Source organism: Muscardinus avellanarius (assembly GCF_963383645.1).
Source record: "Muscardinus avellanarius genome assembly, chromosome: 17".
Lineage (NCBI taxonomy): Eukaryota > Metazoa > Chordata > Mammalia > Rodentia > Gliridae > Muscardinus > Muscardinus avellanarius.
Genome location: NC_137803.1, coordinates 18,497,566 through 18,569,074, shown reverse-complemented (window position 1 = coordinate 18,569,074; position 71,509 = coordinate 18,497,566). Strand labels below are relative to the sequence as shown.

General features: G+C 44.9%; 1 protein-coding gene across 1 annotated transcript; it reads right to left on the bottom strand.

The window, feature by feature from the left end:
* Positions 1-10,833: 10,833 nt before the first annotated feature.
* On the bottom strand, positions 10,834-37,911 carry LOC308276079 (uncharacterized protein; the record flags this gene model as incomplete). The annotated part of the gene is made up of 4 exons (XM_080714680.1): positions 37,366-37,911; positions 26,142-26,259; positions 14,023-14,144; positions 10,834-10,893 (listed from the first exon to the last, which is right to left on the bottom strand). The coding sequence occupies exons 1-4, from the start codon at positions 37,906-37,908 to the stop codon at positions 10,834-10,836; spliced, it is 843 nt and encodes a 280-aa protein (XP_080570806.1). The 5' UTR covers positions 37,909-37,911.
* Positions 37,912-71,509: the final 33,598 nt, after the last annotated feature.

Below are 71,509 nucleotides of genomic sequence, written 5' to 3'. Positions count from 1 at the left end.
TTGAGTTGCGGGGTTCCAAGAAATGTCGCAGCTTAGCTAATCTAAAGCCTCGCTTGATACTTAAAGGGACAGAGAACCACGGAGGGTAAGTATTCTTCAAAGATGTCATGGGTTTCAGACACAAAACCAGGCTCCTGGTGTTGGGAGCTGGGTGAGTAAATTTGATGTGAGTAAAAAGTAAAATATGTGAATTTTATAAATATGTTAAGGCAAAAAATTCCTAATAATGTAGGACCCAAAGCATTGTCCTGAATTGATGTCGTGAGCTATATTGACAGACTCATATTCAAACAAGTACCATGGGCCAACTATATCACAGTCATTGATTGTTAGGACTAAAATCCACTGGAGATGGGGTTAGAGGTTCTACATATCCAAACACAAGGAGTACCTGACTCTGAGTTATGATGGTAGTAGGTTGTTTTTATTTTCTTAAATCAACTTTATTGATGTACAATTTACATACCACAAAATATAGATTTTAATAGTACAGTTTGGTCGGGTTAGAGTACCTCCAGGCAACCACAACCTCAGTCTAGGATCAGAATGTTGCCATGACTCCAGAAAGTTCCCTCATGGACCTTGGTGGCCAGTTGCCCACACTCTGTCCCGTACATATGTTCCCAGAAAATACGGGCCTTTTTCATATTCAGGTTCAGAATAGTTCTTGCTTGGTTCTAGCAAGTCCTGGTACCCTGCAGAAGAAAAGGTAGAAAGCAGGTCTGTGGAAAGGCCGGGCGTAGAGATATATATCGGTAATCCCAGTACTTGGGAGTCTGAGACAGGAGTATCGTGGGTTCAAGGACAGACTTGGCAACTTAGTCTCTTGGCAACCTAGTGAAATTCTGGTGTGTGTGTGTGTGTGTGTGTGTGTGTGTGTGTGTGTGTTTGCATGTGGTACTGGGGATGGAACACAGAAACATTCTATCTTCGAGTCATACCCCAGCCCTATTTTTTTTATTCTTTATTTTGATACAGGGTCTCACTGAGTTGTAAAGGGCCTAAATATTAGCTGAGGCTGTCCTGAAATCGTAATCCTCCTGTCTTAGCCTCCCAAATGTTGGGATTACAAGGCTGTGCCACCATACGCCACTTCTTTTTTTTTTTTAAGGGGGAGATGGGGCTGGAGTATAGCTCAGAGGTAGAATGTCCCTGGGTTAAGTCCCCAGTGTCTGTCTGTCTGTCTGTCTATCACACACACACACACACACACACACACACACACACACACACACACAAGTTGAATTGCAATGGCCCTCAAATGCCATCGGAGCCATGATGATAAGAGCCTGGAAGTCATTACAGGCCAACTTGCTCAGGGAGCAGGGTGGCCCGGGGCTGATCACTAACATTTATTGCCTTCCCTGAACCCGAGGAAAAGTCCTTGGCTGGAGGGAGAGGCAGGATTCCTGCTGAGCCACTGCAGAAGACAAGTGAAGTCAGGACAGAAGGATCGGCTGCTTCCATAATTATTGCATAATAGAGCATATGTTGCATTAACATACATTATTTACTAAATAAATGCAGGTTTCAAAAAAATGTCGGACTATGATCCTGCTGCCCTTTTGCTTTTGGAAATGGCCTTGGTGCCTCTCAGCCCTTGGCCAGCTCTCCTGGGCTTTGAGGAGCCCCAGAGTGGGAGCGGTTGCCAAGCCTCTAATGACAGGGGCCATTAGAGCACGTGGCTGGATTCCTGGAACCGCCGGGATGATTAAGAAATGGAGCCAGAGAAGTAGCCTGATGTGCGCTGTGCCAGGGAGGGACATATGTCCCCGCTGAGGTGGCTCTCTGGAGGGTGAGGCAGACGGGGAGGGTGTGACTAGGTCCTCAGGACAAAGCTGTCAACAGCAGCCAGGCTCAGCATCCATCCACCAGCACCCCTCCATCATGAATCCCTCCACACAGCACCCCTCCATCCTGAAGCCCTCAACCCAGAACCCCTCCATCCTGAACCCCTCCACCAGCATTTCTCTATCACGAATCTCTCCATACAGCCCCTCTCCATCCTGAACCCTGCAACCCAGCATCCCTTCATCCAACATCCCTCTAGCCAGCATGCCTCCAGTCAATGCCCCTTTACTCAGCATCCCTCCACCCACATCCCTCTAGCCAGCATGCCTCCCTCCTGCCCACACTCTGGGCAGCTCAGGTGTAGCTACAAGGACTCACACTGTTAGTATTGAGGGGTATTGCAAAAATAAAGAAAAGGAAGAAAGTAGAAGGCATGTGGATGACAGACAAAACTCAAAACTACCATGGCGGCCCCTGGGACTGGAGGGGAGACCTGATCCTGCATCAGCAAGGGAGATGGAAGAGGAATAAGACTGGATAACATTTTACGAAGGATACAGAGTGATAAGGCCCCTGTTATTGGCTGAGTTTTGGTCTCCCCAAACTCATCTGCTAATGACCTAATCGCAAGTACCAAATGGGTAAGAAGCCTTAACAGAAGTTATCAGGTTAAAGTGAGGTCGTCAGGGTGGGCCCCAATCCAATATGATTGGTGTCCTTAGAAAAAGAGGAAATGTGGACACAGAGCCATTCCCAGAGGGGAGATGTGATATGAAGAGGCACAGGGACGAGACAGCCATCCCCAAGCCAAGGAGAGGGGCCTGGGACCGACCCTTCCCTCCCACCCTCAGGAGGAAGCCACCTTGCCACAGCTTGACCTTGGACTCCTGATGGTGAGAAAATCCATTTTTGTTGCTTACGCCACCCTGGCGTGGTGCTCTGTTATACCAGTCCTATAGGAGAACGCTGAAGGCTCTCCTTGAGCAGGACGTGAGGTCCAAGGAGCTTTGGTTCCTGGACCAAGGAATGTTTGGGCTGGGATCTGAGTGCAAAAGAGGAAAGGGGAGGGAAAGGGGTAGGGTGGGCTGCTGAACAGGTGATGTCTGGGCAGAGGCCCGCAGCCAGGGGGACCCTTTGAGAACCCTAAGTCTATGAAACTCAGGCTGTCAAGATGGGTGTTGAGCCAGAAGCCTTAAGATGGACTTCAAATGCCAAGTTAAGAAAAAAAAAAAAAAAAAAAACCTGGGGTAAAGAACAGACAACAGCAGGCAGGTCGCCCAGCCTGGATCTCTGGAAGTTATATCCTCAGAAATGTCCCTGATCTTTGACTGACAACTTCCCACCTCTGAGAGCTGCAATTGTAAACCCTAAACCCGGATTAACTGTCCTTGTCTATGCATTAATCGCTGCACACAAAGCACTGTTTATTTCTGTTCTTTGGCCGAAGTTATTAATTTATGTGGACTTCTTGGATCAGGTTAAGTGTCAACAATAAGGCGAGCCCCCACTGCAAGACTGGGAATGGAGTTGTCAGTAATGTGTTGCCCGCCCTGTTCTGCAGATGCCACAGCCCTGTGTTGACTTGGGCCTGGCTCTGTTGGGCTTACCTGCCCAAGACAAGATGTGATGACTGATTACCCGTGGCCAGTAATCAGCGGGATACGGAGCCGGAAAATTTCCAAAGTCGGATTCGGGGGTGAGGTAATTGGCTGAGAACTTTGGCTTTTAGTTCGTTAATGTCCGAACAAGGGGGAAGTTTTCTGAATGGAAATAAGCCAAATTATGTGGTCTTAAAAACACTTTCTGGTAGCATGTTGGGAAGGAGAGAGGTGGGGAAGAGTGGAATGCTGGTAAACGCTAGTGGGTGAGATTGGCCTTCATGAAGATGCACAAACCAGGGTGCCCTTGTGCATGGCTGTAATCCCAGGATTTGTGAGGCTGAGACGGAAAGATTACAGGTTTGAGGCCAGCCTCAACAACTTAACGAGACCCTGTGTCAGAATAAAAAATGAAAAGGACTAGGGGTATATCTTGGAGGTAGAAAACCCCTGGGTTCAATCTCCAGTAACCCCCCCCTCCCAAAATGCACAAAAAGCCAAGCATTCTAGGATTCTGGAAGGACAATCCTTATTTAGCAGATGAGTAGACTGCTAAAATGACATGTTGGGGCCTGTAGAATTTGTTTCTCGGAAGGTCACAGGAGAATGAGCCATGAAGTTTCTCAGGGCCAATTTCTGGACAATGGAACCTGTTTTATGGTCCAGAGAAAGGCAGGGACTATTCTCCAATGTTTTGTTGGCTGTCAGGAAGGAGGATAAATCTGAGACTGTTTTTAAATACTGGGCTTCAATTGCTTCCTCCTTCCCAGGGCAGATATATGGTCTTCTGGTATGATTTAGAGCCCAAGCTCAAGGGACCGGTGCACTTCTGCAAGCTGGAGATGGGAGCTTCAAATTATTTTTTGTGTTCTCTGCTGAGGACAAGCTTTAATCCCAGTAGAGAGACACTCAGGGAAGATTCTTCCAGGGAGAAAAAGTGAGAGAACTCCACCACCGCTGGTCTAGCCCCCTACTGCTTTGGGGTTTGAGAAGAGGGCCCATGTAATAACAGAAATAATTGCTATTGTTGTGTTTGAAGGGATGGATGTGCTAATTACTGACACTTTCTCCCCACTTGGTTCTAACCAATTAAAGAACTGAATGAGATCAAAGGGTCAATGATATCACCCAAAGCATGGGGCTCTCTGTTGTAACTGGACCAGATCTTCCATTTGGCCTTCTAGCTTGGACTTGCACACGCAGCCAATGCCACCTAAAGAGAGGAAGCCCTCCCTTGTCACAGGGACTAGGAGGGAAAGAGCGTTCGCACGCCCCAGGTAAAGCCAGACAGGCATGGACACTAGCAAGATGCTTCCGTGTTCCATTCAGGAATGTGGCTCTTAGCAAATGGGGCCGGTGGAACTGCCTGGCCTTCCTGTATCTCACTAAGCAGATGAGTTGCTCTTCTTCTCCTCTTCCTAGAGCAGCATGTGATGAGGGTGTGGAAAGCTACAAGGACATTCATCCCAATATTGCTCTCTCCTCGGCACAGGGCTAAGTGAACATGTGTACAAGGAGTAGGGGCATAAGCATATCTCCTTAACAACTGCAATTCTATTTTTTTTTTTTTTGGTAGTACTGGGGGTGGAACCCAGAAGCTTTCTACCTCCAGGATATACTCCCAGACCTATTTTATATTTTATTTGGAAACAGGGTCTCACTAAGTTACTGAGAGCCTCACTAAGTAGCCGAGACTGGCTTCAAACCTGTGCGATTCTACTGTCTCAGCCTCCCAAGCGCGGGGATTACAAGCATGCGCCACCACGCCAAACAACTGCAATTCTATTGGGTGCCTTCTAGCTCTAGGCATCTGATCAGCATAGTCCATACTCTACATTATTGGCTTTGCAAGGTTTTGATTTCTGACAAGGGACCAGAAATCACAGATTTTCCATTTCCTCCATTCACTGGCCTCCCAAGCTCAAGGTTCAGGCTAGCACAATGCTTTTCACCCTGTGCAGTCAGCAAGGACCATGGCTGTCCACAGGTTACACATTAGAGAATCAGAAGAATGGGAAGGAGAGGAATTTTTGTAGGTAAGTGTTCCAGGCAACTGGCCAGTGTGATCGCCTCAAGGATGGGGACTGAGTCAAGTTCAACAAAGAGACATGCTTTCTGGACTTTTTTTTTTTTCATATTTCTCCTTCTCGGGACTGGCTGTTTCTTCATTGGCAGAAGCTGCTAACTGAATGGGTAATCTACACCCAGAGTGATGGAGAGGACTCTTGTGGAGATAGCAACCCTGGAAGAAAGCCAGTCTAGAGCAGAGATCAAGTTCTGATAATGTCGTTAAGGCACCTGAATCACACAGAGCCTGAGCCAGACAGACCTCTGGCTTTTCCAGTGAGTCTAAACACCGTTCTTCTTTGAGCTGCTGTGCACAACCAAAATGTCTTGGCTGATGCACGTGTGGGTCTTTACAAAGTTGATTGTGGAAATAGAGTAGGAAACATAGACACATAGCGAGATAGAAGGGGTTCTCAGAACCTCTATGAGGAAAAATAGCCCGCTTCCACCTGCAGGCAAAACAATAGCGCCTAGAGTCACTGCCATGCTTACTCTTTTGAATCTAGGATGAAATACTCTGGTTATCTCTAGTAGTGGTAGCTGAAGATATCAGCACTCATGAATTGCTTATTGAGCTTTTCAGCCTAGCTTTCATCACTCATTTCAGGGGTCCCTAAAAGACTGGGTGTGCTGAAGATATTTTGCTGTATGGGGGGAGAGAGGTTGGGAGATGTGTAAGTTATGTGGTAGGGGTGACAGGGGACAATTTGGAACAGAGTGTTAGAATAGAGAGAGGAGCACTGACGATGCAGGCAGAGGTGATGGCAGAAAATCCCTCAGAGTGTATCTGTAGAGGTGTCACAGGAAGTAGAGCAAAGACAGTCTTCCTGAGTTGTGCCTTAGACAATGATATAGGTGCCCACGCAATACATCAGGAAAATCCATAGTGATCAAGACTGCTGGTGTGACCTGAGTCAGACACTCAGGTGACTGTGGGTGCAGGCGTGGTGGGTAGGAAGATGGCGTGGCCTGTGTGATTGTGGGTGGGTGTGGGCTCGGGTAGGCTGTGTACAGACGCATCTCTGTGTGCGTGTAGTTGGAGGTGGGAGGTGCTGGTTAGAATCAGTCATGGGCTTGGTTTAGCCGACAGGCAGCTGTCAGCCAACGGGCACTTCTAGTTGTAATTGAGAAATGGCAGTGAGCTATCTCTCCCGGAGCGGGATGATAGTAATTAATTGTTCATTGATCCTGCAGGTCAGCTCGAGGTCAGTGAAGTTACTCCAGTGGCTTGCTAGTTTCCCAGGCAGCCAGGAGCAGTGGTTTGAGACCTCAGTGGGAACTGTCCTGTGCCCTCAACCCTGATGCGAGGTGATGGGATAATTATGGTAACCTAATGTCTATTATTACAAATAATACACAAGTGAGTCAGTCAGAAAAACCATTTTAGCACATTATTTAAGACTCAGGGAGGAGAAGTAAAAAGAAGAGATGTGTTCAGCAATGGACATTTTTCAGCACAGAATGAAACACTGCAATATGACTGTTAGGATTAATTACTATGAAAACCAATGTAAGTGTTCATCCGATACATATCTCTTGTGTCACACAATTTCCTCTTCTTCACTGGTCATTGAAATGGCCACTCCATTTGTCCCCTGCCTCCCCATGTGCCTACCCCTCATTCATTTCCCACTCCATCCTTAGAGGTCTTTTAAGAAATGCTTATTATACCCCCATCCTCTGTAAATGCCATCAGAGTTCAGCAAATCTCTAGAAGGTCGAGGACCTGGCATGGTTCATGAGGCCAGAAATTTTGGGGTCTTTGATTCCCCCCGATATCCAGACTCTGTCATTCCACACAGGACAACCATAGCACCCAACATTTCTGCATGTCCCACACCCTCTCCATCACCTTGAAGAAGATGCCCTCAAGTCCTCTCTGCTTTAAACCAGCCTCAGGGGAGCTGCCTGTTATCTCTGCAACCAGGCCGTGATGCAGAGACGGAGGAGGTTTCTTTCTGTGCACCTGCACTTTCCTGTCAGGTAGAGCTGGGTGTAGTTGCCATTTGCAGCTCTTAGTGGTGACTGTCGGCACCCATCGGGGGTACCAGTTGATCAATACCTCCATTGTAGGCTCGTCAGTGGCCCCCACATCTAAAGGATGCTGAGTAGCGTAGTGTGGCATTTGACCCAGCTCTTCTTAAAATGGACTTTGTTGCAGGTTAGAGTTGAAGACTCCTGTGCTTTTCCACAGAAAGAAACCTCCCCCATCCCTGCAACCAGGCAGTGACAGCCTCTGTGCTCTCACACAGCCCAAAAGGTTTGCCAACACCTGCGTCAGTAGCTGAGACATCTGAAGCATTTGCCACGTTGAGGGGTGATGTGCTGAGCTCCTGACTTCACTTGCCACAGTTAATCTCTAGAGCCCAATGAAGAAAGCCTACCTCCACTTTCATCTTATAAGCGGGAAACCCAGCTCAGAAACCACCAAAGTGGCAAAGCTGAACTCAAGCCCACATCTAGCACGGAGCTCACACTTCTGGGGATGAGGGAGATATTTGGAATTGAACCCAGGGACATTCTACCTCTGAGCTACATCCTTATTTATTTATGTATTATGTATGTATGTATGTATGTATGTATGTATGTATGTATGTATTTTTGAAGCAGAGTCTTGCTAAGTTGTTGAGGCCAGCCTCGAACCTGTGATTCTCCTTTCTCAACCTCCCAAAAACTGGGATCACAGGCATGTACCACTGCAGGTGCTGGAGCCCACACCTTTAGCCCCGTTACAGAAAGCCATCTCTGCTTAGAGATCTGTCATCTCTGTTTAAATGTGAGCCTCCTCTAAGGTAAGTATTTGCTTTATCCCCCCCCCCCACCCACAACTCCACAGTGTGATAGCAGGGGCTAAGCAATTTGCAGATAAGAAACTACTTCTGAATCTGTCATTTCCAGAATTCATTTAATTTCTCACGTTATGGCTTCGATTAAAACAAAAGGTGAAAGAAAATAATTTTAAATCTGGTATGTGTATGTCCAAGCAAAAATGCTTTCTTATTCCTATAAGCAATTATATGTAATGTTTGCCTATAATTTAAATGGACTTCCAAAATTTAGAGTCTTGACGGCAGAAGGGCTGGTCGGAGACCATGTTGTCTTTAAAAACATCCCTTCCTCTCCCAGGTACCAGCCTGCTTTTTAAAATTAGCTTCTTGAATATGAACAAGCGAGCGTTTTAAAGTTTAATGTCCCAGCCATTTTAATTGTTTCTTCCAAAGTACAAAAGAGCAGCCAGGCCACATTGGCACTAGTCACTTGCCAACTTTCCTTTTTGCAAAAACAGCTGAGCTCTTTCTGAGATTTAAAATCACTCTGAGACCCCAGCTTGGCACCTACCTTTGCACTCACATAAAAGGAGCCTAATTTCTGCTTTTAAGAAGTGTGCTGCGGAAGAGATTTTTGGTTTGATTTTTTAAAAGTAACGTAAAAAAGTATAATAAACATTTAGAAGCTTTTTTTTTCTTTTTCCTCTACCAGTGTCTCTTCCCCTTCATTGATTAAGTTGTCCTAGGATGAGATTGCCAGATAAAATATAGGACACTCATTATCTTAGTCTGATTTTCATTGCTATAACCAAATACACGAGACTTGGACTTTATGAAGAAAGGAAGTTCATTTATCTCCCAGTTTGGGAGGCTGAAGGTCCAGGCTTAGGTGGCCCCATTGATTCTGTGTAGAGTCTCCTTGGCTATATCACATCATGGAGGATGCTATCATGATGGAAATGTATACGAGAGAGAAAGAGAGAGCAATCTCCTTGTAAGACAGAAAGTCAGAGAACAGGGAGGGGGTCAGGACTGCTCTTTTCTGTGTTTGTTTGCCTGCTTGTTCAGTACTAGGGATTGAACCCAGAAGCATTCTACCCCTAAGCTACACCCTCAACCCTATTTTATTATTATTTTGAAACAGGGTCTCTCTATGTTGCCAAAGCTGACTTCAAACCTGTGATCCTCCATCTCCCAAATACTGAGATAATAGACATGTGCCAGCGCGCCTGGTTTAAAATCGATTATCTGGGTTGCAGGGCAGTGGCAGCAGGCAGGGGCTTGCCTGTCATTTCTGAAACCTTTATAGACTCTGACAGCAAAGCTAGCTCTCTGTCTTTTGTCTTTTGTATTCTGCTTGTGCTCAGCTTTTAATCCACGTGGGGACACATGACGCGGCCTTCAGCTAGGGGATGCAGGACAATTCTAGAAAGAAGTGATAAGGGCTGCCCCCGCCCCTGTCCAGGCTTCCTTTGTCTATTTGCAAGCGTGTCCCTGGAGGAAAAGCTTCCTGAAATGAGCACCTACGAGGTATCCAGGGGGTGCAGGGACTCATGAATTGGGAGATAGCTCAGCTTTAAGGGCAAGGGCTTTCCCCAAAGAAACTTCTAGCCGATTTGGGGAAACCAGTGTCCAACCTGATAGATGGAAGGAGAGCAGCAAATATCAGCACACACTTTGGAATGGACCATGTTTCAACCCCAGGGCTGAGCCGGTGCAGGTACCTTTGAAGGAAGAGAGGCTTGAGTAGGGCTTCTTCAGAGAAAAGCTGAGAAGCAGACAAGACAGATGGGGGATGATGCCACGGTAGACAGGCCCAGGGGAATGAAAAGGAAGAGGGCTGGGAGCAGACAGGAGCAGCTGAGGCAGGGAGCAGGTGGATGGAGGGCTTCACCCTCCCCTCTAGATGGTCCCAATGCAGGAAACTGGGGTGTACCTGTCGTGAGGGCTTCTCGACATTGACCAGAGAGGGTGTTTCTTGAGAAACACGTTACAGAGTTCACGCCTAGTTTCCAGCATGGTGAGTCTGGGGTGGCCCTCCAGAATTCACATTTCTAACAAGGTCCCAGTGATGCTGGTCCAAAAAACGCACCGTGAGAGACACTGTCTATCTGATACTGCCCAGAGGACCAAAAACATCGCCCTCCTAATTCACTTGCTCCCCAATTCTCTGAACTGGCTATTTTCCAGACTGTTATTAAACATAATAGATGACATTTGTTAGTTACTTAATTTTGTTTTGTCTGGTGGGCTGGGCAGGGTGGGTGGTGAAGAAGAGAGCTTTATCTAGTTCCTTATTGCCATCGACTCAGTCTTTGGGATTTCAGCGATCATATCCTGGGTGCTCTTTCCCACTCCCATTCCAAATCATTTCCCCATCCAATTTATGGAAAATTATAAATATCCAGCAGGTCTAAATTATTCACATTAGCGTTTCCTGTTCTGTGTCCCATCCAGTGAATGTACCGTTAGGAGAGGGGGGACACCAGATTTGGGCTCTGTTCTTATTGAGGAGGGTCCAATGTGTTCTTCCTGCTCCCCACCTAGTGACTGAAAATCAATGAACCCCAGATAGAAAGAGCAAGACGGGCTCAATTGGGAATGGAGCATTACATCTGTCGTTGGTTGAGGGCAGGCACGGATAGAACCAGCGAGCTCTCTGCTTGAGCCTGAAAACAAGTTATCCAAAGGGAATCTCCCCAGACAGAGAAGGAGGGAGTGTGGTCTAGCTCCAGTCCATTCATGGGAGGAGCTTGTGTTGTTGATGGGCCAGCACCCGGGGAAGGAGTGTTTCCCCTTGATGTCTTAATTATACAATTTTTGTTGCTTCCTTTAATTAAGAAAAAGTAGTCATGATTATAAAAACAAGCTGCCACGCTGATAAACTACCTCAAAAATACTGAACAGGTTCTTCTATGGTTTGAAGGTTGCATGAGTATGTTCCCAGAGGCCCCCGTGCTGGAGGCTTGGTAAGTCCTCAGCGCGCAGGTGTCGAGGGGGTGGGATGTTTAAAAGGCCGAGCACGGTGCAAGCTAATTGAGGTCACCCGAGGTGTGGCCTTCAGAATGGAGTAATAGAGTTCTTGCGGGACCCTGGTTGGTTCCTGTGAGAGTGGGTTATTATACAAAGAGCACAGATGGCCCCTGAGTTTATCTGGCTTTCTGTCACTGTGTGGTCTCTTGCTCTCACCAGCACTCCACCATGATGCTATCCACCATGTGGTGATATAGCCAGAATGCCCTGACCAGAACCCAGAAGATACTGGCAACATGCTCTTGAGTCTCCAGAACTGTGAGCTAAATAAACCTCTTTTCTTCATAAAGCCTCTATTCTCAGGTTCTTGGGTATAGGAACAGAAAACAAACTAAAAGTGGGGAAAGGACTCTGAATGGTCACAACTCTTCCATTCTGAACAACATAGAGGAGAAATTTCTCTACCATTCACAGGGAAACTTCTGAGTTGTAGTTATATCTTATGGTCTAGAAACCACCCATTGGGGCTGCAAATGGACAGAGCCAATCTGGCCAATTATATAAAGATAACTAAGAAGAGGGAAGCAACACTACAAAAAGGAGTACCAGAAGAGGTGTGAGAAGATCTCTCAGAGGTGTCAGGGGTGCTGTGGGGTAAGGTGGGAAGGGGTTGGCCGCCCATGGAGTCGGGCGTGGAGGTCAGGTGACCCAACACTGTCTACTCTCAGGCCACAGTCACAGCTCTCCCCAAGGGAAGAAAGAATATTTGGCTTGCTACCTCTGAATGGTTGCCAGCAATCCTCCTGAACCTAATCAGTGAGGGAGGAAGAAACCCCTAACACTAAGAATCCCAGTCAAGCCATATGCACAGTACAGTAGAAGTAACCTAGCTCTCTTTGGCCTCAGCTCCTACCAAGATTCCTCTTCCTCCTCCTCCCCCTCCTCCTCCCCTTCTCCTCCTCCTCCCCCTCCTCCTCCCCTTCTCCTCCTCTTCCGCCTCCTCCTCCTCCCCTTCTCCTCCTCCTCTTCCTCCTCTTCCTCCTCTTCTTCCTCTTCCTCCTCCTCTTCCTCCTCCTCCTCCCCTTCTCCTCCTCCTCTTCCCCTTCTCCTCCTCTCCCTCCTCCTACTCCTCTTCTTCCTCCTCCTCTTTCTCCTCCTCCTCTTCCCCTCCTCTTCCTCCCCTTCTCCTCCTCCTCTTCCTCCTCCTCCCCTCCTCCTCCTCTTCCTCCTCCTCCTCCTTCTCCTCTTCTTCCTCCTCCTCTTCCTCCTCCTCCTTCTCTTCCTCATCCTACTTCTTAAGTGGTTCTGGGATTGAACCCAGGTACATCTACCTTCAAGTTATACCCACAACCCTACTTTATTTTTTATTTTTTAGAAACAATTTTGCTATGTTGCTGAAGCCTTGCTAAGTTGCTGAGGCTGGCTTCAACCCTGCAATCCTCCCAAGTACTGAGATTATAGGCACATACCACCATGCCTGACAACACCTCCCTCCTCCTCCTCCTCCTCCTCCTCCTCCTCCTCCTCCTTCTTCTTTTCTTCTTTCTCTTCCCCTTCCTCTTCCTCTTCCTTCTTCTTTCCTGCGTTGTTCTCCACCTCGGTCTTGTAAAGCAGGGCAGCCTGCTGCTGTCTGGTGGGCTTAGGATCAGGGCTGCAGACCAGCTTGTGAGGGCACTGTTGGCTTTAGGATGGAGGCTGAGTGTGTCTGTGTTTCTGGATCTTGTTGCTGTTGTGCAGACCCTCTTTTTCTATTTCCTTCATGGACTGTAGATTTGGAACACAGACCAAATGCAAATGGTGGGGAGTCAGCGTGGTTCTCTAGATGAGAAGAGCCCTGTGCTGGGAGGCCAGACACCCGAGTTCAGGTCACGATCATCTACACAAGTTTGTGTGTGGCCTTAGAAGGCAGCTCACACAGCCACCATGGGGCTCAGTTTTCTCATCTTCTGAAATGTTCGCCTAGGACTCCACACCAAAGGTAGAAACTACCTGGAGACTCCACTCCTCTGTGATGATCTGGAGGGCTGGGTGAATCCTCAGAGCCTCTCTCAGGAGCACATGCACATTTCTTAAGTTGGTTCATTATATCCTGGCCCCAAGGAGATGGAAACCAGGTTTAATAGCTATGAGGCCGAGGGGGGAAGCTGGAGAGACTAGAAAGCACCTGAGGTTAAGTTGAGGAAGAAGGTACCGATGGGAGCGGCTTCAGCCCTGTCCTTCCTCCCTCGTGCCCCCCAACTAGGGACTACCTCCTTCCATGGGAGAGATGTCATCTATCCCGGAAATGATTTGTTTCTAGTTCTGCTATTCAGCATGCAAAGCTGACAACCTGGGTGTCTAGACAGTTATATCGAATGGATGGATAATTCCAGGCAAGTTTAAATATATCTATATTGTTAGCCTACACTATACAGCTTATTGTGGATAAATAGAGGACTTCTTTTTCCTTTTTTCAAATTGAACATTGACTGGCAACTGTCCTGGAGCACCTCTAGGGTGGGGAGGATGGATTTTTAGATTTGAAGCAGGAAGAAGGCTCAAAGCAGGGACGGTGGACTCCCATTTGAGTGAGCCCTGGCGTTCCACTGTCAGTGGGAAGGGGCGTCTGTGCAGGGCCGGCTTCCAGGGCCCCCCTCCTCCCAGGCTGCCCTGGGCTCAGCCTGTGTCTTTGCACGCAGCTCCTCTCCCCAGATCCCTGACACAGGCTAATTGCTTGTAACAAAGCTTGGCCTTAGAAATGTCAGGCATAATGGGAAGGGGGAGGAGGAGGAAGAAGAAAGAAGAGAATCAAAAAACAACAAGAGGATTTTGGCAGGAGCCACTACAGAGGGCGCCGCCTCGGGGCTCCGGGCGGCCAGGTTTATTAACTGATCCGGATTCAGAAGGTCACCACCTTGTGGGGGCAGTTGCTCCGGCCCAGCGGCCCCCAGGTAGCAGTTGTCAGAGCCTTGGAAAGGGCAGAGAAGTGTCAGCAGGCCCCACAGCTCTTCCCAGCTGCACCGAGGCCTGGCGGGGCCTGCCCTCCTCCAAATGCCAGACTACACATTGAGTAAGCCCATTCCTTCAAGGCTGCGGGGCCCATCCCCGACAGGAGGCAGCCTCCTTTGGAGGCTGGCCTTCAGGCAGGGAGGCCAGGGACATCCTCCACATCTCTGTCTCTCACTCTCTGGAAGCTGAGGAATGACAAGAATGACCTTGGCTTTGCCCCCAGGAACTCTATTTGCGGTACCTTACTGGTCTCTGATTTTAAAGTTCTTGTTTTTACAGTCATCCAAAAATCGGATAAAGCTGATCTGCACTAAAGCATTGACAATGGGATCTAGCTTCTAGAGCGTTTGCAATTGTCAGTAGAAAGGTCTGGCCAAGGGCGCTGCCCCAGGCAGAGTGACCTGGGGCTCCCAGCCTGGCCCCATGGGCCGCTCATCCTCAAGCTGAGCTGACTGTGTGTGTGTGTGTGTGTGTGTGTGTGTGTGTGTGTGTGTGTGTGTGTTGGGGGGTTTATGTCATCCTCCTCCCCCTTCCCATTATGCCTCCCATCCAGTATCAAAGTCAATTACTACGACATCAGCTCCTGTCTCTTTGCTGAGGTCTGTTGTGCGGTCCAAGTAGGAACCTTGGCTCGTAGCTTAACCCATAGAGCGGGCACTGGGGTCCCAGGCAAAGGGTGCAGAGGTCAGGAGCCAGGCTGCCCAGTTCCATACCTACCACTACTGTCTTCCAGCTGAAAAGCCACTTTCTTTCTATCTCAGTTTCCCCAGCTGTACAATGGGGAGCATGGTACCTATCTCATGTGGTTATTGCAAGGATTAAGTTTATACACAAAAGTGCTCAGAAACAGTACCTAACACAGTGAATTTAATATGAGTTTGTTACCTTATGCATTGCCAATATTTTCGTCTTGTTGTTGTTTGAAATCTTTGTACTGCGTCTGTTAAGGAGTATTCTTCTTCCTCTAAAATCTCTCCTAGGAGAGGATTAGACTGGACAGTATCAGGTGGCAGAGATGCACTGAGCACCTACTACACCGTGTTAAGTTCAACACACGGAAACGAACCAGGCCTATATTGTTGGCAGCATTGTTAGAAGAGGGAGGTAGGGTGCAATGCATGTGTTCGGAGAAGCCCAAGGGCAGCAGAGGGCACCCAGGACCACAGGGCAAGAAGCCTAGAAGAGCTTAGGCCTGGCTGTGGGCAGGGGCTCATTTGGTCTCAGTGCAAATGCAGGGTTTTTGGTTGCTTTTGTATAAGAGTGAAAGACAATTAACAGACATATCAGCCAGATCCAATGTGTGGACATTGTCTGAATCTTGCTTGGAACTAACCATAAAGCACATTTTCCAGGTGCCCACCTCAAAGCTGAGAGCTACCAAGCAGTGTCTCTGGGGCTGAACACTCTTCTACGTGCTAAATTTCAACATCTACTCACCCACTGGACGCCTGTCCCAGATGTTCTTCAAGTCAGTCTGTGCTTTCCAGTGAGGACTTTTCCGACTCTTCCAATGGAGATCTGCCCAACTCAAATCCCCACTGTTCTCCAAGCTTGCCTTCCCATCTTATACACCCTGTACGCTTACATGCCTACTCCTCCTTGCCTGAATGGGACTATTACTGGCTTGTCTCTAAATTCCTGGGACTTAGAACAATATCTCAGCTGACTTTGGGTGTTTGCTCAATGGGCGCAAAGAGGAATGAATGAATGAAAGAATTGGATGCACCAACCGTGCTTTGCATTTGGCTGGTGCTTTTAATATTCATTGGACGTAACCAAATGTTCAATACCATTATCTACTCAAGGAAAATGGATTCTGAGGATGCAAGGACAGGGGTCCCCTTAATTTCCAAACTTGAAGTCAGCATGCAAATATATATATATATATATATATATATATATATATATATATATATATATATATCACAATAGGGTATGCTATCTATTTGCTTCAGTTCCACAAATCAATTCAAACCCCGTTAATACTTAATTTAATTCACTGGCTCTTTTTTTTTTTTCGAGAACATTAACAGATATATTATTAAGCTGTGGGGTCATCCGTAATTGGTCATCTCTCCGTGAATTAAATTTTAAAAAGGAAAAGTAAGATCAAAGAATAATCAGATTTCCTATTTATGCTGGGCAACCAAGTTACCTTATATTTACTTTCTAAAAATAGATTATTTTCTTAAGATTCAAGCATTTGTTTTCATCACAAGTGATCTCAATATATCTTATATAGAATTAACAAATACATTCCAGGTAATCGTATTACACGTTTAATAGATTTAGCATTACTGAGTGATGTTTGAGTAGAAGACACTGGACCGGGTCCTGGTAGAAAGCAAAGATGGACAGAATATAGTTCCATCCCTAAAAAGTTGCCTGCAAATAATAGAAGGATGTGAGCCTTGGGGAAAGCTGCCTATGAACGTAGGCTTCCAGATGCCACCACGAGCCCGAGACACTTTGAAGTCTTGGCCTAGTGATGTGGTTAAGGATGGAGCATTCTATTGGGTCTGAAGATACAGGAGGATGTGGGATAGAAGGAAACTACAAGACCAACTTTCTCTACTAATCTCCTGCAGTGATGGGTACCTGGAGTGGACCCCAATTGCAACAAACAAGCTGTGATGAGCATCCTTGAATGTGTGGCCTTTGGAGACTTCCCTGCAAATGTCCCTGAGATTGCTGCACCACTGGAATGGCTCTACATGACTTGACAGAACCTTGGATGTGATAGAGGCCAATGGTTCTTTACTGGGAACAAACCCTGCCCCTCCCACACACACACCAGCGGCCACTTGGCAATGTCTGGAGATGTTCTAATGGTCACAAGTGGAGGATGTGCTATTAGAATACAACAGGTAGAGGCCAAGGTTTTATTTTTGCCTGCCTGATACTCCTTTTTTTCTTTTGGTAATAGCATTCTGATTTTCCTCCAGCTTGCTGATTCCTCAGTCAGTCCGAGTTGTTCAGAGCAGAGTGGACTCCACCCTCAGGCCCAACCAGTTTCTGTACAGAATTGGGCACAAGGCCTAAGTAATGTCCTGAGACTTGTCCGAAATCCTTTCAGCCACAGCTACCTCACTGGTGCATGACTGCCTTTGCTGCTGCCTGTCTTCACTACCATATAGAGAACATTCTAGGAAGAGAGTCAACACAGAGGACAACACACCCAAGAGGTATTTGAATACTATCCTTCTGTTAGGTTCTAAAACCTTAGGTAATTTCCATACGTCTCTATCTATCTATCATCCATCTATCTATCTATCTATCTATCTATCTATCTATCTATCTATCTATCATCTTCTCCCTCCTTCTCCCTTTCCTTCTCTCTTTTTCATATTAGGGATTGAACCAGAGGCATTTTACCTCTGAGCTACATGCCCAGCCTTTTAATATTTTATTTTTATTTTTATTTTTTTGTGGTACTGGGGTTCCTGGAATCCCTTCTACCTCCAAGCTACACTCCCAGACCTATTTTATACTTTTTTTTATTTTTGGAAACAGGGTCTCTTAAGCCAGCGCGGCTGGCTTCGAACCTGCGCAATCCTCCTGTCTCCGCCTCCCAAGTGCAGGGATTACAAGTGTGCACCACCACGCCCGGCTAATATTTTATATTGAAACACGGTCTCACTAAGTTGCTGAGGCTAGTCTTGAACCTCTCAAGTACTAGGCTCTCAGGCTCTCAAGTACTAGGATTACAAATGTGCACCACCAAACCCATCCCCATCTTTTCTTGAAGATTCATCTTTTTTTTTTTTTGCCCTGGGGATTAAACCAAGATGTATTCTACCTCCGAGCTTACAACCCCAGCCTTATTTTGTATTCTTTATTTTTGAAACAGGCTCTCACTAAGTTGCGGAGGCCATCACTATGTAGCTGAGGCTGGCCATGAACCTGCGATTCTCCTGTCTCAGTGTCCCAAACACTTGATGATTCATCTCTTAAACTTTCCTGTAGTAACCATCAAGTCTGCCCCCACATTCATTTGTTTAGATCAGGATGAATCCAGTTTATGTCATTCAAAACTAAATATAACAACCCTGACAAACTGAGTCTCTAGTTTTCATTGAATTGAAACAGGAAAATAGGTTCCCAAATGTGTAGAAACCACTAGCCTTTTATATTACTGTTAGAAAGGTTTGTATCTCTGTCCATAGAAGGAACATTGAACGGCCATAGCAGTATCGGGACTTTCTAAACCCAGACATTCCTTGGTCTCTTTAGTTAATTGAATTTAGCATCTTAAAACATTTTTAACAAGTTTCTAGGATCACAGAATACCTGGAAGTTATATTATGAATTATTTTGATTTTGTTTTACAGATAAAAGCATGGAAGAAAAAGATATACGTTAACAATCCAGGTCATTCGACATATAATTTATCTCAAGGGTCCTTTAAACAAGCACTTTTCACTTAACATCTAAAATAAAATCTATTCAGAAAAATATTTCCACATAGTACTTCTTTGGAACTTATACTTGGAACTCATCTGTTGCATATAGAAAGATAAAACTGTAAATGACACAACTGTATATTCAAATAAGAATTGAAGAGGAGTATTAAAAATCCACTTGCCTGGGTCAACGTTCTTCCCTGAGAGGTCACATTTCTTCGTGATTTGTGATTCCTCTGGTGCACTCAGAAATCCTCCAGTAAATGAGGGTAGTTCTGGTCCATTTTTGCTCTTCCTATTTCCCCTGATCACCCTCTTCGAAGAGGTGCCATCAGAAGAGTGAAAACAACCACATTGGGGTCTACATCAATTACACATGGAAACCATTGTGCACTCGGGGGTCTCATCTTTGGGTTGACCATGTGTTCTTGGTGGTTTGGGCCAGGTGGCTGCGTTTCACTTTCATATTACCCTCATATGCCTACGCGAGATCATGGGAAGAGGTCTTTATCATGTGTCCCAGGTGTTGGCCTGATCTCTCTCTAGTATTGCAGGAGGGAGATGCAGCATCCTTCTTGTCTGCTGTAATGAGAAAATAAGCTGTTGCAGCCAGCTCCCTCCATCCCTTCTTCCCACCCTTCTTAACGTGGGGGATGTTTGATGCTCTCTTGGGTAAGAGACTTAACATCAAAACAGCACTTCTCCCCCCCCACACACACACACCATATTTTTCTCAAGTATGACCTTTAGATTCTGAGCCAGCTGCTGTATGATCGTGTCCTTGGGTTGGCCAGTCTGGAAGAGAGGATGACACTATAACTAAGCCTGCATCCCAATAGTTGACCTCTGTGGCCTGCTTTGCAGCTCAGGGGGATTTCTGAAGTAGACCTAAAACTGCCACTAGCTAAATAAGCCCCACAAGGACATGGATTTCAGACATGTGTGAAGGAAGTTCAATATGGGATTAACTGTTAAGGAACTAAGACAACTTTTACAGAGGAGTGTCTTTGTGTCTAAATGCCTTGCATCTCTTACTGATGATGCTGGATAGAAGATCAAAGAGCTTTAGATAATAGTGTGACTCAACCTCCCCATTATGTATGAAAGAACCCAAGACTAGCAAGGTAATGGTGCTCCTTCAAGATGATGCCAGGAGCTGCAGAGGGGCCCAAGACGCATTCTGACTGTGGTAGGTTTTTGTTTTTGTTTTGTTTTGGTGGTAGTGGGGTTCCTGGGAGCCCTTCTACCTCCAGGCTACACTCCCAGACCTATTTTATATTTTTTAAAATTTGGAAACAGGGTCTCTTAAGCCAGCGCAGCTGGCTTTGAACACGCGCGATCCTCCTGTCTCCGCCTCCCAAGTGCGGGGATCACAAGCGTGCGCCACCATGCCCAGCATGACTGTGGTAGTTTTTAAACATGGTTCTCAGCTAGGTTTGGTGATGCATGCGTGTAATCCCCAAAACGTGGGAGGCTGAGAGGCTGAGACAGGAGGATTACAGGTTTGTGGCTAGCCTCAGCAACTTAGTGAGGCCCTCTGGAACTTAGTGAGATTCTGTTTCAAAATAAAAGAATAAAATAGGGATAGGGTATAGCTCCAAGGTAGAATGACCCTGGCTTCCATCTCCAATACTACTAAATAAATAAATAAGTAAACAAATATATGCATACATACATGATTGTGCCTCTCAAGTTCTTTGGTGTTTCTACCATAAGAGTGGGCCCATGTCTGTTTGTCCTGGAATTTGGGCTCTGTGATTGATTGAACAATGTGGCAGAATTCACAGTTAGCAGTTTTCCAAACCAAGGCTTAGAGAAACTGGTAGCTGCCATTTTATGTCTCTTGGAATTCATATTCCTGGAATCCAGCCACCATGCTATGAGGAAGCCCTAGAAGCCTATATGCCCATGGAGAAATTCACAAAGAGCAGAATCAAGATTCCTGGCTTTTGGTCCCAGCTGAACTCCCTGCCAATAGCCAGTACCAATTTACCAGTCATATGAATGAACCATCTCAGAATAGGAGCCTCCATTTCTACCTCAGCACTAGCTGGTGCTCCCCGGAGCAGAGATGGTCCTGCCTTATAAGCTCTGCTCACATTGCAGATTGGTGATGGGATGGGTAAATGTTTGTTTTTAGGCATTTGGTGGTCTTTGGCTGCGATTTTAGAGTAGTTTGTAACACAGTAATAAAAGACTACGATCTTCCCTGTCTGATACACTCCAGGTCTCACCATCCAGCATCTCCTTGGGGATGGGAGATGGAGTCACTGGGAAAAACATCTGTATCAGTGATGCTCACACTTAACCTAGGAGGCTTTGAAAAATGCCAGTCACCTGGCTATTTCAGTGGACCTGCGGTAGGTCCTAGAACCTGCATTGTTGGTATGTGCCCGAGTTGCCCAAGAATACTGTATGTTTGCTTTAAACTATAGTTACCGTTGTAATAGAGCAAATGCACCGGCCAAAATGCTTTGGGAAAATTACAGCCATTCTTCTGATCTACCCTCTCTCCCACTTTTATCATTTTGTCTTTTGAAAGAGACTGCTAGCAAGCATTTGGCAAAGGGACAAAATATTACTTTAATCCATTGAGTCATATGAGCTAAAGCCGTATGTATCTGGAAGCAAGAGGCCACTTGCCTTAGAGGTCTTTTGTGCAACGTCGGCCTGGTTAGAGCTGCTGGCCCAAGGCCCTGCCCTGGGTCCTCCCAGCTGTTCATTGCTTGCTGGGAGCAGCACGTTACAGTGGGAAAGGTACATTCTCTGGACCGAGGCAAGCCTGGTTTAAAACCTGGGGCCTCTTATTGTGTGTGACCTTTAGCAAATGACTTCATCTTTTTGAGTCTCTATTTAGTCATCTGTAAGATGGTGATAATCACGTCACTTATCATATAGGATTGCTGTGGGGATTAAATGACTAATACACATGAGGTACCCAGGAGGTTGCCTGGCACATGGTAAGGGCTCAATAAATATCACAACTTGTGCCCTGTCCAGCAAAAAATAAAGGGGAGGGGACACGATGCGTGCCATTCATTGCCTACATTTACCAAGAATCCATGAACTCAGTAGTGACTACACACTAATGGAAGCCAGATTCAATCTTTAAGACACGTTTTAAAAATACACATTCCCCAGTCTCAGGGACTCTGACTCGATAGATAGATGTGTGTGAGCCCTAGAATCTGTGCCAATGATTCTGGAGAGCCGGCAGGCCTGGAACCCAGCAGAACACTCTGGGTTCCTTGCTCTGGGACATGCTGAATCCATTAGCAAATTAATCCGGAAGACATCGCTCTGTTCCAGCAGATTTCTACGCATTTGGTGCATCCCATGTAAAAAAATGAGGTTCCCAAGTTCCTGACAACCTGAGGGGCACAGATCGCAATGGATTAGTCCTGTTTTTGATTTCCAAAGAGAACAAGAGTCTAGTCTGTTCAGGGCACACTTTGGAGGGACTCACCTGAACTACCCTAACCTCTCCCTGTTTGCTATTAGCCACCTCTACACCTGACCCAGCTTCTGCCCATAGAATGAAAGATGTCACTCCCAGAGATTTTAATTAATCGTCTTCCTTTTTTTTTTTTTTTTTCCTTTTGGGTCAGACTCCTTAGTGTCTATCATGTTGACAGCCCTCTGGGGAGTCTTTTGTTCTGAATAGGTGAAAAATTGTACCCACAAAAAGAGTTCCCCATCCGATCAATTTTCTCTAACAACTTTATTGATTAGCTGCAGGAACATTTTTCATTTATTAATTATGAAGAAGATGTTTCAGAGATTCTTAAAGTTAACTATTGTGATTTTTTAAAAATACTGAGTTAACATTGACTGACTCCACTCAAACTGCTTAGCATGGAGCCGTCGAGCAGGGGTCTGGAGGCCTGGCACGGAAGCTACACAGCGCCTGTGAGCTCAGGCAGCAGTCTGAATCTTCATTTGGGACTGATTAATTGATTACTTCGGGGGGGGGGGAAACATGGCTTGTCCTTTTCAATAATGTGTTAGCATCAAAATATCATCCCATTATGATGTCCAGGCTGGTGATGGTTAATTAATTAATTGCTGCCAGTTAAAAACGATGTTCGACCCAGGTAAATCTTTCACTTATTAAAATCAATTTTGGTAATGGCTTTGCAAAGGGATTTGGGAGTAGAGTCAAGAATCTTGGCTGGCTCCTCCTTCCCTCTCTGCTCCCCTTTCTCCTCCCTCCTTCCTTCCTCTCCTCAGTCTGGTTTCCTGCTGACAATGGTAGGTGTCTATCTAGTAGAGCAGGGTTCAGCAGAGCAGGTCAGAGATCCCTGGGCAGGGGATATTCTCTGTGGATAGCAGGCTGGCTTTCTCCTCCTCCTCCTCCTCCTCCTCCTCCTCCTCCTCCTCCTCCTCTTCCTCCTCCTTCTGAGTTACTTAGCAGAAAACAGCCTGATGGTCGACATCCTTGCCAGCTGGATTCCCAGGGCTTCCTGAGGAGGAAAGCTGAGCTGCTCGGAAGTGAGGAAGCTCGTAGCAGGAAAGCAAATTCTTGCTTCTTAGTGCCCAGCAGCATCCCCAGTCCGATGCCACAACCAAGCACAATTCTAGACAACATTCCTGGCAAGTCACTCCACTCCTGGACCAAAGAAAGAGCCACCTGACTTTGTTCCTCAAGATACAGAGACTGACATAATTTTGTTCTTCTTTGTGGCCGAGTAAAATTCCATTGTATCTACATCCCACTTTTTCTTCATTCATTCATGTGTTGATGGACATAGTTTAGCTCCAAAAGTTGGCTATTGTGAATTGTGTTGCAGACATGGGTATGCGCGCAACACTGTAGTATTCCAACTTTAATTCTTATGGAAAGATGCCAAGGAGTGTATAGCTGGAGTGTATATATAGTCATCTGGTGGAGTGGTTGGAACAAGAGAATAAAATGCTATGTGAGCTCAGCCAGTCCCAGAAAGTCAAGAGTTTTACGTTTTCTATCTACTATAAGGGAAGCTAGAGAAAAAATAGGAAATGAGGAGACTTCGGATAGATGAGGAGAGAAACCAGTAGAATAGAGGAAGGGAGGTGGGGAGAGGGGAAAAGAAGGTTGAGGAAGAAAACTATTCAAATAATGTTATATTCCTATGAGAAGGCGTCACTCCACTCTCAGCAGCGTGCATAGGGTGGGAGGAGAGGGGAGCGGTGGAAATACAGCAGGTGCTGTGTGCGTTCATGCTTGCATCACTTTGAATCTATGCTGCATGATTGTAATGTACCATAAAAGTATAAAAATTAAAAAAAAAAAAAAAAGAAACGGCCACTGGCCTGGGTGAGTCAGGCTGTGTGCTGGGCACAACCATGATTGACTGTTCTCAGGGTAAGTTCAGTCTACTGCAGCAGTCTTCTTCTTCCAGTTAGGACAGAATGGAGGAATTTCCAGGAGGAAGGTTGGCAGTGGGTGAGAGAGATCAAGCTAAGAGATGCCTGCCGCGCCCCAAGCAGCTCACTGGGAAAAGGAGTTCAATCCTAGAATAAGAGATTATAAAGGGGAGTATTTCTCATAAGCAATAGGAGAGAGTGAAATGAATGGGATTGCTGAATGTGGATGAGCCCCGTGAAAATAAGAGAGAGCGTGAGAGGCAACACAACCCCACCCCCGGGGTGCAGAGGGAGCTCAGCAGAGGGTGGGCGTCCAGTCCTGTGCAGGGTTGAGAGGGCTTCAGTGGGGCGTAGAAGGTCTGAGGCCAGAGGATCTGAGTTTCCAAAGAGTTAGAGAATAGCTAAAGCTTTACATCAGGTGTTTGTTGTAAAAAGAGAAACGAGGAGGGGAGGCCCCACACTTGACAGCACTGAGGGGCTGGCTACTGGGCAATTGGGTTCTGTAGAAAGAATCAGCCCTCTCCGGGTGTGGTGGTGCATGCTTGTAATCCCAGTGCTCGGGAGGCTGAGATAGGAGGATCACAGGTTCAAAGCCACCCTTGGCAGTTTAGCGAGGCACTCAGAAACTTAATGAGACCCTGTTTCCAAATAAAGAAATAAAATCAAGCTGTGGGTATAGCTTGTAAGTAGAATGCTTTTAGGTTCAATCCTCAGTACCTTAAAAAATAAAAATAAAAATAAAATCTCCCCAGAGGTGGAGAGAGCTCAGCAGAGAAAATGGGGCGGGATAACAGAAACATGTACCATGTGAAATGGGCTGATGGCTCCAGAAAAAAAGAAAAGCATGCTCATGCCCTTTCGTATGATCTTAGTAGCAATAAAGACTGCTTTCCATTGTTAAGAAATTAAAGAATGAGGATAGGAAAACAGATATTGGTAAAAAGTCCCTGTTTCTCATCTGGTCACAGTGGTACATGTCTATTATCCAAGTACCTAGGAGGCTGAGGCAGGAGAATTGTAGGTTCAAGGCCAGCCTCAACAACTTAACAAAACCTTCAGCAACTTAGTGGGACCCTATTTCCAAATGAAAAATAAAAAGGGCTGGGGGTATAGTTTGGAGGTAGAATGCCCTTGGGTTCAATCTTCAGTACAAAATTAAAAATCCCCATTATCAAATAAAGGGGTAAGGTAGATTCTAGACATTTTTCCTTACCCCCCCCACCACATCATGCACAAAGCAGATCATTGAAAGGAAGATTGGGAGCCTTTAGAAATGAAGCCCGTAGTTCTTAGGAGGTAACATGACATTGTTAATAACAAACTAAACTAACCACATGTTTGTTTGTTTGTTTTGCTGATGGAGTTAAGGACCGGAAGCATGAAAAAAATCATGGATCATCCTGAATCTAGCAAAACCACTGTGTTGATCCTGTTTGACATTCTTTTGAACAAATTTATAAAGTCTGGACTGAATTTGTGCAGGTAGCTTGAATCAATATCAACGGGAATTCTTACTACAAGAATCTTGATTACTGAATCAAGGCAGGGGGCGGGAGGTCGGGCTCAGAGCTCTGTTCCTAATCCTGCCTTGTTCAACATTTTTATAAAATGAGTATATGAAGGCAGAGAAGACATGCTTATCAGATTTCCAAATATGACTCATGTCTGGGAGGGATAGATAACACAGCAAAAGAACAAATCAATATTCAAAGTTATTCTGTTAGGTTGGAATATGGAAATAAGCCAAGAGTTTAACAGGAATAAACATAAAGTCTGACTTTAGGTTACCAAAAAAAAAAAAATCAATAGCAAATGCAAAGCATTGGGAAAATATGGCTTGGTCGTGGTTGACATGAAAAAATGGTGCATTTTTTTTAATGATCATAAGATGAGGAAAAGAAACAGCAAAATATGAACGCAGAGAAAGCTGATAGTGCTAGATTCTGGTTTTGTTTGTGTGCTGTCAGAAGCCAAACTGGAGATAAGAATTCCAGAACAAGCCATCGATTCGGGACATGATCCCAGACGCCTTCTCCTGTACGGAAGGGGAAGAGCAACAGGGAAGGAGCCAGCACAGGGTGGATATGAAGCCAGTGACCATGAGGATAAAGAGAGCACGATGCCAGTTCTGAGAAGGGAGGAGAACGTGAATCTCGGGGTTATCCCAGCTGAGAGAGAGGAGCCATGACATTTATACACCAACTCACCTTGGTCATTGGTGAGGTTCTGGTTCATTGGCGCCTCTGACTCCGTGGCGCAAAATGGGTTCTGACAGCCAGAAAAGCCACCAGGCAAGACATAGAGATGCTTCAGGCTAGAAGTCATCTGTCTGACACCAAAATGGTGGGGCTCAAGGGCACGCGGGCTAGGCACAGTGGCTTCTGCTGCAGTTTCCCAGAGTTACACAACACACACAGGCTATCAGTTACAATTTGAAAACTGTATTTAACACTAGGTGCCACATTCAAGAGAAACCTTGAAAAAAGAATAGAGTGTTTCTTAGAGTATGGACACAAGATGATGAGGAGTTTGAATACCATATCACCCAAAGATAGAACTAAGGAGTCCAAGATTAGACTTGGAAGACTTGGGAGACCTGGGAGCAGATGATAGCCATGCAAATCGTATCTTGGGTGTCTAACTTCATGTATCCAAATGTAAATTCAGTTTTCTCCCCTCAAAGCTGGAGCCCTGTGGCTTGAAATAATTGTGGACAAACAGAGAAAACACTGTATGACCCCCATGGTTTCCCTGAAATAGTAAGATTCCTATTCTAGAGAGTTGGTGGGAAAGGGAAACTGAGTAAGTACAAAGTCCAAAGACCAAAGCCAACAAGTTTACATAAAACACACACACACACACACACGCACGCACACACACACACACACACACACACACACACGCACACACACACACGTTTAAGGATTTTGACTAGATTTTGATATTGAAGCAATTGGTTAAAAGAGCATACAAAATTTACTGGGCGTGGTGGCGCACGCTTGTAATCCCTGCACTTGGGAGGCGGAGACAGGAGGATCATGTAAGTTCAAAGCCAGCCGCACTGGCTTAAGAGACCCTGTTTCCAAATAAAAAAGTATAAAAATGGGTCTGGGAGTGTATCCCAGAGGCAGAATTGTTTCCAGGAACCCCAGTAGCACAAAAAAAAGTATACAAAATTTGAATAAATTCTTAATCTGAGGCTGAAAGAACAAGAAGATTCATTTAACCCCCCTCCAAATGAACAACAAATAAGAGATAATTTACTACTTGTGCGAGCATATATCATATCTATAACTATCCTTACACATAGAATGGTATATAGATATTGATATACAAGTATAGTTAACCTAATTATTCATCCATACTTATACACATGTGTGGCAAATTTAGCTACTATGATTTTGATATTATTACCAAATCCTCCATTTGGTGAAAGTAAATTATGGCACACCCATACTATTGATCATTCAGTTGCAGAACTCTCTTGGGATATGAAATAATTATGAAAACCCAGTTTTCTCACAATAGGCAGTCTTCTTACCACACAGCTGGCCCAGCGTTTTTCTTGGATTCAATGCTAAAAGGTTTCAAGGACACTCATCTTCCTTGTATCACTCCTGGATCCTGGTCAGGCTTCTTTCTGACCATGTGGCCTTTAAAATATCCTCTTACTTCTCAGAATTCTGGCTTTCCCCAGGAAAGCCTTTTCATAGTCTTGCTGTGAGAAATAAGAAAAGGAACAATTCTTAGATATTTAAATTATTTTTTCTTTTAGGTTGGTCTGGGGAGAAGAAAAGCCAAAGCTGTCTCCAATGTCATTGTAGGACAAGATCTTTAATTTTTTATTTAATATTATTTCTGTTAAGGACAAGATGCTTCTATCATTCCCGAGGAGACCATTCAGAATGCAATACCCTGGGCAAATAATTATGAACATATGCATATCAGAACAAAAACAGGAGAAAAATCTAGAGAAGCAAAGAAAGCAACATCCAGAGACCCTGGCTGTACAGTTCAGAAAGGAGGCTGCGGCCAAGAGTGCTCTGTGAAGCCTGTGTCAGCAAGGAGGAAAGCTTTGCTCCAGGCCACTCCCCAAGACTTCTCAGCATCCTCAGGACTCCACAGCAAAATAATGAAGCAAGAAAGATGCAGTCTGAACAGCAGGTACAAGCCGGGAGTAGTGGCGCACGCTTGTAATCCCAACATTAGGGAGGCTGAGACCTGGAGGATCGCGGTTCACAGACAGCCTCAGCTACTTAGTGAGGCCCTCTGCAACTCAGTGAGACCCGGTTTCAAAAATAAAAGAACAAAAAATAGGGCAGGGGGTGTAGCTCGGAGGTCAAAAAAAAATAGCAGGTACAGGAAACATTCCCTGGCCCCCAAACTAGGGAAGACTGATAGGATTCACAAAGCCTACTCACATGTATTATTTATTTAGTTAATGATACTGAGGATTGAACCGAGCCCTATTTTTTTTAAATAGGGTCTCTTTATGTTGCTGAGGCTGACCCCCAACCTGCCATCCTCCTGTCTCAGTCTCCCAAGTTTTGGGATTACAGGTATATATCATCACACCCAGCTCATGACTAGCATTTATGAAAACAAATTCAACTTAAATATCTATCTGTAACAAGTGAAGATGTTCCTGTACAAATCTAAGAAACTAAATTTGAGGCAAGGTTAAAAAAAAATTAGAGCTGAACTTGATGATGGAAGGACCTTTGCAAGAACTTTCCTGGCATCTCAATTGTGCGTTCTGAAAATGGGGTAGAGACAAGATGGAGAAATCTCGTCCTATTTCTTTCTTGCCAGGGACTGCCATGCAGGAGATTAATATTCTTGGGTAGCTCAGTGCTCTGGACTTTGTGGGATGCTGGAGGTAGAGGGACTACATCTTATACCAGAACAAGTCTATAGTGCTTGCAAAATACTTTTTCTTTGTGTGTGTGTGTGGGGGGGGGGGTACTAGGAATTGAAGCAGGGGGAATTCTACCTCCGATCTGTCCCCCAGCCCTGTTTATTTTGTTTTGTTTTGCTCTGTCCTGAAACAGGGTCTCACTAGGTTGCTGAGGCTGTCCTTGAACACGTGATCGTCAGCCTCCCAGGTACTGGGATTGCAGGCATGTACCACCACCCTTGGCCCAAACACTTTCTTACCAATTATCTTAGTTGACTTCAATATTGCCAAGAGGAGAGTATTATGGAAAAATTAGGTTCTGCCCGTCAAGGGACGATTGGGTGAGAAGTGGGGGCTTGGAACCCCTGTTCTCTTTATTCGTTCTCTCTGTGGTTTTCTTTCTGCTGAGCATAGCTGCCTCGAGAACCACCCTTTCCTAAAACATCCCATTCATAACCCACCTTGACATGGGAACTTCCATCCTTGAAGTGTCAATTCTCTTTTTAATTTTTTTTTATTTTGTGTGCTTTTATTGGTACACTCTAGTCTCACATCATAAGGTAACTCATGCTGACAGTGACACACACGCACATGATCTTGGTGCCCCCTCCCCATTTCCCTCCCTCACAATACAGAGCACCAGATCGACGTCGGTATACATTCACATGCGTACACATAGTCCATGGTAGTATTTCTATGAATGAACTTACGTCTTCCTCCACCCCTACCCTTATATCTCCTCTCTGGCTCCCCTGAGTTTTCTCCTCATCATCTGGAGTTTCTCTTGTATCCCATTTGCTCCCTTATCACACATATTAAAGAACCCGTATGACCCTTCGCTCTCTGTGATTGGCTACAACTCTTTTTTTTAAAATATTCTTTTATCAGTGCGTTATAGTCTCACATCATAATGTGGTTCAGAGTGACAGGGACATCTATGGACACGACATTTGGTGACCTTCCCTCTGGCTCCTTCCCTCTCCTTTCCCTTCCCCATTGAAGTGTTAGCTCTTGTAGCAAAATTATCTCAGGAAGTTCCATACCCGGACAAAAATGTGCCTAGGAGTCTCGTTATATCGATGACATTATTTGCCCTGGAGGATGAGTTTTTGTGTGTGCTCGTATGACCAACTCATGCGATGGAGAATTCAGCTGCAGAAGTTCCTAGGTACTCATCTGGAGCGTGTTTTTCTCAAAATAAGCAAAAGGCAAAATGGAATGAACAGTGAGCTACCATTTTTGTTTTTCTTAAACTTTATTTATTTAGTATGATGTGTGTGTGTGTGTGTGTGTGTGTGTGTGTGTGTGTGTGTGTGTGTGTGTGTTAGACATGTTTGAGGTCTCTTTGGAGACGACCCCTGTGTAGCAGAATGATAGGGTTGGTAGAGATTATCAATATACTCTTTTTCAATATACTCTTTTATAAGCTTGGAGATTTGTAATATGTGTATATATCACTCATCTTTTCTTTTTTAAATGCAGACCTGGAAGGGTGAAATGTCAAGGGTAGGAGTTAAGCTCCAAGGCAAGCTACTGCGTCTGAGCTCTCAGGCAGAGGCAGGCCAGCAGGGTGGGCCCAGAGCGGGCAGGGTGCTGTGGCTGAGCTCCCGGCTCCAGCCAGCAGGGAATTAGGAAGGGTGAGGTGGTATCTGGGCTTAAGAAGGGGACAAGTGACATGAGTTTAGAGAGGGGAAAGCTGACAAGGTGAGGGGTACCCAAGTGTCCTCCTGCCATGGAGTCTTAGCTCTGGAAAGGAATTTTAAGATCATTCCATCTGGTAGTTCCAAAATATCAGTTGGCGATTTGTCTGTGTCAGAGTCAGCAATGACCCTTGTTTAAAAAAAAAATCAGATTTGTGGCCCATTCCAGGTCCCCAAATCAAAAACTCTTAGAAGGTAGAGAAGTTTATCATTTCTGCAGGTTTCTGGCTGGGAACCACTGAATCTGACTATCCATCTCGCACAGTGGAAAGGGATTTTCTAGAGAGGTGCTGCTGGTGTGGTGCATCTCTGGATCTGGGACAGTACCTATTAGCAATGTAGCTCAGAGCACACTTCAAGGGACACTTCAAGGGACACATGGGCCTGGGCTTGAACCTGGGTCTGCCATTTATTGCCTATGTCTTGATATTGTTATTCCTCAACCTCCTTGTCTGTTACATGGATTTAATAATGCCTACCCACAGGTTCAAATCTGAATAACATAATGCACACACATAACCTGCTGTGATTATTACTGTTCTATTACAGCCAGTGCATCCTTTCAGGAAGGAGTCATAGCTGGATATAGAATGTCCCCTGAAAAGCTCACGTATCAATGTTCAGAGTAGATGTAATTAATTCACGAGGGTTGTAATCTTATCAGTGGATAAATCCACTGTAATGAATTTAGTGGGTGGCAACCTAGGCAGGTATGGCTAGAAAAGGTGGGTCCCTGGGAGTGTGGCCTTAGGGACTGTGCCTTTGTCTTTGAATCCTCTTGATTTCTTGCTCTCTCTCGCTCCCAGCCTCCATGACGTAAGAGCAGAGCCCTTGCCCTCTCCCTCCCTCCACTTCCTGTCACCAGGCCTAAGCCCCGCAGAACCCACCTGACATGGACTAAAACTCTGAAATCTCCAGAACTGTGAGCAAATAAATCTTTCTTTCTCTAAGTTGTATGTGCTCCCTTGGAGTTTTGGATTATGGCAATGGGAATGTTGACCAAAATAGAAGGTAAGGACCTTACCAAAAGATATAGGAGCGTTGTTGCAGGAAGAGACTGAAACTAACTGAATAATATTGGCAGCATTCAGTAAAGTCCAGCATGCGACCATACAAGGAGCTCCAGCAAAAGTGGGCCTGGCCCGTGGTCTGTTGGCTGTGAGGATCATAATCCCATGACCACGTGGGTCACTTAGGTCTGGGTTCTGGTGAACACTTAGTGCCCAATAGCTCCCATAGAATACACAATCAGGCTTGTAGTGGGCTCATCTTGGGCTTATGCCCTGAGTCACACTGGAGGGAAAAACAGACTGATTCTAGATCTTCAGAGGACAAAGAGAAAAGAGCTCTGGGTGGAAGAACATATTTCCTCTGTTGATGTCTTCTACCTATATATAAATATATAATATATATATTTACAGTTCTGGGGATGGAACCCAGGGGCATTCTACCTCTGAGCGATATCACCAGTCCTATTTTTTATTCTTTATTTTGAAACAGCGTCTCACTGAGTTGCAAAGGAACTCACTAAATAGCTGAGGGTGTCTGAGAACCCGGATCCTCCTGTCTCAGCCTCCCAAATGCTGAGATTGTAAGCATGCACACCACACCCTGCTCCCCTTTAATAATTTAATACTGAGGCAGAACCACTTCAGGAATATTTGTACCATGTACCCAGTGTTGGCATGTCTCAGTCTGTTTGTGCTTCTATAACAAAATGCCACAGACCAGATAATTTATAAGGAACAGAAACTTATTTCTTGCAGGTCTAGAGCTTAGGAAGTCCAGGATCAAGGCACTGGCTGGTTAGGTTTCTGGTGAAGGCTGCTGATTACTTTTACCTCATTGCTGCATCCTCTGGAGAGGAAGAACATCATGTCCTCACATGGCAGAAAGTGGAAAGGCCAGCTCACCAAACAGCTTATAATCCCATTCACAAATGGGGACTCCTTCTGGCCTAGTCACTGCTTAAAGGCTCCTTCCTCTCTCCCTCCCTCCCTCCCTCCCTCCCTCCCTCCCTTCCTTCCTTCCTTCCTTCCTTCCTTCCTTCCTTCCTTTCTTTCTTCCTTCTCTCTCTTTCTTCTTGCCTCCTTCCTTCCCCCTCCCTCCTTTACTTTCTTTTTTTTTCTTTCTTGCTCTTTCTTTTTTCTCTCTCTTTCTTTCTTCTTTTTTTGATATTGGTGTATTCCACCCCAAGCTATACACCGGGCTCTTTTTATTTTTTATTTTTATGCAAGATCTCATTAGGTTGCTGAATCTGGCCCCCAACCTGCAGTCTTCCTCCCTCAGCCTCCCAAGTGTTGGAATTATAGGTGTGCCCCTCCTCTTAATTCTATGTGAGTTTTGGCGGGGACATACTCAAACAGTGGCAGTATGACTCAGGTTAAATTTCTTTATTTTTTTTAATTTTTAATTTTTTTAAAAACAAATTAGTAAATATTTTATTCTTTTCAATTCTATTTTATTTTATTTTTAAAAACAATTTGTTATTGAACATAAATAGTATACATTTAAACTATATTTGGTGCCCTCTCCCCCTGCCCCCATTTTCCCTTCCCCCCTCCCACCAATGGTTGTCCAGGTTAGCCATGTCATATTCATAATTTTACACATATTCAGATGTAGACCCTCATTAATCAAGGTCAGCCTTCCTCCTCTCCTATCTCTCCATTCAAACTTTGCTGGTATTTCCCCTCCATTATCTGGAGTCCCATTATCCTTTGTGCTTCCTAGTTTGGGCATATTAGAGGAAACATATGTACCTTCTCCTTCTGTGCTTGGCTGATCTCACTTAACATGATGTTCTCCAGGGCTTTCCATCTTCTTGCAAATGATATAATTTTGTTCTTCTTTATGGCTGAATAGAATTCCATTGTGTGTATTTCCCAAAGTTTTGCTATCCATTCATCTGTTGATGGTGGTCTGGGTTGGTTCCATATTTTGGCTATTACAAATTGTGCTGCTATGAACATAGGTATGCATATGTTGCTGTATTTCTCTGAATTCAACCCCTTTGGAAAGATACCCAGGAGTGGTATAGCTGGATCATATGGTGGATCTATTCCCACCTTTCTAAGGAATCTCCACACAGATCTCATAGTGGCTGAACTAGTTTGCATTCCCACCAACAGTGTAAAAGAGTTCCTCTTTCCCCACATCCTCACCAGCATTTGTTGTTGTTTGATTTCTTTATGCTTGCCACTCTGACTGGGGTTAGATGGAATCTCAGTGTAGTTTTGATTTGCATCTCCCTTATGGCCAGTGATGAAGAACATCTTTTCATGTATCTATTGGCCCTTTGTATCTCTTCTTTTGTGAAGTGTCTATTTAGTTCATTTGCCCATTTCTTGATTGGGTTGTTTGTTTTGCTAGTGTAGAGACTTTTGAGCTCTTTGTATATTCTGGATATTAGCCCCCTATCAGAATGGTGGCTGGTAAAGATCTTTTCCCATTCTGTAGGCTTCCTCTTTAGGTTATTGATAGTTTCCTTTGATGAGAAGAAACTTTTTAGTTTGATGCTATCCCACTTGTTTATTCTTGCTTTAATTTCCTGAGCTTTGGAGGTTTTGTTGAGAAAGTTACTGCCTGTGCCAATATGTTGTAGTGTTGAACCTATGCTCTCCTCTACTAACTTCACAGTCTCAGGTCTAATTTCTAAGTCTTTGATCCATCTTGAGTTGATTCCTGTGCATGGTGAGATATAGGGGTTTAGATTCATCTTTTTACAAATGGCTAGCCAGTTCTCCCAGCACCATTTGTTGAAAAGGCTGTCTTTTCTCCAGCGTATGAGTTTGGCCCCTTTGTCAAAGATTAATTGACTAAAGATGTGTGGGTTTGTTTCTGTATCTTCTATTCTAATCCACTGGTCAGTATATCTGTTATTGTGCCAGTACCATGCTGTTTTTACTACTATTGCTCTATAGTATAGTTTGAAGTCTGGGATTGTAATGCCTCCTGCATGTTTCTTATTGCTGAGAATTGCTTTGGCTATTCTGGGTCTTTTCTTTCTCCATATAAAGTTCATGATTGATTTTTCTAGGTCTCTGAAGAATGTCGCTAGTATTTTAAAGGGAATTGCATTGAATCTATAGATCAGTTTTGGCAGAATGGCCATTTTGATGATATTTTTTCTGCCTATCCATGAGCACAGGAGATCTTTCCATCTTCCAAGGTCTTCTTCAATTTCTTTCTTTAATGTTTTATAGTTTTTGTTGTATAGGTCTTATACATCTTGGGTTAGATTTATTCCTAGGTATTTTATTGGTTTTGAGATTTTAGTGAATGGAATTGTTTTCTTTGTTTCTTTCATTGTGAATTCATTGTTGGCATAAAGAAAAGCCACTAATTTCTTCAGGTTGATTTTTTATCCTGCGACTTTGCTGAATTTGTCAATCAGCTCCAGAAGTCTTTTGGTTGAGTTCTTTGGGTCTTCCAGATAAAGGATCATGTCATCTGCGAATAAGGATAATTTTAATTCCTCTCTTCCTATGTGAATTCCTTTGATTTCTTTCTCTTGCCTTATTGCTGCAGCAAGAGTCTCAAGGACTATATTGAAAAGGAGTGGTGATAGTGGGCATTTTTGTGTTGTTCCTAACTTTAGCGGAAATTCTTGCAGTTTTTCCCCATTCAGTATAATGTTGGCTTTGGGTTTACAGTATATTGCCTTAATGATGTTGAAGTACTTTCCTTCTATCCCAATTTTTTGCAGTGTTTTTAACATAAATGGGTGTTGGATTTTGTTGAATGCTTTTTCAGCATCTATTGCTATGATGATGTGGTTTTTGTTCTTGGTTCTATTTATGTGGTGAATAACATGTATTGATTTGCATATGTTGAACCAGCCTTGTTTTTCTGGGATGAAAGCGACTTGGTCATGATGTATTATTCTCTTGATATAGTTTTGAATGCGTATAGCTAGTATTTTGTTTAGAATTTTTGCATCTATGTTCATTAAGGATATTGGTCTGTAGTTTTCCTTTCTTGAGGTGTCTTTATTTGGTTTGGGGATTAATGTGATACTGGCCTCATAGAAGGAATTTGGGAGAGTTCCATCTGTTTCAATTTCCCGGAACAAGTTATGAAGTATTGGTATTAGTTGTTCACTGAAGGTTTTGTAGAATTCAGCTGGGAACCCATCTGGGGCTGGGCGTTTCTTTGGTGGAAGAATTTTTATTGCCATTTCTATTTCTTTGGTTGTAATTGGTTGGTTTAGGCTTGCTATGTCCTCTTGGCTGAGTGTAGGAAGGTTAACTGTGCTTAGAAATCTATCAATTTCTTCCAGGTTTTCAAGTCTATTGGAGTATAAATTTTTAAAGTAGTTTCTGATAATCTTTTGAATTTCTTCATTTTCTGTGGTGATATCTCCTTTTTCATTTCTAATTTTGATAATTTGAGTTGATTCTCTTTTCCTTTTGGTTAGCTTGGCAAGGGGTTTATCAATTCTATTAATCTTTTCAAAGAAGCAACTTTTTGTTTTATTGATTCTTTGAATTGTTTTTTGTTTTCTATTTCATTTATTTCTGCTCTAATTTTAATGATTTCTTGCCTTCTGCTGTCTTTGGGAATAGACTGTTGCAGAGTTTCTAGGTCCTTGAGTTGTGTCATTAGGTTCTTTACTTGGTGGTTCTCTGTCCTTCTTATGTGGGCACTCAATGCAATAAACTTTCCTCTTAATACTGCCTTCATGGTGTCCCATAGATTTTGGTAGGTTGTCTCTCTGTTTTCATTTGTTTCCATAAATTTCTTTATTTCTTCCCTAATTTCTGCTCTTACCCATTCATCATTCAATAGTGTATCATTAATTCTCCATGAATTTGAATACTTTCTTTCGAGTTTCCTGTTGTTGATTTCTACTTTTATTCCATTGTGGTCTGAAAAGATGCAAGGAATTATATTACATCTTTTAAATTTGCTGGTATTTTCTTTGTGTCCCAGGATGTGATCTATTTTGGAGAAGGTTCCATGGGCTGCTGAGAAGAATGTGTATTCTGTGGTTCCTGGTTGAAATATTCTGAAAATGTCTATTAGGTCTATTTGGTTTATGGTTTCCTTTAGTTCTAAAGCGTCTTTACTCATCTTTTGCCTTGAAGATTGGTCCAGTGGTGTGAGAGGCATATTAAAGTCTCCCAGAATTATTGTATTTGGGTATATTTGGGATCTGATGTCCAGAAGGATTTGTTTTACAAATGTGGTTGCACCCACATTTGGGGCATAAATATTTACTATCATTATACCTTCTTGGTGTATTGTTCCTTTTAATAAAAGGAAGTGCCCTGATTTGTCTCTTTTGATGTGTTTTAGTTTAAAGTCTGTTTTGTTGGATATCAGGGTTGCTACCCCTGCTCTTTTTTGGTCACCAATGGCATGGTATATCTTTTTCCATCCTTTCACTTTCAGTCTGTGAATGTCTTTGGCTGTGAGGTGAGTTTCTTGCAGACAGCATATATTTGGATTATGTTTCCTAATCCACATTGCCAGTCTATGTCTTTTGATTGGTGAGTTTAGTCCTTTGACATTAAGAGATATTATTGAAATATGATTTTTGTTTTCTGCCATTTTGTGTTCTGTTTACTCTTGGGTGGTTTGATCTTTCTTCTTTACTTAAATGGCCCACTTATTAACTTCCTCTCTTATCTGGTTCTGAAGTCTGCTTCTTTTTTCTTCCTTATGGTTTATTTCTTTAAGAATTTTCTTTAGTGTTGGCTTTGAATTCATGAATTTTTTAAGATTCTGTTTATCCTGAAAAACTTTGGTTTCTCCATTGATCTTGAATAGTAGTTTTGCTGGATAAATGAGCTTTGGTTGGAAGTTATTTTCTTCCAGGGTATGAATCACATCGTACCAGTCTCTCCTAGCATTCATGACCTTGGTTGTATAGTCTGGGGTGATTCTTTTTTTTTTTTTTTTTTTTGCTGCTCCAGTCAAGGTAAGGGAAGCTTTATTGAGGTCCCGAGGCCACCGTGGGGCTCCAGCGGGAGGCCTGCGGAGGGCTTTCTTGACCTTCTTCTTGGGGTGCAGGTTGTTGGTGTGGCCGCACTTCTTCTTGCGGCAGTTGACGGCGCGTGGGTGCAGCCGGGCATAACACTTGCGGCAGATCATCTTGTCGCAATTGTACTTCTGGGCGAGCTGGCGCAGGGACGGCTCGATGATGACACCCCGCAGGCGAAGCACCAAGTGCAGACTGGACTCCTTCTGGATGTTGTAGTCTGAGAGGGTGCGGCCATCCTCCAGCTGTTTGCCCGCAAAAATCAGACGCTGCTGGTCAGGGGGGATGCCCTCCTTGTCTTGGATTTTGGCTTTGACGTTCTTGATAGTGTCGCTGGGCTCAACCTCGAGGGTGATGGTCTTGCCCGTCAGGGTCTTCACGAAGATCCGCATCTCTGCGTCTGAGCCTCCGACCCGCTTGGCCACCTCGTTGATGAGAAAGGGCCTGGGGTGATTCTTATTGTTCTTCTTTTTTTGATATTGGTGTATTCCCCCCAAGCTATACACCGGGCTCTTTTTATTTTTTATTTTTATGCAAGATCTCATTAGGTTGCTGAATCTGGCCCCCAACCTGCAGTCTTCCTCCCTCAGCCTCCCAAGTGTTGGAATTATAGGTGTGCCCCTCTTCTTAATTCTATGTGAGTTTTGGCGGGGACATACTCAAACAGTGGCAGTATGGCTCAGGTTGAATTTCTTTATTTAATTTTTTTAATTTTCAATTTGTTATTTAATTTTTTCTCTAATAGTTTTTTATGGAGAAACCTGGGATGACTCTCCAGCCAAGCGTCACTGAGGGACTTGTCCTCACCCCTCGCCTTTGGATTTCACCTTGGTTTTGAGTTTAGACTTCAGGACTAACTGGCTCCATGATGCTGCCCCTCCGTCTGGCCTCTCCTCCCCTGGGGGGCATACGAAATATTAATTTTTACCTTGGGTTATCCAAAAGGTTTTTGTCCCGTGCCCCAGTTCTTCAGATTGCAAGCTGATGGACTGGGGCGTGGTGGTAGCTTCATGAGTTAAATGTGGCCCATCATTTTCTGAGGATCAGGTGCTTCACCAGAGGTGGTACTAATTAAGAAACACAGGAAGTAGGACAGGGTAGAGAGTCATGAGAGACAACACTTCTAACTTGCCTCCCATCTCAAGAGTGGCTTCATCTGCCCAGGATCAGCATGAAGAAGTCAAAAGGGAAACAGGGAGACATCATGTGCATGGTGGATTATGTTGGATAGGGAAGAAGAAGATGGGAAAGAAACAGAGCTAGAAAGGAGATGTTAGGCTATGATTTAAGTTTTCTGTATGTGGTGGTGGTGGTGGTGGTGGTGGTGTGTGTGTGTGTGTGTGTGTGTGTGTGTATCATTAGGGGTTAAACTCAGGAGCATTCTACCTCCAAGCTACACTCCCAGCCCTATTTTTATGTATCTATGTATGAGGTGTGTGTGTGTGTGTGTGTATTAATTTATTGGTACTAGGGATTGAACTCAGAGACATCCTACCTCCAAGATACACCTGCAGCCCTTTTTTTTTTTATTTTGAATCAAATCTCACTCGGTTGCTGAGAGTCCCGTTACATTGCTGAGGCTGTTCTCTAACCTGTGATTCTCCTGTCTTAGCCTCCCAAGTCCTTGGATTAGAAGTGTACACCACCACATTCGGCTTTTTGAGTCTCTCTCTAAGGTGCTGAGGCTGACTTCAAACCTGTTATCCTTCTGTCTCTGCCTTGCAAGTACTGGGATTATGGATTCCTTTGAGGGGAAAGAACTCAACCACAGCACACAGATAGCCTACAGATCTCTGGGGTGCTGTTAAGAAATGAATCCTCAAAGAAATAGAAGTTTAGGATCTTGGCAGGGTGTGTGTGTGTGTGTGTGTGTGTGTGTGTGTGTGTGTGTGTGTATGCACATGTGTATGCACTGAAGCAGAACATATCTTCTACACTAGAAATATCTGCAGAATAAATTGAGACAAGAATTGCCAAATTCTATTGGCACATTAGAATTAGTCCCTCTATATTGGGTTTACCTTGATTCATTTATTTAGAGCTGAGCACAAAACTATGATCATAAGTAGAAGTTGGTAATGGAGAAGAGACCCAGAAAATACCTCTAAAAGGAGATTTCTATAAGTCGAAAGCATCCCTGAGAGGTTTCTTACTACCTAATGGAGGGAGAAAGTCAAATAGGTAAAGAAATATGGGGGAAAAAAACTGCCTTTTAAATAATCAGCTCAGAAGATTCAGAAAAAAGAAGAAGACAGGAGGGGCAGTGGAGTAGCGACATAGTCCAGGGGCACAGAAAAGGACGGGGAGGGTAAGAGGGGTAGGGAGAGAAGAGGGAGCCCAGCCAGGAAAAGCACAAATTGCAGAGGAACAAGAAAGTGGCCTGATCGTGGAGGCGCAGGGCAAGTAAGGTCAGACAGGCTTTTAGGAAATGTTACCAGAAGTCTTCACTTACATTACACAGAAGGAAAACACCATTCCCAGTGGACTGAGGGCAGGCAGGTAAAAGAAGGATGCAAAGTAGCAGAGGTTTTAATGTGTATTTTTACTTCTGTGTTTACCAAAAGATGTAACATTTTGATGTAAGGTCTGTGGGTTACACTCAGAAAGCAACCACAAGCAGACATTTTGTCTCGCAGGGAAGCCGTTCTCAGTAATTCTCAAGATTTCTGACCCCCTTTTCAGCCCTACTCAGGGCTGATGGGCACAGTAGAATATTTCTTTGTACTTCGCTTGCGTTTAACCCTTGGGCTTGCCATCCATGTGCTATGACTAGGGCCCCCAGGCCTAAAATGGACCTGAGCATCCCTTATGAAAAGCTGTCTGAAGCTATATCTGCAGGGACTCAGGACCCTCAGTGAATGGAGGTGGGGAATTGGCAGGGGACTTTGGGCAGAAAGTAGGAATGATTCAGAGCATCCACAGAAAAGGGCATCCCCTCCGAAGCTTCCCAAAGAGCAAACACGAAGCCCATCTTTCAGGAAGCAGGAAAAGATGACCGTCTTCCTCCTGGCCTGAAAAGCTTAACCAGGCTTCTGGGGAAGGTGTTAGAACAAATCATCAAGCAATCAATGTGCAGTCAGCCAGAAGGGGCGGGGGGAAGGCCCGGGAGCTTATGGACACAGCCGTGTAAAGAGTGAATCAAGTTGGACCAATTTAATTTCCTTCTATGATAGAGTGCACAGGCTATGTAGATAAGGTGGAAGCAATAGATGTAATCGACCTGAGACCTCAGCGAGGCATTTGCTTCTGCCCATGTGACCTGCTCAGTAACAAGCCAGCTGGCTACAGTTCAAGCCAGAGGTCATCGACCCCCGCAGCTCTTCCACAAGATGGCAGGGGACCCCGTTTCTGCTACTCAGTGCTCCTCTGCTCTGCTCTATTCCATAGCTGCAGTGAGCTGGGGGTCATCATCACACTGTTCTATTTGACAAACACTTGTCTTGTTCCCCTTGGTTTTTGGTTTTATGCACTGTTGGTACTTAATAAATGCTTAATGGATGAACAAACCACTGGCTGAACACTGAGGCTCGGGAGTAGCAGCGTTAGGAGGTCAGCACGGGGAGCTTAATCCCAACCCAGCCCCTCCATTGAAAACAGATAACCAGCCAATCCTCAGCAGTATGCGCCTCCATCCGTTCAAAATGCCAGAATCCGAGCCAGGTGTGGTGGCACGTGTTTGTAATTCCAGCATTCTGGAAGCTGAAGACAGGAGGATCGTGGTTTGCGGACAGCTTCAGCTACTTAGTGAGGCCCTTTGCAACTCAGTGAGACCCTGTTTCAAAAATAAAGAATAAAGCCGGGCGTGGTGGCGCACGCTTGTAATCCCAGCATTTGGGAGGCTGAGACCGGAGGATCGCTGTTTGCGGACAGCCTCAGCTACTTAGTGAGGCCCTCTGCAACTCAGTGAGATCCTGTTTCAAAATAAAGAATAAAAAATTGGGCAGAGGGTGTGGCTCGGAGGTTGAATGCCTCTAGGTTTCATCCCCAGACCTAAAAAAAAAAAAAAAAAAAAAAAAAAACCCAGAAACAAAAGACAAAAATAAAGAATAAAAAAAATAGGGCTAGGGGTGTAGCTCAAAGGTAGAATTCCCCTGGGTTCCAGTACCAAAAAAAAAAAAAAAAAAAAAAAGCCAGAATCCACTTTTGTATATATGCCAAACTGAGACTGGGTGGGCGCTGAGTTGAAAGCATGTATTTTTGCCTCCCAAAGCTTGCTGTTTTTTTTAAACTCAAAAGAGAGAGAGAGAGAGAGAGAGAGAGAATTATATTCAGATTGCCCAGCTTTATCTGTAGCCTAGATGACAAATTTTAATAATAGCAACCATCCACAGGCAATAACAATGTGGACCAAGTTGAACAAGGCTCAAAAACAGATCGGTATGATGGGGTCACGTGGAACGAGACTCAGGAGTGTCACTGGACTGCTCAGGCACAAAGCTGGTCTTTGTGGAGGTGGTTGGTCAGGCCATACCCCAAATGACAGGGACCACTTGGCTTCAATGAAGGGCTCAAGGTCAATGGCCCCAAGCAGGAAGCCAGTGTTCCTCAGCGCCCCAGAATGGAACGGGGCTTCCAGTCCCGTTTCTTTAGAAGAATGAAGAGAAGCTAGAAGAGGCACACACACAAAAAAAAGCAATCAAAGTAATAAATAGACGGAGAAATATCTGAGTTGCAAGAGAATTAGCTAAGGCAGATACACTAGAGAAGGCTGTCTGGCGTGAGAGCTGTCACCAAGGACACATGAATGGTGTCCTTGTCCATCTCCCCCATGGGCAAGGAAAACAGAGATGGAGAATTTTTAATTTTGAAAGTTTGTCTTTTTCCACCTAAGACATACACTTTAAAATTAAAGAGCACATGTAGCATAGTTAACCTGGACACTCATTGTTGGGAGGTGGAAAGGGAAGTGTGTGTGGGGGGGAGATGGCACCAAGCACAGTCTGAATGTATGCCATTTTCAGTATGATCTACATAAAAATTAAAAAAATAAAAAATAAGTAAATGAATAAAATTTAAGAGCACTGTAAAGCTTACATCAAAATACAGCAGGGTTCCGGACACTAATTCTTCCCCTCCCCTCCCCAAGCCTGAGCAGCCATTTCTTTAAAAGTCTGTTAGCTGTTTCTTCAGTTATTTACCTTCAAATAATATGCTTAGGCTGCATTTCTTGCCTTTATTGATTTTTCATATTGTCTATTAATTTTTATCTGGGGACAAGATAATTTATCTCTCATCCCGTAGCCGCTTGCGTTTTCTCATCCTCACATGGTTATGTCCCTGTTTCTGGTTAAGTCGATATTCGGGGTACGCGGTGCTGTGGTCAGGTAGCTGTGGATGACTGTCCTGTTCTTAACCGATGTTGTATAATGTAATTGCTTTTCCTGTTTGGGTCTGGCCTGGAGTTGATGATGGTCTCCTTTGTGCATTTTTGGTTTGGGTTCTTGTTGCTTTCATGTTTCCTCTACCTATCACCCATTCTTCCGGCGCTCTCCAACAGAATTGTGAACCTTCTCCTTACATTCCTTTCCACTTGAAAAATTCCTCTCTGAGCTCGGTTTTCCTCCCAAAGACGCCATTTTTGGAGGCGCTGTCTTCCTGCTCCCCAGTGAGTGGGTTGCTTCCCAGTTTAACTGCCCTCTTCATTCCGGGCCCACCTTTCCTGTCATCTATTGATGCCCTTTTCCCTCTCTTCTATTATTTTGCCACGATTTCCAAAGCAAACAAGGAGCTTAGACAACAGATCAAGGAGCTTAAGCAACAGAAGTGTTGTATTGCCGTTGAGGGGGCTGGATGTTGGAGACTCAGATGTCCAGAGAGCTCTGCTCTCGCTGACGATGCTAGGGAGACCCAGGCCAAGCCTCTCTTCCAGCGCTTGGCTTATGACAGCATCACTCCGTCTTCATGTGGCCCTCTCCTTCTGTGTGCATCTGTCACTTCATGTAGCATTTTTTAAAAAATAAGGACATTGGTTTTATTAGTTGAGGGTCTCACCCTACTCCAGGATGGTGAACTCAGCTTGCTCATTAAATCTGCAGCAACTCTACTTCCAAATAAAGCCATGGTCTGAGGCTACCACACAGAGAATTGAATTTCAGAACACTGGCAGATATGCAATGCAAGGATCCAGAAGCCGTTCCAACTCACTCCCAAAAGCATCAGGAAGAGAGACTCCATCTCTTTCCACCTTCCAAAAAGGCCGAGGGCTAGCCAGAGTGTGGTGGCATGTGCCTGTGATCCCAGGACTTGGGAAGCTGAGACAGAAGGATCTCAGGTTCAAGCATAACCTCAGCAATGTAGCAAGACTCTCAGCAACCTAGTGAGACCCTATTTAAAAGGGGGGGGTCTGAAGACCTTGCAAGTAAAACGATGTCCCTGGGTCCAATCCCTAGTAATGCACGCGTGCGCGTGCGCGCACATGCGCACACGCACACACACACACACATACACACACACACACCATGTTTTAATTTAAAGTAGAGGAAAATAGACCACATTAAGGCAGAAATAGAGCTGAGTGCCAACCCACCATGGCCACGACTTGGGTGATGCTGACCTGTTTGTTCATCTTTAAATATGCAGTAGAAATAACAGATTAGGTGCCTTTTATTGGGGAGATTCCCACATGTTATTAAGGATGGTCTATTTTCTGGGCCTTTTGATTTCTATACAGAAAAAACAACCTCAATCTCAAGCCAGGGTCACTGGAAAAGCCAACCCTTCACGTGGGATCCACAGCCTGCCCTTCCTTTAGCTGAATTAAGACCTTGACAGCCGGGCCTGGTGGCACGCAACTGTAATCCCAGTATTTGAGAGGCTGAGACAAGAGGATCACAGGCCTGAGATCAGCTTCAGTAACTTACCGAGGCCCTCTGCAAAAAAAAAACAAATACAAAGGACTAAGAGTGTAGCTCAGTGGTAGAATGTTCCTGTGTTCAGTCTCCAACAGACACACACACACACACACACACACACACACACACACACACACACAAACACACACACACCACCTGAATTTTTTAACCTAAAAAAATTATGTGAATCTTGCAATTAGTAAATTTTAGTTTCTTCTCTTCTAAATCACTGGGCAACGCAATGCTGCTGAAGGATGTTTTAAAATACAAAGCATTGTAAAAATGGCTCCTGACTCCAGGCCACAGAGGCCTCTGCCCCCAGGTGTGTCGTCTCCCGGGCTATGTCTCTAATGTTCTAGGATCCTACAACTATTTTTTTCCCTCTTCTTAGTAGGAAGGTAAAAATGAAAAACAGCAAAGGAAAGGAGAAAGAAGCTGGAGGAGGAACGACCTGCCTCCTCTTTCAAAAATAAATCATAGCAGGAGAAAGCAGGAGCAGAAAATTCAGAACAGTGATCAATATTTAGAGAAAAGAAACCAAAAGGCCATGTTTTATTGTGAGATCTGTGCACTGTGTGCCGGAAGGTGGCTCGCTGTGAACACAGGTTTCCAGGGTGAGGAGGAGGCAAAGACTAGCCCCCTTTTCAATGAAAGGAGCCAGTTGGAGCCTGCTGAAAGTCAAATGAGGGCTTCCAAATAATGCCCTCAGCCTACATTTTGTACTGCATGGACACCAGACCCAACACATCACGCACAGTTCCCTTCCAGCCCTCGGACTAAACAACTGTGACGTATCTAAGATATCACCTGCTACCAGGCTGGGCATCAGGCTAGGAAAGGCCAGTGCTGTAGACGGCATGAAAGAAAATGAACAGGGAACGGGGTGAAGAAAACTGAAAACAGAAATATGCATAGGAGCACTGGGGGGAGAAAGGCACGGAAAGGGGGTGGGGGGTGCTCGGGCTTATGCTGCACCCCGAGGGACCTTTGGGGGCACTTTAGTAGATGTGGCCTCATTTGACACTGTCACCTCTGCCCTGTCACCCCCTTTTATAGAAGAGTAAATGAATTTGCTCAGTGTTGCAATGATAGGAAGCAGACCCTGGATTCAAACCTAGGGCTGTCATTTGCCAGATTCCTTCCTTCCTTCCTTCCTTCCTTCCTTCCTTCCTTCCTTCCTTCCTTCCTCCCTCCCTCCCTCCCTCCCTCCCTCGCTTCCCTTCTTTTCTTTCCTCTTTCTTTCTTTCTTTCTCTCTCTCTTTCTTTCTTTCTTTCTTTCTTTCTTTCTTTTTTGGTACTGATGATTGAACCCAGAAATGTTCTATCTCCAAGCTACACCCCCAGCCTTATTTTATTTTTTAATTTTGAAACAGGGTTTCACTAAGTTGTCAAGTATCTTGCTAAGTTGCTGAGGCTGGCCTTGAACCCGCCATCCTTCTTCTGTCTTGGCCTCCCAAGTACTGGGAATTAACCACATTCCTTTCCTGTCTGCAAGGGAAAGACCGGAGGCTTGGAACCCAGTCCCATTTCTGCCTCTCACTGGCTGTGTGACCTTCAGCGTGTTAACAGAAGGACATGGCCATTCTACAGAGCTCCTGAGCCCCGCAGCATCCCAAAGTGGACCCTGTGACTAAACACTGAGAGATTGCCCCGATTACACACTGGGCGAGGAGTCTCAGGGAGGAGCTAAAGAGTCGCCAGAAGCAGCATCCCATGGCACACAGAAGTCAGATACTGAAAGGCATGGAGACTGCAGGTGACAACCCTCTGTCCCACATGCCCGCAACTCTGACACTCCGTCTCCCCCATCACACCGGCCAATCAGAGCTACCGGGCTATCTAACAGCCTCGTGCTTCCTTTCCTCTGTGGTCACCTCTCAGGGACTGTCCTCCCCTGGAGTTAGTAAGTAGCAGAGGTGGAAGGATCAACACCCATGAGACAGCCACCATTTCAGGCCCCGCTCCCTATACCCTATACCCTAGGGGTGGCCGGTGTGACCTAGGAAACATAGAAACCTAGGAAACATAGAAAATCAGGAATGAGGATGACTCCAGCAGGCATCGGGACCCCAGGATCCCCTGCTGTTATCTATGAAGAGTCACTGCTTCCCCCTGGTTCCCCCAATGGAGCCAGTGGCCAATGGCTGCAGCCCAAAGCAACCGTTTTACAACTGAAAACACTTTTGTTGTTATTGTTGTTGCTGTTCTGCGGTACAGAGCATGGAACCCAGGGGCATTCTACCTCTGAGCTGTACCCCCAGCTGTATTTTTAGTCTTTTTATTTTTGAAACAGGGTCTCACTAAGTTGTAAAGGGCCTCACTAAGGAGCTGAGCCTGTCTGCAAACTGTGATCCTCCGGTCTCTGCCTCCCGAATGCTGGGATTACAAGCGTGCGCCACCACGCCCGGCTTCAATTGAAACCATTTTACATAAAGGTTGACTCCACGCTCCAGCTGACGGCCACTTCTCTGAAAGGGCAAAAAACCATATCTTCAGGGGTCTGTTGTGTGTGTATCCTACTGTCTCCAACAAAGCCTGAAGCTGCTTTGCATTTTCCCATCCCTGGCACCCATCACGCGGCTGAGCTGTGGGGACGCAGTGCATGACCAGCCCATTCTGTCCCACGGCTCAGAGGACCTAACCTCAAGGAAAAGCCATTTCCTCCTAGTTCCTAAAGAGGAAGATGACAATAAAAGGCACAGAGAGACTTGTAATTTAACCAAGGCTACCAGACATCCGTACTCTTTTAATCACTGGAAAAGTAACACCTGTTTATTTTAGAAAATCTGGAACATACAGAAAATAATTTTTGAACCACGTGCATTCTGGTATATTCTCCTGCCAGTGCAAACAGGCACGTGTTTTCAAGGAAGCTGGCATCATGCCATGTAGTTTTCTACACTTGGTTTCCCTTTATTATTTTATGGGGCTATTTCTCATATTGTTAAATATCTTTCAAAAGCGTAATTTCTCCTTGGCTAAAAAACATGCCATCATACAGATCTGCCGGCTGTATTACCCTACTGTTGGGCATTCCAGACATTTTCTGATCCCCCCTCCTTCTCTCTCTAGTCACCTCTAGCCATATTTTCTGCCGTTTAGCTCCACAATTCATCTACACAAAACCTTCTAGAACCTGCCTCACCTTGACCAGCCCTCTTCCACACCACCAAGTCCCACTTTCCTCTCTCTCTCTCTCCCTCTCTCTCTCTCTCTCTCTCTCTCTCTCTCTCTCTCTCTCTCTCTCTCGTTCTTAGCCCCAAGAGAAGAAACAAGAAACAAATCCTTAGTATTCTTATCAAAGTCCCCAAGACCGGACACCAGAGTCAGACTGCACCCAGCCAGTTCTCCCGAAGGCCTCCAAAACCCAGACACCCCAGGCCACTGTCCAGCCTCGTCTTGTCCTTCCTGGCCTCCTTGCAGTATGTGACCTTTGCTCACTCTTCCTTCCTGAACCCCACCCTCCTGGCTCTCATCTCTCTTCCTCAGTAGTCTGTCTTCTCTCCCAATGGGCCTCACTCAGGCCTTGCTCCTCTCCCCTACTCGACAGGCCTGGTCACGTCATGGGAGTGTGATAATGAGGACTGAGGATGGTGGCACCATGGGAACGGGAATCTCCTAGGTCTTATGGGCACCCGCACTCCACTGCACAGGCATCGATCGCTTTGTGTAGGTGCCCGGTGTCAGTTGCAGTGTTCCTTCATCGAGTCTCTCTCCTCGCCCCCACTCTCTCCCCCACACCCCGTGTATCACTCCACTAGGGTTTCTCCTCCTTTATCTGGAGTTCCTCTTGTATCCTGATTTCTCCCTAGTTTCCACACATAAGAAAAAACATATGGCTCTTCAGTTTGTGTATGTGACGGGCTAATCTCACTTGGAATAATATTCTCTAGCTCCATCCATTTTCCTGAACATGGCATAATTTCGTCCTTCTTTATGGCTGCATAGAATTCCGTTGTGTGTATATCTCATACTTTTGTAATCCGTTCATATGTGGATGGACACCTAGGTTGGTCCCGCAATTTAGTTATTGCAAATTGTACTACTATAAACATGGACATGCATTCATCACTATAATATTCTGGCTTCAATTCATTTGAAAAGATGTCCAGGAGAGTGCCATAGCTGCATCAAATGATGATTCCATCCAGAGTCTTATGAGGCCCCTCCACACTGATCTCCAAGGTGGCTGCACTAATTTGTAGTCCCACCAACAATGTATAAGAGTTTCTATTTCCCCACATTCTCATCAGCATTTATTACTGTTTGTAGTGTGTGTGTGTGTGTGTGTGTGTGTGTGTGTGTGTGTGTGTGTTATTGGAGATTGAACCCAGGGCATTCTACCTCCAAGCTATATCACCAGTCCCATTTTATTTTTATTTTAAAATAGGGTCTTACTAGGCTGATGAGAGGCCCACTACTTGCTAAAGCTTTTCTCAAACCTGCGATCCTCCTGTCTCAGCCTCCCAAAGACTGGCAGTATAGGCGTGCAACACCACACCCAGCTAGTGTTTGTATTTTTTTTTTTTTTCGGTACTGGGGATGGAATCCAGAGGCATTCAACCTCTGAGCTATACCTCCAGCCCTATTTTTATTCTTTACTTGAAACGGGGTCTCACTGAGTTGCAAAGGGTCTCAATAAGTAGCTGTGGCTGGCCACGAACCGCCATCCTCCTGTCTCAGCCTCTCAAATGCTGGTATTATACGCGTGCACCACCACACCCAGCTGTTTGTATTGTTGATGGTTGCCATTCTGACTGAGGTTAGGCATCTGTCTTCTCTAACTGGGGTAAGACCCTGTCCTTCCTAACAGTACCCAATAAGAATGGCAACCATGCCTGTCCTCTTTTTCCATCTTGCATGGGCTTACTTACCCTGGACTTGGGCAGGTTTAGCTTTTATTTAGGATAAATTAATGTAAGGGATGTTAGGGGACTGAACAGAGCCAGCTAGTTCATGAGCACATGACCAGAGCCTTCCTTTCTAAGCAGAAATGGCTGCTGGGCTAGATTGCCTGGATTCTCTGAGCTCAGACAAGCTACCTATCTCTGTGCTGTAGTTTCCTCTCTTGAAAAAAGGAGATGAGAATTAATGAGTAATGTGCATGACATGCTTAGAAAGCCCCTGGCGTGTAGTAAACACTTAGTAAATATTAGCTATTTTATCAATGCTCAAATCTTTCTCCCAGGAAAATAAGGATGCACAAAAGATCCTCACCTCCTTCTACTTCACTTCTGCCTCCAGAACAGAGGGAACCCTGGAGATCGGTGAGGAGGGCATGGTCTACTACATCAAGGACGGCGGGGTTTCTTTCCAAACCTTGAATACTTGGTTTATAAGTATGTATCTGCATACCTGTCCATCTCTTGTCCTGGATTATGGGATCCTTACGGAGGGGATGATACTATGCTTATCTTTGCATCTCCATACCTGGCAACCTGTGAATAGCAGGTATTCAGCAGGTGCAGCAAATAAAATAAGCTAAGAAGGATGCTGGAAGAAAGAAGAGTAGGACTGAAGAAGCCGACTGCTACGTCATTGCTATTTAAAATTCTTCACCAATCAAGGGAGTGAACGTCCTGATCCACGTGGAGCTACAGCTGCCGGAGATGAGGAGAACAAAGAACTTTGAATCCTCAAAAATGCATTCTGCTTTCCATCATCCTCACCACTGATGATGGAGGAAGTGGGGTGGCACGAGAAAGTAGTTTATTTCAGTGGACACGATTTTAGGACGTTGAAAAATGAGCACCGCTGCCTATTTTCAAATTAAGCTCATAACTCAGGTGATACCCCCGGCCTTATCAGGCAGTAGACGGTGCATTAGCTGGGTAGAAAGCATTAGGACATTGTTGTAACAGGTGAGCTGGTTGATGTTGATGGAAAACCATATTTTGTCTCAGAATTAGTGAAGTGGGAAAAATGGTGCAACTTGTTAAGGGCATAGAGCAGGGCCTAGGTCAGATGTTGAGGTCAGCGTGGGTCTTCACAGGGCCTTCTGACTGCCTTGTGCGCATCCCTCCTGCCTTTGGTGCCATCTCCTATCATTAGCCCACTGGGGCCTTCATGTTAACCTACTCCACACCATGGGGCTCCACCTGGACAGCTAACTGACCGGTTTCCCTTCGTCACAGCCCTTTCTATATGGTGGTTCAGGTAGCTGAGCTCTTCCATGTCATGCTGCTCATAAGCAAGGAGTCAAAAACATACATTCAGGCCTTCTAACGTCAAGCCCAGTGCTCATTCCATTGCCTTGGTCGTCATTGCACTTAAAAGGGCAAAAGAACTGGGCGTGGTGGCGCACACTTGCAATCCCAGCATTTGGGAAGCTGACACAGGAGGATCATGGTTCGCGGCCAGCCTCAACTACTTAGTGAGGCCCTTTGCAACTCAGTGAGACCCTGTTCAAGATAAAGAATAAAAAATAGGGCAGGGGTATAGCCCAGAGGTAGAATACCCCTGGGTTCCATCCCCAGTACCACAAAAAAGTTCATCAATTAGTGGTTATTACAGTTTTAGTTAAATGACTGTAATCCAGTGCTTTTTTGACACTTGTCTGTAACATACTTATTTTCTATGTATTGTGAGACCTAGTCATTGGATATTGGACTCACAGAGAAATTAAAGATATACGCAGGCAAAAATAAAATAAAAATAGGGCTGGGGGAGTACCTCAAAAAAAAGGGCAAAAGATTCACCTTAGAAGTTATAGAGATCAGTATGGAGGTTCTTCCAAAGACTGGGAATGGAACCACAGTATGACCCAGTTCTACCACTCCTGGGCATCTTTCCAAAGCAATTGAAATCAGAATATTATAGTAAGACATGCAATATTATCTGTCAACAGATACATGGATTGTGAAACTGGGGTGTATATACACACAATAAAATTTAACTCAGACATCCAGAGGAACAGAGTTAGGTCATTCGCAGGGAAATGGATGGAACTAGAGAATATTTTGCAAAGTGAGATTAGAGGGTATTTGAGAAACAAAAGGAACTTCAGATAAATGAGAAATTTTAGTAAAATAGTGCAAGGAAATTAACAAGGTAGAGGAGAAAGCTGATATATGTACATACTCAAAATTACCAACACCAATATCAGTAACATGTACAGGGACTAGGAAGAAGCAGGGTAGAACTTGGAGGGAAACCCACCAGGTGCTATGTGCATGTATGTTTCTATCTCTCTGAACTCATGATGATGTATACTTAGCATGTCCCAATAAAAGTATAGCAAAAGTAAAGTGCAGATTCCAGGTCCCCACCCCCAAAGTATCTCTGATATAGATGATTTGGGGTAAGAATCAAAAATTTGAATTTTTAAGACGTCTCCAAGGTGATTTGGGACTTTGATAAACACAGTTTTCAGGTGTTGAACCAACTAGAATAAGGAATGATAGAAGATCCATTTTCCCTCAAGAAGGCTATCTAAATTCAGAAAGTCCTGAGAGATCATTCTACCAATCCCTGGTTTCTTCGCTGGGTCCTGGGATGATGAATCTAACTTTGGCCAGAAACCCAGACCTTCCCATAGGGATAAGTGAGAAACTCATGCAAGTGTGGAAGGGACAGGGTTCGACTCACCTGTAATAATCTCCTTAAGGAAGCTGAACTGAATGGCACCATTAACCTTGAAACAATCACCCAGTTCCATACTTCCCTTCCAGGAGCGGCTTCCTGGGCTGTAAATAGCCTTTTATTTTTTTTCTCTTTTTGCCAAACAAAAACAAGAGTTCTTGTCTAATTCTAATCTTGTCTGCTGGTGCCTGCCAAAGCCTTTAATGAACATGCTGGAGTTCTCAATATTCTCTTGGAAATGCTAATGGAGCAGCTGACGGGGTGAATGTTGCGGGAGGATGTCATACATTTTCTTTAGAAATGTGGGGAGGAAAAGATGCCCCCTTTCTGATTACTTCATCTCATTTTTTGCTCATGAGTGGGGTGAGGAAGGCGAATTATACCTTTTATTTCAGTGATTTTCACCTTAGCTATATATTCAAATCAACTGGAGAAATGTAAATATCTCTGAATGCCTAGGCCCCCATCCTAACCATTTATATCAGTATAGGTTCCAAATGGAACCCAGGGCTCTGCATTTATTTTTAGAGCTTCCAATGAGATTCCTGTGTGCAGTCAAGTTGAGAATCACTCCCAATGGGTTTCATCATCAACCCTTGCTTTGAGTCTCTGCTTCCAGGCACCTGGTACTGAGCTCCTGTAGTTTCATCAGCATCTGAAACCACCGGGCAGAGACAGATGTTGTTCTACACAGATGCCTCATCTATTCAAGAAGTATTCATGGACTTTTGCATGCATCAGATGTGGGGGATATAAAATCATTCATTGTACACAGTCCTGCCGTGAAATTGGGGAGACAAGATACACTAACATAAAAGTTAAAAAATAGAGCCGGGCGTGGTGGCGCACACTTGTTATCCCCACCCTTGGGAGGCGGAGACAGGAGGATTGTGCAGGTTCGAAGCCAGCCTCTCTGGCTTAAGAGACCCTGTTTCCAAATAAAATATAAAAAATAGGTCTGGGAGTGTAGCCCGGAGGTAGAAGGGTTCCATCCCCAGTACCACCAAAAAGAAAAAGCAAAAAAAAAGTTAAAAAAATAGTAGAGAAGGAGGTAATTAGTGATTCAAGATATTTCACTGCAAGTTACTCGTCCAACATACATCAAATGTGGGGTTTCAAAGAAAGAGCCAGTACTGAGGTGATCCCAGGAGGCATCGGTTAAGAGGTGAGCCTTGGGAATATGGAAGAGTTGGGTAAAGAAGGGGAGATGAGGGAGAGGAGAGAAGGCCTGGAGATGTCTCCCCAAGATAGGCAGAGGGGCCCACACTCAGGTCTCCATGCTGGACATCAAGGTGTTGTGTTCCTTTTCTGCAACACACAGGTAGTTTAGGGTATCTAGCAGCTTTCACTTTCACCAAAAATCCAGAGCTTTTGGAAAGAAGATGGCGCTGTGAGTTAGAAAACCAGATGAGAAGGGACAAGTGTCCCTGTTAAGTAAGAGGCAGGAACTAAGAAAACTCCAAGGTCCTCATTCAATCCCAGGACCGTGAGACACACACTTTACCTTGAAAGTGGAATGTATTGAGGTATAATTGTTATATAATAAAATGCATTTAGGTACACATTTTGGCAAGTTGTGACAAATTTATGCACCCATGTTATCACCATCACAAGAAAGGTGGAGGGCATTTTCCACATCCTAAAGTCCCTCTCTGCCTTCCCCAGGCAACCATCAGTTCTTGCCCTTCCCCCATTGGTACCTACTGATTTACTTTCTATCACTGTTAGTTTTATCTTTCTTAGAGTCTGATTAATGTGATCACATCCTCTTTTATGTTTGTGTTTTTTTATTTAAGACGTTTCAAAATTCATTCGTCACTGTGTATCAGTAGCTCATTCCTTTTAATGCCAAAGAATATTCCAGTAAATGGACATATCATACTTGTTTGTACATTTATCTGCTAATGGAAATTTGGGTCACTTCTAGTCTGAAACTCTTATGAATAAAGCTGCTATGAACTTTCACAAACAAATCTATGCATGGGCACATGTTTTTGGTTCTCTCGAACAAACTAAGAATCAAATTATTAGCTGGGCATGGTGGCACATGGTGGTAATCCCAGCACTTGGAAGACTGAGACAGGAAGACCACAATTTGAGGCCAGCTTCAGCAATTTAATGAGATCCTGTTCTAAAATAGAATAGGGCTGGGCTTCTATCTCAGAGGTGGAATACCCCGGGGTTCAATCCCTAGTACCACCAAAAAGAATGGGATTATTTACGTGGTTGCCTGGTTGCCTATATCTAACTTTATAAAACATTGCCAAACTGTTTTCCAAAGTGGCCATTTCATTTTGCATCCCCAGCATTAATCCAGGATCGTTCCTTGTGCTCTTTGTTAATGCCAACACTTGGTATCCTCGGTCTTTTTAAGTGTCGCCATCCAGGTGCTGTTTGGATCTTAGATTGCCAGCCAGGGTTACACAGAAGAGAACTGAGTGGCCCTTGGAGCATTCAGCAGGACCCCTGTCTTAAGCTGCTTGGATCCAGAACTGATTCAGCCTCTGGATATGGGAATCACAGTATTTTTTCATGTCCAAATATACTGGTTGGTTTCACCAGAAGCCAATATATATACAGGTGAGCCTAGTGAGTTGACCAGGTCGACACCACCCTCGGTGGGTAAAGGTTCAGATCTGTCTGTAGTCCTAAGCACCCAGCCAATGGCTCCTGGGTTCTGCGGGGACCATTGACACAGGCTGCCTTTGGGTCCTGAGATGTTTTTCTTCCCACTTGTGCCAAACCTTTCATTTCTTAACATGCTTTAACAGGGAAGGACAAGGAGAGAAAATGAGTGCCAGATGTATCTAGATGGCTCTGAACAATAATTCTATTCCACAGTGAAATTAAGGAAATGCTCTGCTCTGCCTGCTTCTTATTGGGCTGGCAGGAGAGGACTGTATGTCCCTGAAAACACAACTCAAAGGAGCACAACTCCAAATCTAGCCAGAGCTTCACGTGCCCTCCCCTTTTACAAAAAAGAGACAAGATTAACCAAACTCAGTGAAAAGTGGGGCACATTCAGAGCTGTCTCACAACAGATTTCTCCCTCTGCTGAATTCTAAAACTATAAGAGAAGACAGTAGGGTCCAACGAACCTCCTCAGCCTTGGGGGAATTGGGATGGGTAGAGTGGATCAGGTGTCTCCCTGTGACTCAGAGGTTGGTGATGTCTGGCTGGCAGTTTGATCCTCCTGAGTCAGGCCACATCTTGTCCACTACCAAAGAGTATGAGCTACATCTCAGGTCTCAGAGGGCGACCATCAGGAAGGATGGTGCTATTGACACTCCCAGGGAGCGCTAGTGCACTCATCTGGTCCAGATGCTCCCTGGAGAAGGCATAGCCTAAGGTGTGTGTGTGTGTGTGTGTGTGTGTGTATGTGTGTGTGTGTGTGTGTGTGTGTTGTTATCAGGGATTAAACCCAGAGCCATTCTACCTCTGAGTTACATCCTCAGTCCTATTTTATTTTATTTTATTTTATTTTATTGTACTAGGGATGGGACCCAGAGCCATTCTACTTCTGAACTACATCCTCAGTCCTGCTTTATTATATTTTGTGGTACTGGGAATGGGACCCAAAGGCATTCTACCTTCAAGCTACACCCCCCGCCCTATTTTTTTATTCTTTATTTATTTTATTTTATTTTTTGGTGGTACTAGGGTTCCTGGAAGCCCTTCTACCTCTGGGCTACACTCCTAGACCTATTTTTTATTTGGAAACAGGGTCTCTTAAGCCAGCGCGGCTGGCTTTGAACCTGCGCAATCCTCCTGTCTCCACCTCCCAAGTGCGGGGATTACAAGTGAGCGCCACCACACCCAGCTTATTTTTTATTTTGAAACAGGGTCTCCCTGAGTTGCAAAGAGCCTCACTAGGTAGCTGAGACTGACCGTGAACTGCAATCCTCCTGTCTCAGCCTCCCAAATGCTGGGATTATACAAGCATGTGCCACCACGCCAGGCTCCTCAGTCCTATTTTATGTGAAACAGGGTCTCACTAAGTTTTGGAGGGCTTTACTAAGTTGCTGAGGCTGGCTTTGAACCCGTGATCCTCCTCTCTTAGACTTCCGAGTACTCGAATTATAGGCCTGCACCACTACGCCTGACTAGCCTTGGCCTTAAATGTCCAGTACCTCCTCTGTATTCCTCCAGGCAGGTCAGCTATTCCAGATGTTTTCTTGGGCAGCTGAGGCCGACTCGGAGTACCTATTGGCTGCTGCCCCATCTCTCGCCTGATAATGGAGGCTGAGAAACCACACGATGTGCAGAGCAAAGCCTGAGAACCAGGAGAGCTCACGGTGGACACTGGTCAGAGTGGAACCAGGGGGCCGACGTCTCTGCTCCAACAACAGCAGGCAGAGAACGAGTCCTCTCTGCCTCGGGCTGTGCTCACGATGATGCCGTCAGTGCATTGGACGGGCACCTCCCTCCTCAGATTGCTCAATCAACAGATTCAAATGTTAGCCTCATCTAGAAGTCCTCTCCCCCACCGCACACATACAGAATAAGGTTGAACCAAGGCTCAGTCAAGGTGGTGAGAGGTTTAAGAGCGGACACATATACAGAATGCATAGTAGAGCGTCTGGGGTGGAGTTAGCACTCCAGCTCCTAGGGCAGGAAGAGGTAGGTCAGGACAAGTTGGAGTCGGAGGGGCTTCCTGAGCTAACTCAGCTCTGCCTTAAACACCTGCTGCCACGCCCGCACCCGTACTCTCCTTTTACAGCAGCCCTGAAATCTACAACTTGAAACGGCTCTGACTCCTCTGGGTGACAAATTATTTCCTTCCTTTCGAGAAACAGGAACCTTTCTTTATTAAAAATATAATTGCTCAGCTGGGTGTGGTGGCACACGCTTGTAATCCCAGCATTTGGGAGGCTGAGACCGGAGGATCGCAGTACATGGACAGCCCCAGCTACCTAGTGAGGCCCTTTGCAACTCAGTGAGACCCTGTTTCAAAGTAAAGAATGAAAAATAGGGCTTGGGGTGTAGCTGGGTTCCATTTCCAGTACTGCAATATATATATATATATATAGATATATATATATATTTTTTTTTCCTCTCTACTTAGAGTTTCTGATCAAACCAATACAAAAAGAGGCCTGGGCAGGGCGTGGGGACTTTGCTAGGTATTGCAAGAATCAAATGGCTTCCTCCAAACCATCTACCTGCTGTTGACAAAATGAGGAGCCCAAAGCGTTTCCCCTCTTGGATCCACTGTGCTTATTCAAATGACGCTGGCAGCCAGGCCTTGTGGTGCACACCTGTAATCTTAGTACTTGGGAAAGCAAAGACAGGAGGATAGCAGGTTCAAGGCCAGCCTCAGCAACTAGCGAGTTTCCTCAGCAACTTAGTGAGATCTTGTTTCAAAATGAAAAATAACTCCGGGCATGGTGGCGCATGCTTGTAGTCCCTGCATTTGGGAGGCTGAGACAGGAGAATCGTGGTTCGCAGACAGCCTCAGCTACTTGCTGAGGTCCTTTGCAACTTGGTGAGACCCTGTTTCAAATAAATAAATGAAAAATGAAAAATAGGGCTGGGGGTGTAGCTTGGTGGTAGAAGAATGTCCCTGGGTTCCATCCCCAGTACCACAAAAAAAAAAGAAAGGGAGAAAGAGAGATAGGGAGAGAAAGAGAGAGAAGAAAGAAAGAAAGAAAGAAAGAAAGAAAGAAAGAGAAGGAAGAAAGGAAGGAAAGAAGGAAGGAAGGGAAAGAAAGAAAGAAAGAAAGAAAGAAAGAAAGAAAGAAAGAAAGAAAGAAAGAAAGCCGGGCATGGTGGCATACCCTTGTAATCCCAGCATTTGGGAGGCTGAGACAGGAGGTTCGCAGACAGCCTCAGCTACTTAGTGAGGCCTTTCACAACTCAGTGAGACCCTATTTCAAAATAAAAAATAAAAAGTAGGGCTGGAGGTATAGCTCAAAGGTAGAATGCCCCTGAGTTTCATCTCCAGTACCACAAAAAAAAAAGGAAGGATGGAAGGAAGGGAGGGAAGGAGAGAGGGAGGGAGGAGAAGAAAGGAAGGAAGGAAGGAAGGAAGGAAGGAAAGGAAGAAAGAAAGAAAGAAAGAAAGAAAGAAAGAAAGAAAGAAAGAAGGAAGGAAGGAAAGACAGGACGGTGTAGCTCCGAGGTAGAGTGCTCCTGGATTCCATCACCAGTACTGATTAATAAATAAATAAGTAAATAAATAGGATTTGCATAAAATATTGTCATGGAGACAGTGATAGGAACATTATAAGCTGCAGATCATACCTTTCGATGCAAGCCAGAAAGGCAACAGGAAGCAGAGGTAAGAATAGTTTATGTGAACCAACTCTCCTCTTTACACAAAAATATCTAAAAACTATTAATTTGGGGCAGCAGCAAGGAAGAAAGACATGAAAGGAAAATTGATTTCTATTTAAATGGTATGTTTTCATCACCCTTCTTCAGAGTCAAAGCATTCATCTTTGAGTACCTGTGCTAATTGATTTCGAATGCAATTCAACGCAATCGCTGTAGAATAATAAATCTCGGGGCAAAAGGCTAAGGGAGGGAACCCGAACAGAAAGGAAATGTGACATGCGGTGTTTAAAAGGCGTGTCTCTGTCATCCTGGGGTGAGTTCCAGGATAGTACCCCGATGGGAGGTGGGACAGTCCAGGCATCAGGAGCATCGTAGCTGGGTGTGTACTGGATACTCCCTTGAGCCTGAAACCCTTCAACTGATGTAGAGAGTGTCTGCTTCCGGGTCACTGGCTTCCTCCTCCTGGCAATGCCTGGCCCCTTCTCTCCCAGGGACCCCACAGGCCGTGTTGGCAAGCCTCTTCCACTGACCCTCTTCCTTCTAAACTCGATGCCTTTTCTTCCCCAGAGGGCTATCACTTTAGGAGGTCTGTGGCTGAGCGTGTTACTGGACAGAGCCATGCTAGAGACGCACAACCCTACAATGGCTGGAGGAGTGGCGCCCAGAACCACAGAAGTCCAAGCTCCACGGCCGGCACAGGGGTTGAGGAGATCCTTGGGGATACACCCGGGCGATCCCCTCTGGGCGCCTGGACACCTGTGCTAGCCTCTTGCCGTTGCTCACCCCTGGGTGAGACTGAGGCCAAAAGGACGGGCGTGAGAGACCTTCAAGGCTGAGTAGGAAGAAGAGGTCTCGACGTGGGCTCCTACTTACTCAGTAGCCACATAACAGCTTGAATTTTCTTTTCCTGAGCAGGGATACAGCAGATAAAGAAAGAGACGCACAAACACATCAAAACGCCTTATGCAAAGAAGCTGAACAGCAACACAAAAGTAATGTGTCCGCTCCTAAGAAGAGTTCATGGGAGCGAGGCCCAGTCTCCAAGCACTGGGTCAGCAGGTGGCTTAACTTAGAAGGAATGGACAGATGGATTGGTGAGTCTGCAGGGGACCAGAAGAGCTGAGGCTTGAGTCTCACTCCCTCTCAGAAACCGACTGAGTACGGGGGCTTGCACAGTAGCTGGCCGCCATGTTGGTGCAGGGTGTAGACCCCATCAGAATCAAGTCTTTCTAACTTCCCGCTCAGCATTCCTAGGACTCTGTGGCAGCAGAACTGCCCAGCAGGACAGAGCTGTCACCAAGGGCTTCTCTAAATGATCGAGAGCCGGGGCTCATATCAGAGAATGAACAGTCCTATCCAGAATGGATCTGCTTAAACCAGACGCAACAGCCATACGCGATCAAAACACAAAGCTGTTTCAGTCCGTTTGGGCACAAAAGCAGTTAATCCAGATTTCCAATACATAGACAAATTGTCCCAAGACAAACTGAATTATTAATGAACCCAGTGGTTTATGTTGTATACAGATATCACTTTGTGCTTTATGGAACATATTTCAGTTACCACGCAAGTATACTTAAATGTAAAATAATCATTTTTTACGACACGCAATGAACTGCGGGCTCACGCCCTACGTCTCTCCCCACCGTCAGCTCATTCATTCATTCGTGCATTCATTTGTTCACTCCTGACCTCTACCCTTATGGAATTTACCATTGGTGGGGTAGGGGGGAAGGCAAATATTAAGCAGATAAGCATGTCTCCCTGTGTGGTGGGGATATGATAAGGGAGATTTAAAGTTCAAAGCCCAGACTCCTGGCAAAGCCACAGCCAGCTTCCTGCCAACCACCCGTGCGGCCTATCGATTTCTGACAGGCTGTGATGTAAAATAACACACTGTGATATCATTCGGGAGGGCGCTGACAAGGGGGAAGGAAAAAGCCCTCCCGCTCCTGCTGAGGGGCCCTTCTCTCACCCGCACTGTCCACCCACCACAGCCTGGACCCCAATTACTTTTTTAGCCAGGAGGCTGAGGCAGCAAAGAAACCCCACGGAGGGAGGTAGATAAATCAGATTTCCATCGGACCCCTCGAGCTCCCCTCTGAGAAACTTAATAGCCAGGGAGGTGGAGAAGCAGCGGGGGTACGGACTTACCCACCACTCTATCACTTCTGAGAGGCGTGGACGCGCCAAAGTGAGTCTGCGACCCCCTAAAGCTACACTCCCTGCTTGATCGAGCCTTGGGAAAAACCCCTGACTCTGTGGCCCCCAAACAGAGGAAATGTCACTGGGTGTGGTGCACATGCCTGGAATCACAGTACTTGGGAGGCTGAGACAGGGTGATCACAGGCTACAGGCCAGCCTCAGCAACTTAGCAAGACCCTATTTCCAAATTAAATAGGCTGAAATAGGGCTGAGAGGGTAGCTTTGAGGTAGAATGCCCCTGGGTTCAATCCCCAGCACACACATGTATGCATGTATGTACACACACACACACACACACACACACACACACACACGGAAAAGGAGGTAGGAAAATGATTTGAATAGAGAAGAACCGGTGAGGAGACAGGAGGATTGCAGGTTCAAAGACAGCCTCAGAGCCGGACATGGTGGCACACGCTTGTAATCCCAGCATTTGGGAGGCTGAGGACGGAGGATCGCAGTTCGCAGACAGCCCCAGCTACTTAGTGAGGCCCTTTGCAACTCAGTGAGACCCTGTTTCAAAATAAAGAATAAAAAAAAAAAAAATAGGGCTGGGGATGTAGCTCAGAGGTAGAATGCCCCTGGGTTCCATTCCCAGTATTGCAAAAAGAAAAAGAAAAGAAAAGAAAAGAAAAAAAGAAAAGAAAAGGAGGTCTGTGGTTTGAGCAGGTTCTGCCTTCTGAAGTGCTGCAAGGGAGATGAGCTTCTGCCAAACCCAAAGACCCCTCCTCCTCCTGCAAAGACCAGAGGAGCCAAGGGAAGGCCCCCCAGCCCTTCTTCCTCTGCCCTGGTGAAGAACACTTTCAGCCAGGTGACGGTGCCCCATACGTGTATTCCCAGTACTTGGGAGGCTGAGACAGACGGATTGCAGGTTCAAGACCAGCATCAGCAACTTAGCAAGGCCCTGTTTCAGAACAAAAAGTAAAAATAGGGTTGAAGGTAGAGCTCAGAGGTAGACTGCCTCTGGGCCCAACCTCCAGTATCATAAAAAAAAAAAGTACAGCTTCTCTCCTTAAGAGAGTGCGATTTGTTATCTTGTGTTTTCACCCTACGGAGGGGTGAACCTCACACTGAGCTTTGTCTCAATGGCTCCAGGTTCAGAATTTTATCACACTTTACTCCCTGCCTGGTGTTTCTTATTCCCCACAGAAAACCCTCTGTCTTGGGGTAAAGTGTTCTGCAGTACATTAAACACGAGAGGGAATTAGGAGTGAGGGAGGGTTCAGACTTCCCTGAGGGCAGGAAGCAGCCTGCACCCAAAGTCACTGAGCTCAACAGGAGTCCGAGAGGTGAGAACTGGCCCTTATAGAGAAGAGCTTTGACCTTGCTGCTAAGGAGTCCCGCCCTATCTGAGAGCTGCCCACACCCTCCTGCCTGGCTCCTGTCCTCTTCCCTGGGGGTCTCCACAGCCTCCTGGAGCTGGACCTTGGATCTCTCTCACCCTCCAACAGGCGACTGCCCAAGAGGAAACTGTTTTACCTACACTCCAAGCCTCCAGATGCAGGGCAGAGCTACAACCAGGTGGTGGGGTGGGGCTTGAGGACATGGGGGACACTTTTGGATGCCCGGGTTTTCTGGTGGCAGCGGGTGATGAGCTGTGGGCAGGTCGCCTGAGGGCCCTAATGGTGTTAGACACCCTCACCTGGCAGGCCCCTTACTCCTTGGCCCTGGGGGCAGGCTGAGCCACTGTGCCTGCAGCCGATGGCTAGGAAGTGCCATATGGTGCTGGCTCATGGTCGCCGACGCCATCCCAGCGCCCAAAGCTCATTGTGGGTGCAGGAAGGAGCCCACACGCTGCACTCCCTTCAGCAAGCGAGACTTTTGATGTTGGCACACAGCTCTTCTGATAACCCCACACACCCGGGCTGCCCTTTCTGGACTTGGGCTCCCAGTGCTTTCATCAGATTCAAATTCTGTTTACTCTGAACTTCTTTACTGCAGGTTGTCACATCTGGGGCTCAGGGACTCAGACGCTAGTGGGAAACGTCTCAGGTTCAAGAAAGTCAAGGAGCTAGTCTCTGACTCCTTCATCTGGGGAGAAGATGCTGCCTGTTTTGAGGGTGTGTATCCATTGCAGTATTTTTTTCATATCTTCTATGTCAACCAATTCAATTCCTTCAGCAGATATTCACTGGGCATTTATGATGTGCCAGGCGCGAGGATGACAGCTGCGAACAAGTCAACCTAGTCCCTGCCCTCCTGGGGCACTGAATGTAGATGACTGGGGACACACGGAAACAGAATATTCTTTTGCGGGGAGGGATTTAGCTCAGGGACATTCCACTTCTGAGCTGCACTCTCAGCTTTTTTTCTTCTTTTTCTTTTCTTTTCTTTCTTTGTTTTTTTGTTTGTTTGGTTGGTTAGTTTGGTTTTTTTTTTTTTTTTTTTTTTTTTTTTTTGCAGTACTCGGGGTGGAACCCAGGGACATTCTACCTCTGAGCTACACCTCGGGCTCTATTTTTTATTTTTTATTTTGAAACGGGGTCTCACTAAATTGCTGAGACTGGGCTCAAACTTGTGATCCTCCTGTCTCAGCCTCCCAAGTACTGGGATTATAGGCATGCGCCACCACAACTGGCTGGAAAGAGAACACTGTAATAAAGTATGAAAAGGACACTGACACGTGAAAGCAGAGGTTGCAGAAGGGCCTCAAAGCTCCTGGTGAAGGTCAGGAAGTGAGCAGTAATGTCCAAGGTAAAACCGAGACGGGGAGCTGGAGTCAGTGAGAGGGAAGGGGGGGAGAGGAAGGAGAGAAGCTGCAGAAAGAAACAAGAACATAGGCAACGTTTCAGAAGCCAGACAGAGCCGGGCAGAGCATGAGGAAGAGGTTTAAGAGGGCAAGAACTTGGACGATGGATGCAGGGGCAAGTGGAACAGAGTTCAAGAGGCTGCAACACTCCAAATGATAGAGGGGTTGGGCGTCCTCTCTCCAAAGTCACTGAGAGAAGAATGGGAAATGTCCAGATAAGGGAATGATTGTACTTGGAGCTGTGCTGGAGAAATGTCTTTCTGTCTGGAATAAGGAGAGGGAGTTGGCAGTGGACAGATGGGCAGGGAGAGAGAAGGCGGGAACCTCCTACAGAGCCCAGAGAAGAGGTGCACCGGGGAGTACTGGTGGGAGTGGGGAGGAAACTGAGAAAGACAATTGACCGAATTGGGGAACCAGGGAAAAGGAAATGAGGAGTGAGATCAAGTCCCTTAACTGTAAGGCTGGATTGGTGGCGGACCACACGCGCTGCGCCAGGCCAGGTTTTGAAGATGCTGAATCCTTGTCTCTGGTAATGCATCTTGGTCTTTTTGTGCCCCCAGCCCCTGGCACATCATAGGTCGTGAAAAGTGTTTATTGCACGCGTGCACGGGTGAATGCACGAAGGCTTTAATAAATGAACATGAGACACCGTCTGTAGCTTCAAAGGTCTTACAATCTGATGGCAAGGCGAGATTATCCTACATCAAACAATTAAAGAACAGCACAAGATGGGACCTAATTAAGTTCTAAATCATCTCGTTCAGGCTCTAAGTGCTGGAGTTGGAGACAAGGGAAAGATCAATGTGGGCTGTAGGGGCTAAGGACGGCTTAAATATAATTCCCTGACATTACGGTACAGTGGAAACAAGACTGCCGGTCTTAAAACCGAAGAGATGAAAGCCAACGTGGAGAGCCTCGTTTACCCAGCGTTGCACCGCAGACCACCATGCTGCCATGCTGGGGAGGGACTGAATTAGCAATGTTGGCCTTGGGGGTTAACACTGTGCGAGTGGACTTACTCTTGTACAATTAGTGATGGGCTCTGATAGAATTCATTCTCAATGTATTTTTTCCTAGAGGTTTTTTTTTTTCCCCCTTCTTTTTACTGAAGTGAAATTCATTTAACATAAAACAGTCATTTTAAAGTACACATTTCAGGGCTGCGAGTGGGACTGTGGCTCACTGGTAGACTGCTTGCTTAGCATGACTAGGTCCTGGGTTCAATCCTTAGAATTGAAGTAAGAAGGAAAGAAGGAAGGGAGGGAGAAAGGAAAGAGAGGGTAAAGGAGGGAGGGAGGATAAGTACGTTTCCGTGGCTTTTAATGCATTTGCATTGTCGTTCATGTATCACATCTTGGTCCAAAGAATTTTCATGAACCCAAAGGAAAACCCAGTATTCTTGACCTGGTAATGCAAGGTGATCGAATCAACCCTGGAGAATGGTACCTTGGGTTTGCATCTGAAGTCTGTAGCCAGTAGCTCCAACTTGACTCTGGGCTAGTTATCAGTGACTTATTTATTTATTTATTTATTTATTTATTTATTTATTGGTGGTGGTGCTAGAGATTGAACTCAGGGTCATTCTACCTCCAAGCTACACTCCATCCCTTCTTTTAATTTTTGTTTTGAAACAGAGTCTCCCTAGGTTACTGAGAGCCTTTATAAGTTGCTGAGGCTGCCTTTTTTTTTTTTTTTTTTTTTTTGGTGGGTCTGAAGGTGGAACCCAGGGGCATTCGACCTCCGAGCTACACCCCCTGCCCTATTCTTTTTTTATTTTTTTTATTTATTTATTTTTTTTTTTTTTGGTGGTACTGGGGGTGGAACCCAGAGGCTTTCTACCCTCCGGGCTATACTCCCAGACCTATTTTATATTTTATTTGGAAACAGGGTCTCACTAAGTAGCTGAGAGCCTCACTAAGTAGCTGAGGCTGGCTTCGAACCTGAGCGATCCTCCTGTCTCAGCCTCCCAAGCGCAGGGATTACAAGCGTGCGCCACCACGCCTGGCTTTTTAATTCTTTATTTTGAAACCGGGTCTCACTGAGTTGCAGAGGCCCTCACTAAGTAGCTAAGGCTGTCCGCGAACCGCGATGCTCCGGTCTCAGCTTCCCGAATGCTGGGATTACAAGCGTGCGCCACCACGTCCGGCTCTGAGGCTGTCCTTGAACCTGCAATCCTCCTGTCTCCTCAGCCTCCCAAGTACTGGGATTACAGGCAAACACCAACATGGTTGGTATGACCTGAACTACAGTATCATCATTTGTAAATTGGAGAGTTTGACTACGATGATACCAAAGAAGTCACCTAGCTTTATACCACTGTATTTTTCTGGTGTGTATGTATTGGGAATTGAACACAGAGGCATTCTACCTCTGAGCTACACCTCGAACTCTTTTTTAACTTTTTAATTTTGAAACAGGGTCTTACTAAGTTGCTGAGGCTGGCCTCGAACCTGTAATTCTCCTGTCTCAACCTCCCAAGTACTGAGCTGCAATTCTGATATAGTTGTCTTTCACCTTTGAGGGCAATTAGCATAAGATAGATTTATTTATTTATTATAACATACATGAAATCATACTGAGTGTGTGTGTGTGTGTGTGTGTGTGTGTGTGTGTGTGTGTGTGTGTGGTGAATGTGTTTTAAGGGGCAGGATGAGAGGGGCAAATAGGTTGAGGTGAGAACAAGAAAGATAATGTCAGTAAAGAAAGTGGAGTTGAGGGAAGGGAGACTGAAGAGCTGGCTGTCCCCTTTGTTCAAGTGCGTGCTTTATTTATTTATTTATTTATTTATTTGTGGGTTTGGGGATGGAACCCAGGGGCATTCGACCCCCGAGCTACACTCTCTGCCCTATTTTTTACTCTATTTTGAAACAGGGTCTCACTAAGTCACTGAGGGCCTCACTAAGTAGCTGAGGCTGTTTGCGAACCGCGATCCTCCGGTCTCAGCCTCCCGAATGCTGGGATTACAAGCGTGCGCCACCACGCCCGGCTAATTGCATACTTTAGTATGTGTCTGTGGGGGTGTTTCTGAGAGAGATTAGCATTTAATTTTAATTTTTTTTTTTTTTTACAGTACTGGGGACGGAACCCAGGGGCATTCTACCTCCAAGCTATATCCCCAGCCCTATTTTTATTCTTTATTTTGAAACAGGGTCTCACTGAGTTGCAAAGAGCTTCACTAAGTAGCTGAGGCTGTCCTCAAACCAAGATCCTCCTGTCTCAGCCTCCCAAATGCTGGGATTAAGAGCATGCACCACCACAGCCGGCTAGAGATTAGCATTTAAATCAGCATTCTCTCTCCAGTAGGGATGAACATCCTCGAATCTAACTCCTAGTTTTTTGGACTGTGGTTGGCTCCTGCAATTCTAAGGGCTCATCCTAGAGTTGCGGTAGATTCTGCCAACGAGCTGTGTCTGGCTTCTGAATACCTTCTATATAATTCCACAGCTGAACATTAGTTCTCTTTCTTCTCGCTCCAGATATTTAATTACCACTTCTCTTTACCTACTTCTTGCATGCATCATGGAAGTAACATGGCTCCAGTTCTCCAAATAGTTTCCAACTTGAGGCCTTAGAGTTCGAGAAAATGCCTGGAATCTCAAAGCTAATGGAACAACAACAACAAAAGGGTAAATATGTGCTAAACCATCAAGGCGCATAAAAAGTCTTCATATAGTCAGTTGCTATTTAGAAGTAGTCCCAGGAGATGATGAACAATTTGTGTGTGTGTGTGTGTGTGTGTGTGTGTGTGTGTGTGTGTTGTACTGGGGATTGCACCTAGGGGCATTCTACAACTAAGCTATACCTTCAGCACCTTAAAATATTTATTAGCCGGGCGTGGTGGCACATATTTGTAATCCCCGCACTTGGGAGGCTGAGAGGGGAGGATCGCGCAGGTTCAAAGCCAGTCTCAGCTACTCAGTGAGGCTCTCAGCAGCTTAACGAGACCGTGTTTCCAAATAAAATATAAAATAGGTCTGGGAGTATAGCCTGGAGTTAGAAGGCCCCTAGATTCCATCCCCAGTAACACACACACACATACAAATTACTTATTTATTTATTTGTTTGTTTGTTTGTTTAATGTTATACTGGGGATTGAACCTAGGGCTTTTCTGCCTCTAAACTATATCCCCAGCCCTTCCTTTTTTTATTTTTTCTGTACTGGGGCTTGAACTCAGGGGCACCCTACCTCCGAGCTACACTCCCAGCCCTATTTATTATTCTTTATTTTGAAACAGGGTTTCACTAAGTTGCAAAGGGCCTCACTAAGTAGCTGAAGCTGGCCCCGAACCTGGATCCTCTGGTCCCAGCCTCCCGAATGCTGGGATTACAAGCGTGCACCACCATGCCCAGCTTTGAAGCTTTTTAAAATACAGTTTCCAAGTGCCCACTTTGGTTAACAGTGGTTTGATATGCATCCTCCTCCATCTTACCACACCTGTTTGGTCTTTTTCTCAGGTTAAACTCTGAGAGGTGGAATCACTAGGTACTCATACCTATCCAAGGGTTTTTTGGGTTTTTTGTTTTGTTTTGTTTTGTTTTTGGTGGTACTTCGGGTGGAACCCAGAAGCTTTCTACCTCCAGGCTATACTCCTAGACCTATTTTATATTTTATTTGGAAACAGGGTCTCACTAAGTTGCTGAGAGCCTCTCTAGCTGAGGCTGGCTTCGAACCTGCGTGATCCTCCTGTCTCAGCCTCCCAAGTGTGGGGATTACAAGCGTGCACCACCACGCTCGGCTCCTACCCAAGGTTTTTTATATGGATTTCCAAAGTGCCCTTCACAAATGTTCTAGTTTATAAATCTCACCAGCAGGGAAGCTCTCATTGTGAAAAAAAAAATTCTCTCTTATAATCTAGGGTAGCAAATGGTATCAAATTGCTGCCTCTTTGATAACTGGTGATGGACAAATGTTCGTAGATTTGCTAACTATCTTATTTCTTCTCTTGTGAGTATAACAATTTTTCAAATATATTTAGAAAGTTGTGACTTCCTTTAAAAAGTCACACAGAACGTTTCCTGACGTAGAGCAGAGGTGCTGTGGAAACCGGCTGGAAAGCTTTGGGGCCACAGCAGAGGTGAAGCCACCTGTGCCCACGCAGCCCACACTCAGCCAGCCCAGACAAGCCAGGCAAGTTAGGGCTGAGTACTTAGAAGAAAGGAACGGAGAGCTGGATTGAGTGAAATTTTTGCTTTTTAAGGCACATCTTGGAGCTATGTAGGAAGTGCCCTGTATGAACGTGCCCGTCTCTGTGGGGTCCTTAATGTTCTCATGAGTAGGCTTTCATGTTCAGAAAAGACTATTTCAGGTTTGACTTTAGAAATATGATTTTCAACCTAGAGTAAGAAATTTTAACATTGGATGAGTTCTTCTCATCGTGCAGGAATTGCTCTAAGTGGTTACATGCACCTGTTATTTCATCTAGGGCTCTGTTACTATCCAGTTGAGTGTCAGCGCTCCCTTAGTACTGGTGAGGATGCTGAGGAACAGCCAGGTTGAGTTACCTGCCCAGGGTCACACAGCAGTGAGACAGCAAGGATGTCTTAAAACCTGGCAATTTGGCTTCAGCTACCAAACTCTTAAGCACCCTGTTCTACTGTTTCTCGTCAGAAAGTCAAGTCTAAAAACTGACTTCTTCCTTAAACTTTTAAGTTTACTTTATATATCTCATTATTCTATAAGTCTAGCAAATGTTAACACTACTTTAAGGGCAACTTTGGTTCAGGGTTGGTTCCATTTATAAGCTTGGTTAATTAAACTCCTTAAAACATTTCAAACTACAGTTATAAATTTAACATGTCCTAGTTCCCTTTTAAGAACCTCCTTTGACAGATAAAAATCTTCCCAAATACCTACATTTTTAAATCCGATAAATTAAACTTATACCCTAAGTCCTCCAACATGTTTTAATAACCATGTGTTAATTTTGTAATCTATTCGCCTGAGATTACAAGTCTAATAAATCACCAAGTTTACATTTTAAAGTAATACAAGATTGAACAGCAATGACAGAGGGAAAATTCTCTTAAGCATTATGAACTGAGGACACCAAATATGCACAGAATTCCCTAGGACAAAAACACCAGTGCTACTTGTGGTTTGAGCCTTTTCTTTTTATTTATTTACTTACTTTGTTGCCGGAAATTAAGCCCAGGGGCGTTTTACATCTGAGCTACATCCCCATCCCTATTTCATTTTTTATTTTGAAATATGGTCTCACTAAGTTGCTGAAAGCCTTGTTAACTCTCTGAGGCTGTCTTCAAATCTTTGATTCTCCTGTCTCAGCCTCCTAAACACTGGGATTACAGGTGTACACCAGCATGCCCAGCTTGATCGTTTTAAAAATCTATGTTTTGTTGCTGTATTTCTCTGAATTCAACCCCTTTGGAAAGATACCCAGGAGTGGTAGGGCTGGATCGTATGGTGGATCTATTCCCACCTTACTTAGGAATCTCCACACAGATCTCCATAGTGGCTGAACTAGTTTGCATTCCCACTAACAGTGTAAAAGAGTTCCTCTTTCCCCACATCCTCGCCAGCATTTGTTATTATTTGATTTTTCTGTGCTTGCCACTCTGACTGGGGTTAGATGGAATCTCAGTGAAGTTTTGATTTGCATCTCCCTGATGGCCAGTGATGTAGAACATCTTTTCATGTATCCATTGGCCATTTGTATCTCTTCTTTTGTGAAGTGTCTATTCAGTTCATTTGCCCATTTCTTGATTGGGTTGTTTGTTTTGCTAGTGTAGAGTCTTTTGATCTCTTTGTATATTCTGGATATTAGCCCCCTATCAGAATGGTGGCTGGTAAAGATCTTTTCCCATTCTGTAGGCTTCCTCTGTAGGTTATTGATAGTTTCCTTTGATGAGAAGAAACTTTTTAGTTTGATGTTATCCCACTTGTTTATTCTTGCTTTAATTTCCTGAGCTTTGGAGGTTTTGTTGAGAAAGTTACTGCCTGTGCCAATATGTTGTAGTGTTGAACCTATGCTCTCCTCTACTAACTTCACAGTCTCAGGTCTAATTTCTAAGTCTTTGATCCATCTTGAGTTGATTCCTGTGCATGGTGAGATATAGGGGTTTAGATTCATCTTTTTACAAATGGTTAGCCAGTTCTCCCAGCACCATTTGTTGAAAAGGCTGTCTTTTCTCCAGCGTATGAGTTTGGCCCCTTTGTCAAAGATTAATTGACTAAAGATGTGTGGATTTGTTTCTGTATCTTCTATTCTAATCCACTGGTCAGTATATCTGTTATTGTGCCAGTACCATGCTGTTTTTACTACTATTGCTCTATAGTATAGTTTGAAGTCTGGGATTGTAATGCCTCAGTGCAATTCGTAATAGCCAAAATATGGAACCAACCTAGATCTCCATCAACAGATGAATGGATAGCAAAACTTTGGGAAATACACACAATGGAATTCTATTCAGCCATAAAGAAGAACAAAATTATATCATTTGCAAGAAGATGGAAAGCCCTGGAGAACATTATTTTAAGTGAGATCAGCCAAGCACAGAAGGAGAAGGTACATATGTTTCCTCTAATATGCCCAAACTAGGAAACACAGAGGATACCAGTGGGACTCCAGATAATGGAGGGGAAATACCAGCAAAGTTTGAATGGAAAGATAGGAGAGGAGGAAGGCTGACCTTGATTAATGAGGGTCTACATCTGAATATGTGTAAAATTATGAATATGACATGGCTAACCTGGACAACCATTGGTGGGAGGGGGGAAGGGAAAATGGGGGCAGGGGGAGAGGGCACCAAATATAGTTTAAATGTATACTATTTATGTTCAATTAAAAAATTGTTTAAAAATAAAAAATAAATAAAAATGCAAAAAAATCTATGTTTTGAAAAATTTATATGTCATTTAATTAAATGTTTAGATAAATATTTAAATACTATGGTACTAGATTATTGCATATATTTATATGTTTAATTTCAAAACATTCCTAGGGCCCCAAAATACTTGTACTCTAAGGAAAAAATTCTGTCATCCTAAATAAACTTGGGGTTACTGTTCTCAGTTTAGTTTTTCTTTTTTCCTCTCTACTAGCTAAGGCTTTTTTAAAATTGGTGTATTGTTGTCACACATCCTAATGGGGTACAAGATGGTAAGAGGCGCACAAGCACACATCACTCATATGTAGTCCTTCCCCAATTCCCACCCTATTTCTTTCATCCTCCCTCCTTCTCATGTTTGGCTTAGTGATTGACTTTGATATGTTTGTGAATGTACATCATGTACATTAGGGAATTTTCCTCTTCCCCCTCCCATTCCCTCAGGTCATCTTATTTGCTCATCTATGGTTTCTTCTCTTTGTCTAG